Raw genomic sequence first — 72,089 nt, forward strand, 5'->3', positions numbered from 1 at the left:
TTTATATCGAGCTTTCTATGCGGTCCAACGTCCATCAGACCAGGCTGGTGAATCTGGCTTCACCGCCCTATCATTGTAGGGTCATCTCCGCTCCCTCTTGGTGTTGTGGTCGCTGTAGTATCAATACCACAAATAACGAAAGATATATATTATTGCCTGCGCCACCTTGTTATTATGAAATTAAATACAACAATCAAAAGACACCAATATAAGTGGTGCAAATAACAAAAAATATATATTGATGTCTGCACCACCTTACTATTTTAAATTGAATGCACCACTAATTCAAATTTATTTATATGTGCCCAAAATTTCTATACTTCAATACTATACCAAATCTACAACCTGTAAGTGTAATGTGCCAAATGCCAAAGTTATCATAAACCTTATACAAATTTCAATCTTTATATAAATTTAAGGTACTACAGTGTCCAATTAATATCATGTGCCAATATTGACAAAAGTGCTCTGTGAACTGTCCTTTACAAATGAGTGATTTAATCTTCTGTTTCTCCTTGTGACATTTCCACCAATAAAAGTGACAATTCCACCACCACCTGTATTAACCACTCACCAGATGCTGGTAAGTATGTGCCTTTGGTTCATTAGAAGGGATAACCACTCCACTTTAACCGTTCTCCTTGCTGGCCCCAATTACCACAGGCAAACCATATCCATCCTCATAAGAAATAAACAGCGATCATTGCGCAATATGTAATGAATGTTTTTATTTAATATTAAGGATAAAAGAGATATAAAAGACTAAGGGGTGCCCATAGGCCGGCACCAAGCTTTTCCAGCGGTTGTTTTATGGGTAACGGAATCTCGTGTGTTTTTCCGGCCCGCGTGCGGTGCAAGCCTCGTTTCCACCCAGTTTGCGTTCCGTGCCACATTCTCACCCAGCCGGAAATAGCGTAACGACGTATTAGATTTCCCAGCACCCTCTACGCGTTTCGCAACGTCAGTTGCGTCATCAGGAAGCTCCCTGTAGGCGGAGAATGTACTTTAATTAGGGGCTGGGCGTTCATTTAAAATGGGCGTGGTTTTACAAGAAGCATATAATTAACATTTTTTTGTGTTGCAGGCATATGTACAGCGCCTACAATTTACACAGTGCTTTATATACAGTATGTAATATTTAATGTTTAACTGGTTCCCGACCGCCGCCTTTATATTTACGTTGACAGAATGGCACGGCTGCGCAAGTGGGCGTACTCGTACGTCCCTTTGAATTTGCCGCCGTGCCGTCGCATGTGCGCCGCCGCCAGTGTGCGCACCCGCCGGGAGCTCCGTGAGTAGGATCTCGGGTCCCGCGGACTCGATGTCCACGTGGATACCCGCGATCATCTCACAGAGAGGCAGAACGGGGAAATGCTAATGTAAACAAGCATTTCCCTGTTCTGCCTAGTGACACTGTCACTTATCACAGCTCCCTGTAATCGGGAGCGGTGATCAGTGATGTGTCACACGTAGCCCCCCTCCACAGTTAGAATCACTCCCTAGGACACCCTTAACCCCTACAGCACCACCTAGTGTTAACCCCTTCACTGCCAGTCACATTTACATTGTAATGAATGCATTTTTAATCGCACTGATCGCTGTATAAATGTGAATGGTCCCAGAAAGGTGTCAAAATTGTCCGATATGTCCACCATAATGTCACAGTCATGGTAAAAATCGCTGATCGCCGCCATTACTAGTAAAAAAAATTGTTAATAAAAATGCCATAAAACTATCCCCTATTTTTTAGATGCTATAACTTTTGCACAAACCAATCAATAAACGCTTATTGCGTAATATGTAGAAGAATACGTATCGGCCTAAACTGAGGAAAAAAAATGTTTTTTTATATATTTTTTGGGGATATTTATTATAGCAAAAAGTAAAAAATAATGTGTTTTTTTCAAAATTGTCGCTTTTTTTTTGTTTATAGGGCAAAAAATAAAAACAGCAGAAGTGATCAAATACTACCAAAAGAAAGCTCTATTTGTGGGAAAAAAAGGACGTCAGTTTTGTTTGGGAGCCACGTTGTACGACCGCGCAATTGTCAGTTAAAGCGACGCAGTGCCGAATCGCAAAAAGTGCTCTGGTCTTTGGCCAGCCAAATGGTTCCGGGGCTGAAGCGGTTAAAAATACTGTATAAACAGCAGGGACGTGTGGTGAGGTCAGTGGCTGGTGAGGTACTGGCTAGTATCAGAGCCAGATACACACAGGTTACATACGCCACAAACATTAGAGCGAGAGCAATAATTCTAGCGCTAGACCTCCTCTGTAACTCTAAACATGTAACCTGTAAACATTTTTAAAGTGTCCCCTATGGAGATTTTTAAGTACTGAAGTTTGGCGCCATTCCACAAGTGTGCGCAATTTTAAAGTGTGACATTTTAGGTATCTATTTACTCGACGTAACATCATCTTTCATAGTATACAAAAAACTCGGGCTAACTTTAGTGGGTTTTTTTTATTCATGAAATAGTTTCTTTCCAAAAAAAAAAATGTTTGAAAATTTGCTGCGTAAATACCGTGTAAAAAAGTTGCAACGCCCACCATTTTATTCCCTAGGGTGTCTGCTAAAACAGTATTTATAATGTCTGGTGGTTCTGATTAGGGATGAGCTTCGAGTTCGAGTCGAACATCGGCTGTTCGATCGTTCGACGAAGATCGAACAGTATGGGGCGTTCGCGCCAAATTCGAGCGGCGCGTCACGCCCCATAATGCACTGCGTCATCGCAGTGCATTGCTGGCTGATGATTGGCCAAGCATGCACTATGATCCGCATGCTTTGGCCAATCACAGCGCCATCAGCAAAGAGAGCCATAATTAGCCAAAGGCAGGGTGCCTTTGGCCAATTATGGCTCAGGGGGTTAAGTCCACGCCCCACACTATATAAGGCCGCCTGCACGTCGGCCTTGTGTAGTGTGTTGCTGGCGGAGATATATATATATATATATATAACGAAATGGGTAATGACAAGCTAACCTAGGTTTTTGAGAGGGCAGTGCCACATCCAATAGACAAGATACATATAAAGAAGGTTCCCCTAAGCAGACTTTTAAGGCACTTAAAAAATTACATATATTGAAATAGTATAACAAGGTATAAAAAGTATACAAAATGTTATTTGAAGACAAAATATGTTAAAACATTATATACATTATCTTAACGAAACATTAACGTGTTTAGGAAATTCATTATTATCACCAAAGGATAAATATATGGAGGGACTCTTCTCACACCCAATGCATTCTAGTCTAGCCAAGCCTATATCTGACTGCAGGTAGTTCCCGGTGTACGTTTTCAAATACACTTTCAGGCAGGCAGGTAGGTGATTCAGTGATCTGCAGTGCATAAAATATATATACAGTCTCCAATATATATATCCACTGCATTCTAGTCTAGCCAAGCCTATATCTGACTGCAGGCCATTGCTGGTGTACATTTTCAAATACACTTTCAGGTAGGCAGGCAAGTGATTCAGTGTTCTGCAGTGCATTAAATATATATACAGTCTCCAATATATATATCCACTGCACTCTAGTCTAGCCAAGCCTATTTCTGACTGCAGGTAGTTCCTGGTGTACGTTTTCAAATACACTTTCAGGCAAGTGATTCAGTGATCTGCAGTGCATTAAATATATATACAGTCTCCAATATATATATATATATATATATATATATATATATATATACACTGCATTCCTGTCTAGCCAAGCCTCTATCTGACTGCAGGCCATTGCTGGTGTACGTTTTCAAATACACTTTCAGGCAGGCAGGTGATTCAGTGATCTGCAGTGCATAAAATATATATACTGTCTCCTTTATATATATCCACTGCATTATATACAGTCTCCAACATATATATATATCCACTGCATTCCAGCCTAGCCAAGCCTATATCTGACTGCAGGTTGTTCCTGGTGTACGTTTTCAAATACACTTTCAGGCAGGTAGGCAAGAGATTCAGTGATCTGCAGTGCATAAAATATATATACAGTCTCCTACATATATATATCCACTGTACTCCAGTCTAGCCAAGCCTATATCTGACTGCAGGTAGTTCCTGGTGTATGTTTTCAAATACACTTTCAGGCAGGCAGGTCATTCAGTAATCTGCAGTGCATAAAATATATATACAGTCTCCTACATATATATATATATATCCACTGCATTCCAGTCTAGCCAAGCCTATATCTGACTGCAGGCCATTGCTGGTGTACATTTTCAAATACACTTTCAGGCAGGCAGGCAGGTGATTCAGTGATCTGCAGTGCATTAAATATATATACTGTCTCCTACATATATATCCACTGCATTCTAGTCTAGCCAAGCCTATACCTGACTATAGGCCATTCCTGGTGTACATATTCAAAGACACTTTCAGGCAGGTGATTCAGTGATCTGCAGTGCATAAAGATATATATACAGTCTCCTACCTATATATATTCACTGCATTCCAGTCTAGCCAAGCCTATATCTGACTGCAGGCCATTGCTGGTGTACGTTTTCAAATACACTTTCAGGCAGGCAAGTGATTCAGTGATCTGCAGTGCATAAAATATATATACAGTCTCCTACATATATATATCCACTGCATTCTAGTCTAGCCAAGCCTATGTCTGACTGAAGGCCATTCCTGGTGTATGTTTTAAAATACACTTTCAGGCAGGCAGGCAAGTGATTCAGTGATCTGCAGTGCATTAAATATATATACAGTCTCCAACATATATATATCCACTGCATTCTAGTCTAGTCAAGCCTATATCTGAGGTTTAGCCCCCTGATCGCCCGGCGGTGATATGCGTCGCCCCAGGCAGCGTCAGGTTAGTGCCAGTAGTGATAACACCCACGCACGCAGCATACGCCTCCCTTAGTGGTATAGTATCTGAACGGATCAATATCTGATCCGATCAGATCTATACTAGCGTCCCGAGCAGTTTAGGGTTCCCAAAAACGCAGTGTTAGCGGGATCAGCCCAGATACCTGCTAGCACCTGCATTTTGCCCCTCCGCCCGGCCCGGCCCAGCCCACCCAAGTGCAGTATCGATCGATCACTGTCACTTACAAAACACTAAATGCATAACTGCAGCGTTCGCAGAGTCAGGCCGGATCCCTGCGATCGCTAAAATTTTTTTTGGTAGCATTTTGGTGAACTGGCAAGCACCAGCCCCAGGCAGCGTCAGGTTAGCGCCAGTACTGCTAACACCCACGCACGCACCGTACACCTCCCTTAGTGGTATAGTATCTGAACGGATCAATATCTGATTCGATCAGATCTATACTAGCGTCCCCAGCAGTTTAGGGTTCCCAAAAACGCAGTGTTAGCGGGATCAGCCCAAATACCTGCTAGCACCTGCGTTTTGCCCCTCCACCCGGCCCAGCCCAGCCCACCCCAGCCCACCCAAGTGCAGTATCGATTGATCACTGTCACTTACAAAACACTAAACACATAACTGCAGTCAGGCCTGATCCCTGCGATTGCTAACAGTTTTTTGGTAGCGTTTTGGTGAACTGGCAAGCACCAGCGGCCTAGTACACCCCGGTCATAGTCAAACCAGCACTGCAGTAACACTTGGTGACGTGGCGAGTCCCATAAGTGCAGTTCAAGCTGGTGAGGTGGCAAGCACAAGTAGTGTCCCGCTGCCACCAAGAAGAAGACAAACACAGGCCCGTCGAGCCCATAGTGCCCTTCCTGCTGCATTCGCCAATCCTAATTGGGAACCCACCACTTCTGCAGCGCCGTACTTCCCCCATTCACATCCCCAACCAAATGCAGTCAGCTGCATGAGAGGTATTTTCTTTATGTCCTCCCGAGTACCCCGACCCAACAAACCCCCCCAAAAAAGATGTCGTGTCTGCAGCAAGCGCGGATATAGGTGTGACACCGCTATTATTGTCCCTCCTGTCCTGACAATCCTGGTCTTTGCATTGGTGAATGTTTTAAACGCTACCATACACTTGTTGAGTATTAGCGTAGGGTACAGCATTGCACAGACTAGGCACACTTTCACAGGGTCGCCCAAGATGCCATCGCATTTTGAGACACCCGAACCTAGAACCGGTTACAGTTATAAAAGTTAGTTACAAAAAAAAGTGTAAAAAAAACAAAAAACAAAAAAATATATAAAATAAAAAAAAATAGTTGTCATTTTATTGTTCTCTCTCTCTCTATTCTCTCTCTATTGTTCTGCTCTTTTTTACTGTATTCTATTCTGCAATGTTTTATTGTTATTATGTTTTATCATGTTTGCTTTTCAGGTATGCAATTTTTTATACTTTACCGTTTACTGTGTTTTATTTTTAACCATTTTTTTGTCTTCAGGTACGCAATTCACGACTTTGAGTGGTTATACCAGAATGATGCCTGCAGGTTTAGGTATCATCTTGGTATCATTCTTTTCAGCCAGCGGTCGGCTTTCATGTAAAAGCAATCCTAGTGGCTAATTAGCCTCTAGACTGCTTTTACAAGCAGTGGGAGGGAATGCCCCCCCCCCCACCATCTTCCGTGTTTTTCTCTGGCTCTCCTGTCTCAACAGGGAACCTGAGAATGTAGCCGGTGATTCAGCCAGCTGACCATAGAGCTGATCAGAGACCAGAGTGGCTCTAAACATCTCTATGGTCTAAGAAACCGGAAGCTACGAGCATTTCATGACTTAGATTTCGCCGGATGTAAACAGCGCCATTGGGAAATTGGGAAAACATTTTATCACACCAATCTTGGTGTGGTCAGATGCTTTGAGGGCAGCGGAGAGATCTAGGGTCTAATAGATCCCAATTTTTTCAAAAAAGAGTACCTGTCACTACCTATTGCTATCATAGGGGATGTTTACATTCCCTGAGATAACAATAAAAATGATTTAAAAAAATGAAAGGAACAGTTTAAAAATAAGATAAAAAAGCAAAAAAATAATAAAGAAAAAAAAAGCACCCCTGTCCCTCCCTGCTCTCGCGCTAAGGCGAACGCAAGCGTCGGTCTGGCGTCAAATGTAAACAGCAATTGCACCATGCATGTGAGGTATCACCGCGAAGGTCAGATCGAGGGCAGTAATTTTAGCAGTAGACCTCCTCTGTAGATCTAAAGTGGTAACCTGTAAAGGCGTTTAAAGGCTTTTAAAAATGTATTTATTTTGTTGTCACTGCACGTTTGTGCGCAATTTTAAAGCATGTCATGTTTGGTATCCATGTACTCGGCCTAAGATCATCTTTTTTATTTCATCAAACATTTGGGCAATATAGTGTGTTTTAGTGCATTAAAATTTTAAAAAGTGTGTTTTTTCCCCAAAAAATGCGTTTGAAAAATCGCTGCCCAAATACTGTGTGAAAAAAAATGAAACACCCACCATTTTAATCTGTAGGGCATTTGCTTTAAAAAAATATATAATGTTTGGGGGTTCAAAGTAATTTTCTTGCAAAAAAAAATAATTGTTTCATGTAAACAAAAAGTGTCAGAAAGGGCTTTGTCTTCAAGTGGTTAGAAGAGTGGGTGATGTGTGACATAAGCTTCTAAATGTTGTGCATAAAATGCCAGGACAGTTCAAACCCCCCCAAATGACCCCATTTTGGAAAGTAGACACCCCAAGCTATTTGTTGAGAGGCATGTCGAGTCCATGGAATATTTTATATTGTGACACAAGTTGCGGGAAGAGACACATTTTTTTTTTTTTTTTTGCACAAAGTTGTCACTAAATGATATATTGCTCAAATATGCCATGGGAATATGTGAAATTACACCCCAAAATACATTCTGTTGCTTCTCCTGAGTACGGGGATACCACATGTGTGAGACTTTTTGGGAGCCTAGCCGCATACGGGACCCCGAAAACCAAGCACCGCCTTCAGGCTTTCTAAGGGCGTAAATTTTTGATTTCACTCTTCACTGCCTATCACAGTTTCGGAGGCCATAGAATGCCCAGGTGGCACAAACAAAATTTTTTTTTCTTGTCTTTCTTCATTTTCAAAAACAAATGAGAGCTGCAAAATACTCACCATGCCTCTCAGCAAATAGCTTGGGGTGTCTACTTTCCAAAATGGGGTCATTTAGGGGGGTTTGTGCCACCAGGGCATTCCATGGCCTCCGAAACTGTGATAGGCAGTGAAGAGTGAAATAAAAAATTTACACCCTTAGAAATCCTGAAGGCGGTGGTTTTCGGGGCCCCGTACGCAGCTAGGCTCCCAAAAAGTCCCACACATGTGGTATCCCCATACTCAGGAGAAGCAGCTAAATTTATTTTGGGGTGCAATTTCACATATGCCCATGGCCTGTGTGAGCAATATATCATTTAGTGACAACTTTGTGCAAAAAAAAAAAAATTGTCACTTTCCCGCAACTTGTGTCAAAATATAAATTATTCAATGGACTCAACATGCCTATCAGCAAATAGCTTGGGGTGTCTACTTTCCAAAATGGGGTCATTTGGGGGGGTTTTGTGCCATCTGGGCAATTTTATGGCAATCTCGAAACACCCAATACGAAGACAATATGCGACCGGTCTAAACTATGTGGCATGTTCACCAATGCCAGGAGCATGGCGGACAAGATGGGTGAACTAGAGATACTGTTGTACAAGGAGGATTTGGATTTTGTGGGAATTTCAGAGACCTGGTTCAACAGCTCTCATGATTGGCTGGCAAACATTCAAGGGTATACCCTATACCGCAAGGATAGAGAGGGTAAAAAATGGGGAGGGGTATGCCTATATATCAAGAATAATGTACAAGTGAATGTGAGAGATGACATCACTGAGGGAGCTAGAGAGGAGGTGGAATCCTTGTGGGTAGAACTCCAAAGGGATAAAGCTAAGGGGAAAATAATACTGGGAGTATGCTATAGGCCCCTAACCTGAGGGAGGAAGTGGAGACGGATCTCCTATCACAAATTGGAGTAGCAGGAAGGATGGGAAGTGTTATCATAATGGGGGATTTAAATTATCCAGACATAGACTGGGCGGAGGGAACCGCGCATTCATTTAACCACTTCAGCCCCGGAAGGTTTTACCCCCTTCCTGACCAGAGCACTTTTTACAATTCGGCACTGCGTCGCTTTAACTGCTAATTGCGCGGTCATGCAATGCTGTACCCAAACGAAATTTGCGTCCTTTTCTTCCCACAAATAGAGCTTTCTTTTGATGGTATTTGATCACCTCTGCCGTTTTTATTTTTTGCGCTATACACGGAAAAAGACCGAAAATTTTGAAAAAAAATGATATTTTCTACTTTTTGTTCTAAAAAAAATCCAATAAACTCAATTTTAGTCATACATTTAGGCCAAAATGTATTCGGCCACATGTCTTTGGTAGAAAAAATGTCAATAAGTGTATATTTATTGGTTTGCGCAAAAGTTATAGCGCCTACAAACTAGGGTACATTTTCTGGAATTTACACAGCCTTTAATTTATGACTGCCTATGTCGTTTCTTGAGGTGCTAAAATGGCAGGGCAGTACAAAACCCCCACAAATGACCCCATTTTGGAAAGTAGACACCCCAAGGAATTTGCTGAGAGGCATGTTGAGCCCATTGAATATTCATTTTTTTTGTCCCAAGTGATTGAATAATGACAAAAAAAAAAAAAAAAATTACAAAAAGTTGTCACTAAATGATATATTGCTCACACAGGCCATGGGCATATGTGGAATTGCACCCCAAAATACATTTAGCTGCTTCTCCTGAGTATGGGGATACCACATGTGTGGGACTTTTTGGGAGCCTAGCCGCGTACGGGGCCCCCGAAAACCAATCACTGCCTTCAGGATTTCTAAGGGCGTACATTTTTGATTTTACTCCTCACTACCTATCACAGTTTTGAAGGCCATAAAATGCCCAGATGGCATAAAACCCCCCCAAATGACCCCATTTTGGAAAGTAGACACCCAAAGCTATTTGCTTTGAGGCATGTTGAGTCCATGGAATGTTTTATATTTTGACACAAGTTGCGGGAAAGTGACAAATTTTTTATTTTTTTTTTTTTTTTTTGCACAAAGTTGTCACTAAATGATATATTGCTCACACAGGCCATGGGCATATGTGGAATTGCACCCCAAAATACATTTAGCTGCTTCTCCTGAGTATGGGGATACCACATGTGTGGGACTTTTTGGGAGCCTAGCCACGTACGGGGCCCCGAAAACCAATCAGTGCCTTCAGGATTTCTAAGGGCGTACATTTTTGATTTTACTCCTCACTACCTATCACAGTTTCGGAGGCCATGGAATGCCCAGGTGGCACAACCCCCCCCCCAAATGACCCCATTTTGGAAAGTAGACACCCCAAGCTATTTGCTGAGAGGCATGGTGAGTATTTTGCAGCTCTCATTTGTTTTTGAAAATAAAGAAAGACGAGAAAAAAAAATTTTTTTTTTCTTTTTTCAAATTTCAAAACTTTGTGACAAAAAGTGAGGTCTGCAAAATACTCACTATACCTCTCATCAAATAGCTTGGGGTGTCTACTTTCCAAAATGGGGTCATTTGGGGGGGTTTTTTGCCACCTGGGCATTCCATGGCCTCCGAGACTGTGATAGGCAGTGAAGAGTGAAATCAAAAATTTACGGCCTTAGAAAGCCTGAAGGCGGTGCTTGGTTTTTGGGGTCCCGTACGCGGCTAGGCTCCCAAAAAGTCTCACACATGTGGTATCCCCGTACTCAGGAAAAGCAACAGAATGTATTTTGGGGTGTAATTTCACATATTCCCATGGCATGTTTGAGCAATATATCATTTAGTGACAACTTTGCGCAAAAAAAAATAAAAAAAATAAAAAATTGTCTCTTTCCCGCAACTTGTGTCACAATATAAAATATTCCATGGACTTGACATGCCTCTCAGCAAATAGCGTGGGGTGTCTACTTTCCAAAATGGGGTCATTTGGGGGGGTTTTGAACTGTCCTGGCATTTTATGCACAACATCTAGAAGCTTATGTCACACATCACACACTCTTCTAACCACTTGAAGACAAAGCCCTTTCTGACACTTTTTGATTACATAAAAAAATAATTTTTTTTTGCAAGAAAATTACTTTGAACCCCCAAACATTATATATTTTTTTAAAGCAAATGCCCTACAGATTAAAATGGTGGGTGTTTCATTTTTTTTTTTTCACACAGTATTTGCGCAGCGATTTTTCAAACGCATTTTTTGGGGAAAAAACACACTTTTTTAAATTTTAATGCACTAAAACACACTATATTGCCCAAATGTTTGATGAAATAAAAAAGATGATCTTAGGCCGAGTACATGGATACCAAACATGACATGCTTTAAAATTGCGCACAAACGTGCAGTGGCGACAAACTAAATACATTTTTAAAAGCCTTTAAAAGCCTTTACAGGTTACCACTTTAGATTTACAGAGGAGGTCTACTGCTAAAATTACTGCCCTCGATCTGACGTTCGCGGTGATACCTCACATGCATGGTGCAATTGCTGTTTACATTTGACGCCAGACCGACGCTTGCGTTCGCCTTAGCGCGAGAGCAGGGGGGACAGGGGTGCTTTTTTTTTTTTTTTTTTTTTTTTTCTTTATTATTATTATTTTTTTATCTTATTTTTAAACTGTTCCTTTCATTTTTTTTTTTTTAAATCATTTTTATTGTTATCTCAGGGAATGTAAATATCCCCTATCATAGCAATAGGTAGTGACAGGTACTCTTTTTTGCAAAAATTGGGGTCTATTAGACCCTAGATTTCTCCTCTGCCCTCAAAGCATCTGACCACACCAAGATCGGTGTGATAAAATGCTTTCCCAATTTCCCAATGGCGCTGTTTACATCCGGCGAAATCTAAGTCATAAAATGCTCGTAGCTTCCGGTTTCTTAGGCCATAGAGATGTTTGGAGCCACTCTGGTCTCTGATCAGCTCTATGGTCAGCTGGCTGAATCACCGGCTGCATTCTCAGGTTCCCTGTTGAGACAGGAGAGCCAGAGAAAAACACGGAAGACGTTGGGGGGGGGGGGATTCCCTCCCACTGCTTGTAAAAGCAGTCTAGAGGCTAATTAGCTGCTAGGATTGCTTTTATATGAAAGCCAATCGCTGGCTGAAAAGAATGATACCAAGATGATACCTAAACCTGCAGGCATCATTCTGGTATAACCACTCAAAGTCGTGAATGGCGTACCTGAAGACAAAAAAATGGTTAACAATAAAGCACAGTAAACGGTAAGGTATAAAAAATTGCATATCTGAAAAGCAAACATGATAAAACATAACAACAATAAAACATTGCAGAATAGAATACAGTAAAAAAGAGCAGAACAATAGAGAGAGAATAGAGAGAGAGAACAATAAAACGACAACTATTTTTTTTTATTTTATATTTTTGTTTGTGTTTTTTTTTTTTTTTACACTTTTTTTTGTAACTAACTTTTATAACTGTAACCGGTTCCAGGTTCGGGTCTCTCAAAATGCGATGGCATCTTGGGAGACCCTGTGAAAGTGTGCCTAGTCTGTGCAATGCTGTACCCTACGCTAATACTCAACTAGTGAATGGTAGTGTTCAAAACATTCACCAATGCAAAGACCAGGATTGTCAGGACAGGAGGGACAATAATAGCGGGTGTCACGCCTATATCCGCGTTTGCTGCAGACACGACATCTTTTTTGGGGGGGGGTTCGTTGGGTAGGGGTACTCGGGAGGACATAAAGAAAATGCCTCTCATGCAGCCGACTGCATTTGGTTGGGGATGTGAATGGGGGAAGTACGGGCACTGCAGAAGCGGTGGGTTCCCAATTAGGATTGGCGAATGCAGCAGGAAGGGCACTATGGACACGACGGGCCTGTGTTTGTCTTCTTGGTGGCAGCGGGACACTACTTGTGCTTGCCACCTCACCAGCTTGAACTGCATTTATGGGACTCGCCATGTCACAAAGTGTTACTGCAGTGCTGGTTTGACTACGACCGGGGTGTACTAGGGCGCTGGTGCTTGCCAGTTCACCAAAACACTACCAAAAAAACTGTTAGAGATTGCAGGGATCAGGCCTGACTCTGCGAACGCTGCAGTTATGCGTTTAGTGTTTTGTAAGTGTCAGTGATCGATCGATACTGCACTTGGGTGGGCTGGGCTGGGCTGGGCCGGGCAGAGGGGCAAAACGCAGGTGCTAGCAGGTATCTGGGCTGATCCCGCTAACACTGCGTTTGTGGGAACCCTAAACTGCTGGGGACGCTAGTATAGATCTGATCAGATCAGATATTGATCCGATCAGATACTATACCACTAAGGGAGGTGTACGGTGCGTGCGTGGGTGTTAGCGGTACTGGCGCTAACCTGATGCTGCCTGGGGCTGGCGCTTGCCAGTTCACCAAAACGCTACCAAAAAAACTGTTAGCGATCGCAGGGATCAGGCCTGACTCTGCGAACGCTGCAGTTATGCGTTTAGTGTTTTGTAAGTGTCAGTGATCGATCGATACTGCACTTGGGTGGGCTGGGCCGGGCGGAGGGGCAAAACGCAGGTGCTAGCAGGTATCTGGGCTGATCCCGCTAACACTGCGTTTGTGGGAACCCTAAACTGCTGGGGACGCTAGTATAGATCTGATCAGATCAGATATTGATCCGATCAGATACTATACCACTAAGGGAGGTGTACGGTGCGTGCGTGGGTGTTAGCGGTACTGGCGCTAACCTGACGCTGCCTGGGGCTGGTGCTTGCCAGTTCACCAAAATGCTACCAAGAAAACTGTTAGCGATCGCAGGGATCAGGCCTGACTCTGTGAACGCTGCAGTTATGCGTTTAGTGTTTTGTAAGTGACAGTGATCGATCGATACTGCACTTGGGCTGGGCCGGGCGGAGGGGAAGAACGCAGGTGCTAGCGGGTATCTGGGCTGATCCCGCTAACACTGCGTTTTTGGGAACCCTAAACTGCTGGGGACACTAGTATAGATCTGATCGGATCAGATATTGATCCGTACAGATACTATACCACTAAGGGAGGCGTATGCTGCGTGCGTGGGTGTTAGCGGTACTGGCGCTAATCTGACGCTGCCTGGGGCGACGCATATCACCGCCGGGCGATCAGGGGGCTAAACCTTTATTAGGTAATAAACGGCGGGTCCCCTGACACTATAAAAAATAAACGAACTAACCAGCGTCACCCGTAACAGTTATACGGTGATCAGTGGTGAAAGGGTTAACTAGGGGGCAATCAAGGGGTTAAAACATTTATTAGGTAGTATATGGGGGTCCCTGTCACTATAAAACGCTGACGGCGAACGTAAATATTTACGTTCCTAACTAGCGTCACCAGCGACACTAATACAGCGATCAGAAAAATGATCGCTTAGTGACACTGGTGACAGGGGGTGATCAAGGGGTTAAAACTTTATTAGGGGGGGGTTAGGGGGGTATCCTAGACCTAAAGGGGGGTAATATTCACTGCCCTAACACTGTAACTGTCACAAACTGACACCATGCAGTAATCAGAAAAAAAAAAAATAAAATACTGCTTGCTGTCAGTTTGTGACGGGGGGGGGGGTGATTGGGGGGGAAACGGGGGGCGATCGGGGGGGGATCGGGGGTGTAAAGTATGCCTGGCATGTTCTACTGTGTGTGTTTGTGTTGTGTGCACTTACATGTCATCTCCCCTCGGCGCTGGAACGGAAACTGCCGAGCCGAGGAGAGATGACATCACATCCTCTGCCTGTGTGAAACTACACACAGGCAGGGGAGGATTCCGATTGGCTGGGAGCGATCGCGAGGGGGGGGCCACGATCGGATGGTCTCCCCCTCGCCTCCCGACGCTCCCAGTCAAATGCCGACCGCCGCTGGCACCGGGGGGGGGTCCGATCGGACCCCCCGCCCGCGGGAGGCAGATCACGTACAGGTACGTGATTCTGCCTGCCCGTGCCATTCTGCCGACGTATATATACGTTAGGCGGTCGGCAAGTGGTTAAGGCTCGCCAGTTCCTTAATGTCTTGCAGGACAATTTTATGGGTCAGATGGTAGACGCACCAACTAGAAATAAAGCATTACTGGATCTACTGATTACCAACAATACAGACCTGATCACGGATGTGGAAATGCGGGGCAATTTAGGTAACAGTGATTACAGGTCAATTAGTTTCAGTATAAATCACACAAATAGGAAACATAAAGGGAATACAAAGACACTGAATTTCAAAAGAGCCAACTTCCCTAAACTACAAACCTTGCTAAAAGGCATAAACTGCGATAAAATATTAGGAACAAAGAATACGGAGGAGAGATGGGTTTGCTTTAAGAGCATATTAAATAAGGGCATTAGCCAATGTATCCCATTGGGTAATAAATTTAAAAGAGCGAACAAAAGTCCTGGATGGCTTAACTCCAATGTAAAAATGCATATAAAAGCAAAGGAGAAGGCCTTCAAAAAATACAAGGTTGAGGGATCATCCTCAGCATTCAGACTTTATAAAGAATGCAACAGGAAATGTAAAGGTGCAATTAGGACAGCTAAGATAGAACATGAAACACACATAGCGGAGGAGAGCAAAAAAAAATCCCAAGAAATTCTTTAAGTATGTAAACAGTAAAAAAGGGAGGACAGACCATATTGGCCCCATAAAGAATGAGGAAGGACATCTGGTTACAAAGGATGGGGAGATGGCGAAGGTATTGAATTTATTCTTCTCCTCAGTCTTCACAAGTGAATCGGGGGGCTTCAGTAACCAAAACTGCAGTGTTTATCCTCATGACACAACACAGGAAGCACCTCCATCTTTAACAGAGAACGGAATTAAAATTAGACTTGAGAAACTTAACATTAATAACTCACCGGGACCAGATGGCTTGCATCCGAGGGTACTTAGGGAACTCAGTCAAGTGATTGCCAGACCGTTGTTCCTAATTTTTACAGATAGTCTACTGACTGGAATGGTACCAGCTGATTGGAGAAAAGCCAATGTAGCACCTATATTTAAAAAGGGCCCAAAATACATTCCTGGGAATTACAGACCAGTTAGCCTAACATCGATAGTATGTAAACTCTTGGAGGGGATGATAAGGGACTATATACATGATTTTAGTAATACGAACGATATCATTAGCAGTAATCAGCATGGATTCATGAAGAATCGTTCTTGCCAAACCAATCTATTAACCTTCTATGAGGAGGTGAGTTGCCATCTAGATAAAGGAAGGCCTGTAGATGTGGTGTATCTGGATTTTGCAAAAGCATTTGACACAGTTCCCCATAAACGTTTACTGTACAAAATAAGGTCCGTTGGCATGGACCATAGGGTGAGTACATGGATTGAAAACTGGCTACAAGGGCGAGTTCAGAGGGTGGTGATACATGGGGAGTACTCAGAATGGTCAGGGGTGGGTAGTGGGGTTCCCCAGGGTTCTGTGCTGGGACCAATCCTATTTAATTTGTTCATAAATGATCTGGAGGATGGGATAAACAGTTCAATCTCTGTATTTGCAGACGATACTAAGCTAAGCAGGGCAATAACTTCTCCGCAGGACGTGGAAACCTTGCAAAAAGACCTGAACAAATTAATGGGGTGGGCGACTACATGGCAAATGAGGTTCAATGTAGAAAAATGTAAAACAATGCATTTGGGTGGCAAAAATATGAATGCAATCTATACACTGGGGGGGAGAACCTCTGGGGGAATCTAGGATGGAAAAGGACCTGGGGTCCTAGTAGATGATAGGCTCAGCAATGGCAGGCAATGCCAAGCTGCTGCTAACAAAGCAAACAGAATATTGGCATGCATTAAAAGGGGGATCAACTCCAGAGATAAAACGATAATTCTCCCGCTCTGCAAGACTCTGGTCCGGCCGCACCTAGAGTATGCGGTCCAGTTCTGGGCACCAGTCCTCAGGAAGGATGTACTGGAAATGGAGCGAGTACAAAGAAGGGCAACAAAGCTAATAAAGGGTCTGGAGGATCTTAGTTATGAGGAAAGGTTGAGAGCACTGAACTTATTCTCTCTGGAGAAGAGAAGCTTGAGAGGGGATATGATTTCAATTTACAAATACCGGACTGGTGACCCCACAATAGGGATAAAACTTTTTCGCAGAAGAGAGTTTACCAAGACTCATGGCCACTCATTAAAATTAGAAGAAAAGAGGTTTAACCTTAAACTACGTAGAGGGTTCTTTACTGTAAGAGCGGCAAGGATGTGGAATTCCCTTCCACAAGCGGTGGTCTCAGCGGGGAGCATTGATAGCTTCAAGAAACTATTAGATAAGCACCTGAATGACCACAACATACAGGGATATACAATGCAATACTGACACATAATCACACACATAGGTTGGACTTGATGGACTTGTGTCTTTTTTCAACCTCACCTACTATGTAACTATGTAACTATGGCCTTCAAAACTGTGATAGGTAGTGAGGAGTGAAATCAAAAATTTACGCCCTTAGAAATCCTGAAGGCGGTGATTGGTTTTCGGGGCCCCGTATGCGGCTAGGCTCCCAAAAAGTCCCACACATGTGGCATCCCCGTACTCAGGAGAAGCAGCTAAATGTATTTTGGGGTGCAATTCCACATATGCCCATGGCCTGTGTGAGCAATATATCATTTAGTGACAACTTTTTGTAATTTTTTTTTTTTGTCATTATTCAATGACTTGGGACAAAAAAAATTAATATTCAATGGGCTCAACATGCCTCTCAGCAATTTCCTAGGGGTGTCTACTTTCCAAAATGGGGTCATTTGGGGGAGGGGGTTTGTACTGCCCTGCCATTTTAGCACCTCAAGAAATGACATAGGCAGTCATAAACTAAAAGCTGTGTAAATTCCAGAAAATGTACCCTAGCTTGTAGACGCTATAACTTTTGCGCAAACCAATAAATATACACTTATTGACATTTTTTTACCAAAGACATGTGGCCGAATACATTTTGGCCTAAATGTATGACTAAAATTGAGTTTATTGGGTTTTTTTTTATAACAAAAAGTAGAAAATAGCATTTTTTTTCAAAAGTTTCGGTCTTTTTCCGTTTATAGCGCAAAAAATATAAACTGCAGAGGTGATCAAATACCATCAAAAGAAAGCTCTATTTGTGGGAAGAAAAGGACGCAAATTTCATTTGGGTACAGCATTGCATGACCGCGCAATTAGCAGTTAAAGCAACACAGTGCCAAATTGTAAAAAGTGCTCTGATCAGGAAGGGGGTAAATCCTTCTGGGGCTGAAGTGGTTAAAAGAACGATCCATATCTCTACATGTGTGCTTGCAGCTTCACTGCTACCTCTTTACCACTACTTCCCACCGACATGGTACTTCCAAATTAAGCTAAAGGAGAGCCAATCTGAATAACTCCTCCCGCTTGACTGATTGGAATCCCGGGGCAATGCTGAACTCAAAGTCATAGGCCATTACTGCCCATCTCACTGACTTGTGCACCAACAACCCTCAGTCTCTGGCAGTTCCTTTCCCTTGGGCCTTCACTCACGTGATCAATAGTCCATGTGCCACTCAAACGATCGATCGCCAGTTTCCTTCCGCTTTGTTGCTACTTCATCCGCAACGATCCTCAGTTTTCTCTATCTCTTTGTGGCCCGTTCCCCTCCCCGCAGGAGCAGCCTACGACATCCATGACTACACGCGGCAAGATGTCGTCTGTTCCTCCATGAGGACCGGATCTCCACCCTTCTCGCTAAGGTGAAGCTCCATTGGCTCCCCGGAGGGGAAAACCTCCAACTTCCCCTCCGGGAACCAGGCTGGCTCTCTCGCTCCTCAGAGCAGGACTGAACTCGAACTCTCCCTAACCCCCTTTTTATATTAGAGTCCCGGGATTACCAAGCAAATTAATGATTGGCTGAGACCAACACATAAACCACCTGTCATTCAAATATGGAAATCAAACAAAACAGGCCTGCTGCAAATAGCATCAGCCTGTCTAAATTTACCAGTAACAGAAAGCTAACAAGAAAGGTCACCTACTTAAAATTAGGTGCCTGCTACATATATATCCACTGCATTCTAGTCTAGCCAAGCCTATATCTGACTATAGGCCATTCCTGGTGCACATATTTAAAGACACTTTCAGGCAGGTGATTCAGTGATCTGCAGTGCATAAAGATATATATACAGTCTCCTATATATATATCCACTGCATTCTAGTCTAGACAAGCCTATACCTGACTGCAGGCCATTCCTGGTGTAATTTTTCTAGCAAACTTCAGGCAGTGTTTTGCTAATCCAATTTTACAGCATGTCTGCAAAGCCACCAAGGAAAGGTAGACGCTCACAGGCCACTAAAAGGGCAAGCAGGCTCTGTGTCTACAGCCAACAGTGCTGGTCGTGGACACAGTGCATCCTCAGCATGTGGCCGTGGGGCACGCTTGGAGGGAGGGGATGATGAGGTCACTGACTCTCCGCATGTGCAGGGCGCAACTTTCAAAAGTTCTTTGGTGTGGGCCTTTTTTGAGATGTGTGCAGCAGATCGCACCGTTGCTGTTTGCAACATATGTCTAAAGCGTATCAAGCGTGGCAAAAACAGCAGCCGCTTGGGCACCACATGCTTGACCAGACATATGTCGAACTCCCATGCAGTCCGTCGGCAACAGTACTTAAAAGACCCGCACCAAAGAACAAGGCGGACCTCTCCTTGCTCCTCATCAGCTGGGATCTTCAACCCCCCACTATACCTTCAGTCCTCTCAGAGACCTGCACTGAGAGGAATGAAGGTGTAGAATTAGGTGTCCCAAGCACTTGCGGGCAATTTGCTAGCGGTACACCTAAATCCAATTGTAGCAGGCAAATTTTCCTACCCCAGTTGCTAAACCGTCGAAAGAAATTCGGTCCCAGCCATCCACATGCTAGCGGCTGAATGCTAGTTTGGCTAAATTGCTAGCACTCCAACTGCTGCCTTTTCAGCTGGTAGACTCTGCCCCCTTTTGAGAATTTGTGGAATGTGCAGTTCCTCAGTGGCAGGTTCCCAAACCCCATTTCTTTTCTCGGAAGGCCATTCCGGCTCTCTACCGGCATTTGGAAGGCAATGTCTTGGCCTCGTTGGACAGGGCAGTCAGCGGTAAGGTGCATATTACCGCTGACTCATGGTCCAGCAGGCATGGACAGGGACATTACTTTTCTTTCACGGTGCACTGGGTAACCCTGCTGGCAGCTGGGAAGGATGCAGGACAGGGTGCAGTAATGTTGGAGCTTGTTCCGCCACCACGCCTCCAAAATGCTGGTAGTGGTGATTCTGCCACACCTCTCTCCTCCACCCCCTCCTCTTCTTCTTCCTCTATGGCCTCTTCGGAGCGGTGCTCCGTAGGCGTTCTAGGGGCTACGCAAGCACTCAGGCAAAAAGATGCCATGCGGTGCTTGAGTTGGTCTGCTTAGGGGACAGGAGCCACACTGGGGCAGAGATCCTGGCAGCTCTGCAGGGGCAGGTTCACAGGTGGTTGACGCCACGCAAGCTTCAGCCAGGAATGGTGGTTTACGACAATGGCACCAACCTCCTCTCCGCCCTCCGACAGGGACATTTGATCCATGTTCCCTGTTTAACTCTCATCCTTAATTTGGTGGTGTAGTGGTTCTTGTGCAAATATCCAGGCTTACAGGATCTCCTGAGGCAGGCCAGGAAAGTCTGTGGGCATTTCCATATAATCAGTCATATAATGCCAGTGCTTGGCTGGCTGACCTTCAAAAGGAATGGAATCTGCCCAAGAACCGCCTCATCTGTGACATGCCCACCAGGTGGAACTCAACGTTGGCAATGCTGCAGCGGCTGCACACGCAGCAGAGGGTCATCAATGAGTACCTGTGTGAGTATGGCACCAGGACAGGGTCAGGGGAGCTTGGCTTTTTTTCGTCATGCCAGTGGCTCATGATCAAGGATGCATGCACTGTCCTGTCACCATTTGAGGAGGCCACGAGTATGGTGAGCAGTGACAGTGCATGCATCAGTGATACTGTCCCTCTTGTCTTCCTGTTGGAGCACACGCTGCGTGGAATAATGGACAGTGCACTTGAGGCAGAACATTTGGAGGAAGAGGAGGACTTCCTTACCTCTCAAGGCCCCCTTTATCCAGACAGTATTCCTGCAGGCCGCCTATCACACAGGAAGAGGAGGAGGAGGATTGTGTCAGCTTGGAGGTGGAGCCTGGCACTCAGCATCAGCAGCAGTCTTCAAGGGATCGTTTTCAGTTCCCAGAAACCCATGAACTTGTACATGGCTGGGAGGAGGTGGCTGCAGATCATGTCGTTCTTAGTGACCCAGAGGACTCTGGACCGAATGCCTCAGCAAACCTACTCTGCATAGCCTCCCTGATCCTGCAAAGCCTCCGAAAAGACCCTCGGATTCGTGGTATCAAGGAGAGGGATCAGTACTGACTGGCAACCCTTCTTGATCCACGTTACAAGGGTAAGGTTGCGGAACTTATCCAGCCTTCACAGAGGGAGCAGAGGATGAAACATCTTTGGGAGGCCTTGCAGAAAGGTTTGTGCAATGCGTTTCCAGAGCCTGGGAGGTTGCAATTTCCTCGTCCTCCTGGACAACGTGTTGCTGAGGCTTCGGTCAGTCACAGAAGGAGCGGTGGAGAAGGTGGCTGATGTGTTCAGACAATTTTTTAGTCCGCAGCCCCAAGGTCTGATTGGTTCCAGCAACCATCGCCAGCATCTGATTTACATGGTGCAGGAATACCTTGGGGCAAGATCAGACTTGGAGACCTTTCCAACCGAAAATCCACTGGGTTACTGGGTCCTGAGGATGGATCACTGGCCAGAGCTTGCACAATATGCAATTGAGCTACTGGCCTGTCCTGCATCCAGCGTTCTATCTGAACGCACATTCAGTGCTGCTGGAGGCTTTGTAACCGATCACAGAGTGCGCCTGTCCACAGACTGGGTTGATCGGCTCACCTTCATAAAAATGAATCAGTCTTGGATCACCAGCTACCAAGCACCTGATGCTGATGTAACCGATTAATTTTTTTATGAATGTGAGATCCCTTGAAGACTGCCTATGCTGATGCTGAGTGACTATCCTGTTATGCTGAGTGACTATCCTATTCCTCCTCAATGTTCATGTTGATATCTTCTAAGAACATTTTTGGTTCTGGGCACCAGCACCAGTGCCTAAAGCCCAATTTTTCTGCCCCTGTTTAACAGGGGCATGTAATTACAATATTTGCTGTAATATTTTGCAGCAGGGCTCGTTCCTGCGCTCAACTAGAGTATCTGTGAGGGGTTGTAGTGTTGTGGCACCAGCACCAGTGCCTAAGGCCCAATTTTTCTGCCCCTGTTAAACAAGGGCATGTAATTACAATTCTTGATATAAAATTTCACAGCAGGGCCCATTCCAGCGCCCACCAAGAGTAACTGTGAGGGCTTACAGTGTTATGGCAACACCACCACACCACCACCAAAGGCCCAATTTTTCTGACGCTGTTCAACAGGGGCATGTAATTACAATTCTTGATATAATATTTCACAGCAGGGCCCGTTCCAGCGCCCACCAAGAGTAACTGTGAGGGCTTACAGTGTTCTGGTACCACCAACACCTAAGGCCCAAATTTCTGCAGAGTATATAGGGCAGGCCGTATATTGTATACAGGCGGTCCCCTACTTTTAAACATCCGACTTACAAATGACTCCTACTTACAAATGGAGGGAGACAACAGGAAGTGAGAGGAAATCTACCCCTAGGAAGGGAAATTCTCTCCTGTAAGAGTTAATATAGGAAAAAGGTGTGTCCACTGATGCTTTATTATCACCAATCCTTGTTTCCCTAAAAACCCCAAATTTTCAAAATCCAATTGTCATTGGGACAGAAAGTGAGGTGAAATCTTCTGAACAGGGGCACAGACAGCAAAACAAATGTTACAGGGGTGATGATAACCCTTCCTTATGTTATCCAAAAAGCTTAAAAATATATTTTTTGGCTGGAGCTGCACTTAAAAAATGTACCTGTTCCAAATTGCAAACAAATTCAACTTAAGAACAAACCTACAGTCCCTGTCTTGTTTTGACCGCCTTTATACTGCTGTTCAGAGTATATAGGGCCTGGGGGCCCCGCGCCTTTTCTTTTTTTAATTTGGGTGCGGGGTTCCCCTTAATATCCATACAAGACCTAAAGGGCCTGGTAATGGGCTGGGGGGTTACCCATGTCGTTTTTCTCTATAATTTTTATCCATATTGCCTGGACCCGACATTACATTACAGCCGCAAGCAGTTTTAAATGACTTTTATTCCTTTAGAAATGTCATTTTGTGCAGGGACTGTTCTAAACACGGGAAACACGCACCACTTTACAAGCATACTATAGTCACCCTCCAGGTACAATATTTAAAGGAATATTTCACTTTTATTTTTTCACTTTAAGCATCATTAAAATCACTGCTCCCGAAAAAATGGCCTTTTTTAAAACTTTTTTTTGCATTGATACATGTCCCCTGGGGCAGGACCTGGGTCCCCAAACCCCTTTTAGGACAATAACTTGTATATTAGCCTTTAAAATTTGCACTTTTGATTTCTCACGTTCAAGTCCCATAGACTTTAACGGTGTTCGAATGTTCGCGCAAACTTTCGGTCCATTCGCATGTTCTGGATGCTAACCGAACCGGGGGGTGTTTGGCTCATCCCTAGTTCTGAGTAATTTTCTACCAAAAAAAATTATGATTTTTACATGTAGGAGAGAAGTGTCAGAATTGGCCTGGTTGGCGAGGGGTCAATTACCATAAGTAATATACAAATAATGAGTATATATTGTTTTTAAGGTAATTTACTATATTTTCAAAAACTGTACTCAAGCAGGTGGCTTAACCGACATACTACTGAAGTTTAAAGTTATAACTTTAAACCAGTAATTTCACAGTAAATAGATAAATAATAAATTATTGTGCTATAACATATAGCATATAAATATATGATTTAGCTTGAATAAAACGGTACCTTTTCAGCAGCAGGAGATTCTCATTCTCCCTCATGACTGTGTGAGAAAAACATGGGATTATGGGTAAATCTTATACCCATAAACCCATGTTTTTTCCTTCTAGTTATGAGGGCTGAGTTGGAAGGGAGCAGTTGTCTTTTAGACTCATGCCCCTTCTATGACACTGCAGTGGGAGGACAGCCTCCACTGCAGCATTTTTATTGTACAGCAGGGGCCGATGGTACTTTACCATTGGTCCAAGGCTCCAAGCTGTCCATTGAGCTCAGTGCTTCTGAGAAGAAGTGAGGAGAGGCTCTGTGAGCTCATCCTCTCAGTCTGCTGCAAACAGAGTGTGCCAGCTTGTATTTAAAGGGTAAGTTTACCTTTGTACACTCTTTTTTTTCTTCTAAATTCCAGCTCCCCTATGCACCAAAATTGCATTCATGTACTTTTTTTTGCAAAAATATCAAAGCTTTCCATTAAATCTACAGTCAATTACTTTTCTTGTGCTCGTCCTTTTATCAAGACATTTCTATTAATAATGTCTTCTTCCTGATCAGACTTTAGGTTATGTCACAGGAAGGTGTTGACCAGCTGACCTCATTAGCACACACCCTGCATTATCCACCCTCCCTTTTAAGGGCAGCACAGTGGTGTAGTGGGTAGCACTCTCATCTAGCAGTAAAAACACTACCTGCCTGGAGTTTGCATGATCCCTCTGTGCCTGCGTGGGTTTCCTCTGGGTACTCCGGTTTCCTCCCACACTCCAAAGACATGCTGGTAGGTAAATTGGCCCTAGTATATAAATGTGAGTTGGGGACATTGGATTGTGGGCTCCTTGAGGGTAGGGACCAATGTGAGTGTGCGATGTATGTGTGTAAATTGATGGCACTATATGGGTGCCTTAAATAAATAATGAAATAGATGAGCATCTTAATGAGACACAATGTGCAGGGATAGGGATAATTGTAGACACTCACACACACTCACTCAGGTTGAACTGGATGGACTGGTGTCTTTATTCAACCTTACTAACTATGTAACCATTCCCAGGTACACGTTTTGTAAATGCAATCAATCAGTGATCACCCTGCTCACTAAATACACAATATACAATCAGATTGCATAGTGTATGGCCATCTTTATACAAGTACATAGGAGGGAGTGGACAGAAACACTCGGCTGCCAAGCCCCGTTCACATCTCTGCATAGCAGAAAATCGCATTCCCACATGCGTTTTTTTTTTGTTTGTTTTTTTAGCGAGGGGGGAGGCGTTTGAGCATTTTCACTCATCACACATAGGGCAGCTCATCCGCCTGAATGGGCTGCCCTACATACTACAATCACCCCAAAGAAGCTTCAAAACTTTTTCTTAGTACAGAGCTTGGTGCATTTTTTACTGCGATTTTTGGTACAGTGCATTTCTGAAATGCAAGGAACGCACAGATGTGAATGGAGCCTTATTGTTCTTGTGTTATCACACCAATTTCACTTTCAGGCCCCATTCACATCTAGCATAGTGGGAGCGCACATTTTGTGGCTCATTTTTCCTGTGATGCACATAGGGCAACCTGTTGATTTCAATAGGATACACTACATGTGGTTAATGGGCATTATGACATTTTGTGGGTTGCGTGTTTTTTACTGTGCTTTTTGCAGCATTTGCCCCTCGTTTTTTCACATGGCAAAATGTGTGTTTGCTTCTGTGTTTGGTGTGTTGTTAACAATTAATGGCACTGAAAGTGCAACTAGTAATTTTTGGTGTATAAACATGGCGATACCCTATACAATCTGACTTTACAAACATCCATGAGGTCAGTGAAGTAAGTGTCTGTAGAATTAATGGAAAGATTTGATATTTTTGCAAAAGAAGTACATGGTATATTGGTACATAGGGGAGCTGGAATTTAGAAAAAAAAGGTGAACAAAGGTGAACTTATTGGAAATGGAAATGTCTGGATACATGGATGAGCACAAGAAAAGTAAGTGTCTGTAGATTTAATGGAAAGCTTTGATATTTTTGCAAAAAAGTACATGAATGCTATATTGGTGCATAGGGGAGCTGGAATTTAGAAAAAAAAGTGTACACAGGTAAACTTACCCTAGAACAAAATTGCCATGATCAATTGACCAGTCATTCAATTCATATGCAGTCACTTGTCAGAAATGGTTGAAAATAAATGATCGCAGATATCGAAATATAATTTGCACCTGTGTGCATGCCTCTATTTATGCACAAGAGCTTACAACCTGTATTTTAGTAAAGGGACTACAGGCATTAGGTAGGTAGGTGTCAACTAACGGGGTCAAACTCACGTAGATTAGGCGACAACTAACGGGGTCAAAGAGTCTAGTGTAGAGTTTTTATAATGCAACTAAATAAAAATTACTTTAAGGTTTCAGAAAAAGCTAATGAAATAAACAGATGGAAGTCTTCTAAACTGAGAAAAGATAATCATGTCATGTGGGTGGTGGATGATTTACATGAGGTTAGATCCCTCAGGCAGAGCTTACCTGACTTTTCACAATCTCCCTGGAGTGGATTCTGGTCAGCTCACTCACACAGCACCCAAAGAAGGTGTGAACTCCAAGGCCGGGTGCATCCCCTTCCCCGCCCACTCATTCAGCATAGCCAGCAAGGAGGAGGCAGGCTCCACCTAGCGGATGTTCCCTCAGTCATCCACCACAGAGCCAGAGCCAATGAAAGCTACTGCTGAGGGAGGGGGAGGAGACTCGCCCCAATCAGTCTGAACACATCATCGCCCAGCGGCAGCAATAAAACAAATAATGTTCCCCAATGTGCAAAAAGTGCACCCAGCTGCGGCAGCAATGCTGAAATGGGCGATGTCTGTGCAGAGTTGTAGCCGGCAATAACACAAAAAAGGCAGGAGTCCGGGAGTGGGTCTGTTTTTCGGGATGCAGCCCGGGACAAGGACATGTCGGGATATTTTATTGAAATCCATGAGTGTCCCGGCTAATCCATGACTGTTGGCAACTATGTTAATCATGAATTATTACACTGAGCAGCAGCTGCTAGTTTTACAGAATTATGGAGGTGGAAGCATCCTACGGATAGGTGATATTCTGATTTGTCTCCGGTGTTTGCCTCCTCATCTAGAATAGATATGGCTTTAGCCCTAGGGTGTCTGCGGTTTCATACCTACCTGGGGGTGTATCAGATCATACCCCACTACAGCTTATTTACAACTCGGGTCCCATAGGCCTAGGGGGACTTGGTGCATATCGCCAGTGTTGTCAACCGCCCGTTAATTTACAGGCAGCCTGTTAATTGAAGCCCATTTTCAGGCTGCCCATAAATGTCCATTACGGGCACCGCTGCCCATAAAAAAGATGGCCACGAGCCAACCATGCAACTGTGCATGTGCCATACTGAAGCCCGTTGGGCTTGGGAAAGCTTGTACATGCTCAGCCGGGTGGCGCGTGCACAGTAACATAATGGCACCGCCGGGCGCCATTTTTGACTAGTGGCCAGTACACTGATTCATGGCGGTGCTGCGGCAGCGCTTCATGCACTCGCCACACCAGAGGAGGAGCTGAGGAGGGGTGAGGAGAGTAACACTGTGTTTGGGGAGATAGCAAAAAGGGGGCAGAGGAGGACATTACTGGGGGGGGTGAAGCCATGCAGGAACAGAGAAGAACACTGATGTGCTGCCCTGTGGAGAGGTGAAAGGGGCACAGGAGGAGGGCACACTGATGTGGAGAGGTAATATGAAGGTGGACAGAGGAGAAAGCTACTGTGAAGGGGTGAGGAGGACACTACCATGTCTGCAGTCTTTGTCCACTTACTGTATCACGTCCTCAGCCTTTGTCCACTTACTGTATCACGTCCGCAGCCTTTGTCCACTTCCTGTATCACAACCGCAGCCTTTGTCCACCTCCTGTATCATGTCCGCAGCCTCTGTCCACCTCCTGTATCATGTCCGCAGCCTCTGTCCACCTCCTGTATCATGTCCGCAGCCTCTGTCCACCTCCTGTATCATGTCCGCAGACTCTGTCATCCTCCTGTATCATGTCCACAGCCTCTGTCCACCTCCTGTATCACTTCTGCAGCTTCTGTCCACCTCCTGTATCATGTTCGCAGCCTCTGACCATCTCTTGTCTTTTTTCATGTCTGCAGTCTCTGAGGGGGAGTCTGTAGAGGAGTCAAAAGTGGGAGCACCGCCGGGATGGGGGTCATAGGAGGAGTCAGACATGTGTGGACTGTGAAGAGGTGACTATTGAATAAAACCAGAGCCATCTGACTGAGCCCTGCACAGTGCACTTGAGAGGTCAGTGACAGCGCGGCCAGGTCAGTCTGAGAGGGGGGTTGCTGATGTAAGGGGGGGTGAATACAATAATGTAAGGGGGCACTGATATAAAAGGTTCCCCCCTATATTAGTAACCCCACCCTTACCTTAGTGTATTCACTCTGCGGAAGGTGGTCTCTAGTCACCAAAGCCCCCCCTTACATCAAAGTTCCCCCTTAGATCATGATCTGCAGTGTTCTCCTTTACATAAGAGTTGCCTTTCACTGTAAGGGGGAATCCTGCAGACTCTGATGTAAGGGGGAACTCTGTGCTGGCTGGGTTGTAGTAACCTGACCTTCATGCCAATGGAGAAATATGGTTTTTGATTTTTGTTTAACTTAAACACATTACTAATGGCACTAGCTATGTGTTTATAGTTTAAATATTGATATTTGTACTGTTTAGCACTGAAAACTGTAATTGTAAGTACTTTTTTGCAGTGTCAGTAAAAAATGTGGCTCTGCCAGTACATTTAATGATTTTTGTCAGTAAAAAATTGGTGCCGTTTGTAAATGTTGGTGTCCTGCCAGTAAATTTCACTTTGGGGGGGGGGGGGTTGTTAATACTGCTTATCACCTAGCTGGGTGGGAGAGGGAGGAGGTGCTAAAGCCCCATTTAGACTCTTACTGGCAGGTTAATGAGGGATCAACAGAGCAAATAGAATGGGATGCCTTTAAAGCCACTACAAGAGGGATGTACATATCAGCCATTAAAGCTGTTAGGACAGAGTGTAAACACACGGTGACAACTTTACAGGATAGGGAGCAGGAATGTGTGCAGGCTCATGCTGATGCACCCTCCCCAGATACCTTCGCAAATCTATAATTCGCTACGAGGGCCTTGTATCTCCATTATCAGGACATTGCTTTCTACACTATAGAACAGAGGACAGAATGCATTTTTGAGAAAAGGGACAAAAATGGTAAGCTATTAGCTTTATTAATTGCCAAGGACAAACCCCTGACCATAGTCCCATGTATCTCTTCTCCATCTGGAGTACTGCTGACTGCCAGGGATGACATTTTACAGACGTTTGTTCCATTTTATAGCACTTTATATTTGCCTATAGCACCTTACAACTTGGATAACCTCCTCGCTACTCTGGATTTCTTACATTTTGCCCACTTTACCAGAAGAGATTAGAAAGCCCTTGCATGCCCCCTTTAAAGTGGAGTTCTACTCAAAAGTGGAAGCTCCGCTTATCTGCCTTCTCCCCCCCCCCCTCCAGTGCCACATTTTGCGGGGGGTCAAAAACAGGTACCTGCTCCCACTTCTGCAGCGCGATCACCCAGAAGTTCGGCCCCCCACCTCCAGGCCATTCAGAAAGCACAGCATGCTTCCCACATGTGCAGTAGGGAAGCGGCTGTGAAGCCTCAAGGCTTCACTGTCCATTTTCCTTTAGAAGGAATGGTGGAGGCAGCACCTGAGGACCGATGGAAAAATCAGCTGGGGTGCTGACATCGCGGGCTTCCTGGACAGGTAAGTGTCCTGATATTAAAAGTCAGCAGCTACAGTATTTGTAGCTGCTGACTTTTATTTTTTTCTGAAGGAGGCTAGTACCTCTCTTTAGGGAGGAGAAGATAACCTCTGATCGGGTCCTTTCCTACTGGTAAGGCACCTGGTCCGGATGGAATACCAATAAATTGGTATAAACAATACTTGGACGTTCTTACACAGAGATTACTCCAATTGTATTCAGATTGCTTCTGGATTAGTTCCCTTCCTCCCTCCTTTTATGAGGCACACATAGTATTATTGGCCAAACCAGATAAAGATCCCCTTCAGTGCTCTTCATATAGACCTATCTCTTTACCCAATATAGACTTCAAAATACTTATCAAATTACTTGCTAAAAGACTTATGTCTGTCTTGCAACATCTTATTTCCCCTGATCAGACAGGTTTTATGCCCAAAAAAAACAAAAAAAACCCACAGACATTAATTTGCGCAGGGTTTTCACTCATAACCAGTTAGGCCCAGATATTTCCAGTGGAGGGATATTCGTTTTTCTCGATTTGGAGAAGGCCTTCGACTGGCATGATATGACAAAAGTGTTGGAAGCACATGGTTTTGGCTCTCAGTTTAGACGTTGGATCAGCATTCTCTACCATAGCCCAACTGCGGCCATTAAATTTAAATGGTCTGCTGTCTGACTTCTTTCCAGTGGGCAGGGGTCGTGCTGCCCCAACGGGGCATAGAATTGATATAGACTGTTTTCCTAACCATGTTCTATGGACGTTGCCTTAGATGGAATCCATATACCACGCTGTTACACTTCTGCCTCCCTTGCTACAAGTCAGAGGAAAGAGCTTCACATCTTCTCAGATGCATCTACTGAGGCCATAGCAGCTGTCGCTTACCTCAAGGTAAGAGATTCTTCTAATCAAGCCCACACAGGGTTTCTGTTTGGGAAAGCTAAGTTAGCACCTAAGCTTGAACACATTATACCCAGGCTTTGTGGGACTATGCTAGCTTTAGAAATAGCAGATTTCATACTGCGTGAGCTAGACATTCAGATAGATGACAGCAGATTCCACACAGACAGCAAATTTTGTTCTGGGCTACATATACAACCAGACTAAACGTTTCTATATCTATGTCAGCAACCGTGTAGAGAGAATCAGGAAATCATCTAAACCTGAACAATGGTATTATGTTCCATCTAAAATTAACCCTGCAGATCATGTCACCAGGCCAGTGTCTGCAAGTGTCTTTGCAAATTCTTCTTGGTTAACAGGGCCATGGATTCTTGCTGGATCATCTAGAAGAAACCAAAGCTGATGTCTTCAGTCTTCTAGAACCTGTCAAAGATCCATAGACCTCAACTATCCTTACCGCAGCTACTCTTCTTACCCAGAAGCTTGGGTCTGTTCCTGTTCCACCCGGAAACTTTAAAGCAGGAAATCTGTGCTATGACTAGTGGAAACGAGTACAACACCTCGCCAACTGTTTCTGGAATCGTTGGAAGATGGAGTATCTTTGTACTCTGCAAGCATGCAGGAAATGGCAACGGCTGAACCCTAACATACAAGTTGGAGATCTTGTTCTGCTTAAGGACCAGCAAGCTGAAAGAATCGAATAGCCCATGGCACCTATTGTAAAGAGCGTTCCTAGAGATGATGGTAAGGTGGAGGCATGGGCGTAGCAACAGGGGTTGCAGGGGTCACAATTGCAACCCTGCCTCTAGCTCCAGGGGGGCCCTGCAGCCTCCCTGTCATATTATCATATCCTCCACAAAATCCAGCTTCAATTTGCCCTAGGGCCTCACAGCCACGCTCCAGTACTGGGCTTCTACTTTGCCTTCCACAGTCCACACCCCTTTGTTCTCATTGGCTGGGGAGAAGATGTGAGCCTTTTCCTGAATGGAGAGGAGCATGGAGTGAGAACAGCTCAGGATGGGGAAGTGTCTGTGCTGTGTGCCGGCAACATGGAATGGAAACCGAGCTCAGCGAGTTAAGAGGAGAAGAGTGCCGTCCTGTAGCCACGATGGGACGGATGTTACTGGTGAGGTATGACACTGCTCAGTGTCTCCTAGTCACTAGCTGGGATTCTTTGTAACCCCCATCCGGAGATGTCTGCTTACCCCACTTCCCTGACAACTGGGGAAAAGACACACACCTCTGGGAGGTGACCTTGCCCCAACACCTGCCAACACTGACAAAGAAACCTTTAGAAATTGCTAAAACAAATCCCTTAACACCTCCTAAGGGGGCCCTGAGGGGCTGCAGGCTCCAGATTTTGTGTCACATGGCTCCCCCCCCCCCAGATCTAAGTTGCGCCCCCCCCCCCCAAAGCCCCCTGACCACCCCCTCCACCCTGGATGCTATGCCCGGCTGCTGAGCTCCTTTCCCATTATGGCACTCTATACTGCTCCACCTCTTCGCAGAGCTGAAATCACATTCCTTTACAACACAGCCAGGATCTTCACAGGGTGTAACTGCCTACTGCAACTACACTGCCATTCCGACCAGAGAATTTCACAGGTCAGAAGGGCAATATAAAAGCCAGATACACCCTGTGAAGACTGACAGACGGTGTGTAAAGGAATGTGATTTCAGCCCTGTGTAGTGTGGGGGGGAGCTGTATACAGTGCTGGAATGGGAAAGGAGCTCTGCCAAGTGACCTGCTAGGGGTCCCTGTCCACTGATTCTTCAGCGGTGATCTCTGTCCTCTGATTCTTCAGCTGTGATCTCTGTCCTCTGATTGTTCAGCTGGGATCCCTGTCCTCTAATGTAAAGAGGAACTCTGGGAACTCTAAACTCTTAAGCCACTTTGAGTATCTTGGCGAGCGGTGGGTGTATCTGCACGCACGGTGGAAGTGGTGGGTGGTAGTGGGGGGCCCATGTCAACTTTTGCATTGGGGCCCACAAGCTTCAAGCTACGCCTCTGGGTGGAGGTGAAGGTTTCAAGACAAGGGACTGTAAAGACTTTCATCAGACCTATCACTGAACTTATTCTGCTCTTATCCTTTGGAGAATGAACTTGTATGCCTACGCTGCTGGATCCTACCTGTCACTTCAAGAAGAAAGTGTCTTGGTCTTTAGTTGACATAACTTGAAGCCTTGAATTAAGAGTTATTGTTATTGCATTATATGCATGTTCTTTTTATGTCTTTCTGGTCTTTAAGACATCTAGCAAATTACACTGTTTGTTATTTGCAGTTGCATAACTACCGTTCTGATGTATATAGTGACATTTACCATGCCAGACGGGGAGTGTGCTGCCCCACCGGGGCATAGAATTAATATAGATTGTTTTCCTAACCATTTTCTATGGACGTTTATATTTAGTTCACATGCTGCCACCTAGTGACCTTTTGTGGTAATGCACTTGTTTTCACAAGTTTATTTTCCCATATGTTATGACACACTTCCTTTTGTATGTAATGCTCCACCCTTCTTCCTGTGACCGTACTTCCTGTGTCATGGATGCAGCTAGAAGCCACAGGGCACATGTATTCTGCATTGTAAGCTACAGACAATATCATCTTTTGACCGCATAAATACCACAGCCTATTCATCTGTTTGTATCCTGTCATCTGCTGTAACCTGATATTCAGAATAAAAGCATCTTGTGGATGGAATCGGTATTTGGTGAGTTCAAGCTATCTGATGAGGATTGTCCTCAGTGATTATATCTTATACAGGCCAGGCATAGAGGTCTCACAAGGGATAAATCGCTTCACAACAATCGGAGTCAGAATAGGGATACTCGCCAAAGCTGCCCTACGTCTCCTGGTCTTTTTGCATTACTGATTGAACCCCTAGCTGCAGCATTGAGAGCCTCTAGGGAAATATAAGTAAGCAGTCCTCTATGCTAGAGGACTCTATGCTAACAATATGGTTCTATTTCTATGACTTGGACTCATCCTTATGGGCAGCTCTAGCTATTTTGAACTCCTTTGCCCTATTCTCGGGACTAAAAGTTAATTGGGGTAAATCCCAAATCCTCCCGCTCAGGACATCATCTTTAACTTGTAGGGTCTCCATAAATTGCCCCTTACAACAGGTGGATAGGGTCAAATACCTGGGCCTTCATATTTCCAGCTTGGTATCTGATTTTAACACTTTGAATGTCACTCCGCTGTTGCTGCAGTTACGCCATAGGTTACAAGCCTGGCAGAATCTTGTGTGTGGAGGAGGTCACTACACTTTTTGTGTAAGTCCAGCTGTTGAGGTGTGTCTCCTGGGACTTGTTGATGCCCTATCCCCTAAGAAAGTGACACGTACTCTTTTGACTTTATTGTTTTATTATGATAGGAAGTTAATAGTGCTTTCCTTGAAAAAGTCTACACCTCTGTTTCCGGCATAGAAGGCACACATTAACAAAGCCCTCCCCTTATATAAAGCCACGTATATTAGTAGGGGAATACCTAATAAGTTTGATAAAGTGTGTCATGGATGGATAAATAATATGTCCACAGTGCCGATTAAACTGCTTTATTATGATATATTCAAGGACTGACCAAGTAAAAAAATTAATGGACTTTTTGGGCACATAATGAGAGAGAGAGAGAGAGAGAGAGAGAATCAGTAAAAAAGTATACATTTTATTACAACATAGTTAAAAAAACATAAATAACATACAAACAACACCCTGTATGGACACATTTACCAGTTACCCATTAATGCAGTTATAGAGGGCTGGACCTACGGTACAAAGATTAATCTAATACTGCATCAAGGTAAAAGAAACCTTTCTGATCCAGTAATGCCTCCAAAAACTTGCTAGTCGATGCGTTTCACTAAAATATTAGCTTCCTCAGGACAGATACTGGGTAGGTGCTGGTATATTTAAAAACGAGAATGTACATGTGTAAGTATTCAATGTAGTATATATCTATATAAGTATGAATTATGATTGTTACAACATTTCTCCAGGAGAAGTACATACACAGAGACTAATTACATAAACATAACAATGTGTATGCTTGCCTGCTAAACTTGTGGCTCAAGGTGTGGGAGAACTTGACCAAACTGACAAACAACCGAAAAACGAAATTGCATATGTGTGTCTATAGTAGTGGGATACACATATATTGTGTGGTCTATAGTAGATACCACTAAATAAGACAGAAAACAAACATATACTTTATAGATTAAGGTGCTACTATAAAAATCCCCCAATTCAAATACCGGTTTATATTAGACTTGGCTCTCACTTGGTATATAGTAGTCATGTATAGTGAGGCTCTGTCCCTATGAAAATGGGGTTTAAGTAGACACAGAGTCTGCATATCGGCGGATTGCAGAGCTACAGAGCGTAGATTTGAAACAGAGAAAACTGCTCTGGCAGTTTTCTCCGGATCTTGCTATTTCTGGAAGGGGCTCTGTAGTTTGGAGATCCTTCAGAGTCTTGAGTCGGACGGGATCTCCAACCCTGTGTCCAGGTCTTGTGGACAGCCAGCAGGGTGTGTGCCCAGGTGCACACAGCCCATATAACGAGGGGCTGGTGAGAGCAGAAGAAGAAGGAAGGTGGAGTTGGAGCAGTGGCTGCTAGTGAGTTGTCTCTGTGTGAGAATAGATGCTGTGTGCATTAAGAAGCTCAAAGCTGTGTGCGTTGAAGAGCTTCAAAGCTGTGTGCATCTAAGGAGCCAGAAGCTGTGTGCATTGAAGGGCTTCAAAGCTGTGTGCGTCCAAGGAGCAAGAAGCTGTGTGCATTGAGGGGCTTGAAGCTTTGAGGAGCCCAAAGTTATGTGCACCCAAGACCGTGGGCCTGGAAGATCTGTTGGTTTGAGTTTCCAGTACCTATAACAGCAGTGCTGTTAAAGAGTGGCCAGGTGGGCTTGCATTTTCAGTTTTGTTTGAACGACGTGTTAACCCCTGCGTGGGATTCCTTAGTGGATTTATGGACTGTTTTTTTTTGTTTTTTTTTGTTCATTTAATAAACATGGGTTACCAGGCCCTTAATTATAAATGCCTGTCTGATGTGGACTCACTACAGAAAAACGCATCTATCACTGAGCTGAACAATCCCCAATGTCACAATAGGTATTTGAATATAAATCACACGGCAGTGGTCACAAATTCCCACTATAGGCGTGTTCAATACAATATCTAAAAATAAACCAAGTCAATAATTAGATGTTGACCCTTTAGATAGAGTGAATATAATAGAGAAACATTACCAAAAAAAATATCTAGAGAATATATACGAATGGTACTTACCAATAGTACCAAGAGATGGCCCATGGATACCGGACCAAGGTTTTAAATGCGTAAGTATACAATCTACAGTATATAGTAAGTATAGCGCTCATCAATGACAGTTTGCTCCGGGGCCCTGGAAGTCACCCTTATAACTAAAAAAGAACATGACTATTTGAAAGTCACGGACTTTAATTTGCCAGTGTTCTATATAATACAGAAAAACCATAAACATATGGAGAGGTCCCCGGGAAGACAGATTGTATCGGCCATCAGAGGCCCTTTGGAGAGGGTGGGCAAATACATTCTCTGTCTGATCAAGGATCTGATGGAACTACTACCCTCATACGTTCAGGACACCGGGGACGTGTTGAATAAAATCAACAATTTAACAGTCCCCTCTGGAGCCCTACTTGTAGGGACAGACGTTGAATCTTTGTATACATCGATCCCACACGAATGGGGCATTTTGGCGGTCCACCACTTCCTTGATCAGACATTTCCCCATATGGGCGCACAGAATGAGTTTAATTTGGAACTACTCAAAATGGCTCTAAAGAATAATTACTTCCAATTTGCAAGCCACTACTATCGACAGCTGCACGGCACCTCTATAGGGGCTCCATGGGCTCCAGTGTATGCTTGCCTTCATCTTGAATGGTGGGAGGAGGATACTGTGTACACCTCATCGATGTACCGAAGCCACGCCCATCGTTGACGTGCTGATGGTTTGGACTGGCACCCGTCAGGAACTTGTAGACTTCATGGACATATTGGACCACAACACACGTTTGACATGTGTAGCTGACCCCTGTGAAATCTCTTTTCTTGACCTGTCAATTAGGATTGAAGATAAGTTGATCACCAAAACGTTTCGTAAAGAAACTGCCGCTAATACTATGCTGCATACTGATAGCCATCACCCACGGTCCCTGATAAGAGGTATCCTGGTGGGACAGTTCCTCCACATCCAGAGGAACTGCTCCACTGATGATGATTATCGCCGCAAATCTAAATCCTTATATCAGCGATTCCGTGAACGGGGATACTCGGATCGCATACTCAAAAGGGCCAAGAGGATTGCGGGTCAGAGAACTATGGCTGACCTGCTTGCACCCTGGACGGGAGGAACAGATACGTTGAGTGACCCAGTAAGGTTCATCACCCCGTACGGGATACAATGGCAACAGGTGGGGTCCATACTGTCTGATCATTGGCATATCCTCACTAGATCAGAAACTCTGAAAGCAATAGTTGGCGATAGGCCGCACGTGGCGTCCAAAAGAGCCCGTAACCTGAAGAATGATTGGTCGAATCAGAATTTAGACGACCAATCAATAGGAACTGGCTCACCGACATGCCGAGGTTGCAAGGCATGTTCCCGTGTGGTCACTGTGCAACATGCAAATTTGTTGAACATTCCGCAACTTTGACTCAACCAGTGAATATGTAATTAAATCATTCATCAACTGTGGGACATCCAGGGTCCTCTACATCCTGGAATGCCCATGTCACAAGTTGTATGTCAGCAAAACAAAACGCCAGCTGTGAATCAGATTCACTGGGCACCTAAATAGTATCAGACTCAAGGAAGAGACCCCAATAACACAACACTTCCTAGAATTTCACAAAGGGAGTCCCTCAGGCTTCACTGTCAAAGGTTTCTTTTCCCTCAATTTATCTGACTGAAAGGGTGACTTTGACACTGTACTTCTGAGAACAGAAAAATTATGGATTTTTAGGCTCCAGACCCTCCAGCCGAGGGGACTCAATGTTGAAGTCTGAAGGTATTCCTGGAGCCTTAAATCTGGGGAGTGTCTCTTTCATTAAGTGAATGTACAATGACCCTCTTTAATGTGGCCGTGTATCTACTATTGGTTCATACCCTGCAGACTCTCCCCCTTCTCCACTTTCATTGTATGAAGGGTATATGTCTCCTACATTATAGGATACTGCCTTTAACATTTTTGAACTTTGAGCTCTTTTACAGCTCCATTCGGTTTGCTTCCTGCTTTCAACATGTTGCGAATCGCATCCCTCTACATATAAACAACCCTGTTTAAACTGTCTGTCACATCCCAATACACTGCTGTGATTCAGTTTTTGGGAAATCTCTTTTGAGTTAGCGAGATTTGGTTTAATTTGTCAGTCTCTGGTCTTTCTTGATCTATTTGTCGTCACAGCCCTGCATGATTCTTAACCTTTTTTGCCTGTTTTCCTTATATGTTTAAGATAGCTGTAGTATTAAGTTGTTACCACATGATGGCGCTATGTAATCCAAGGTGCCAGTGATTTTTTTTTGATTGGCAGGTATGCCCTATATAGGGTTGCCACCTCATCCCTTTAAACCCGAAAATATAGAACACATATGAATTACACAGGTTCTGAGGCTAATTTAATGCAGATAAGGCACCAAGTGAGTTTAATTATCACCTCAATCACCCACAGAACCTGTGTAATTAATATGTGTTCGGTTTTAAAGGGATGAGGTGGCAACCCTAGCCCTATATAAGAATGATCATTTCATAAGCACAAACGTCCAGATGAAGTGATTGTTCAAAGCACGAAACGCGTCGACGTAGCGATGCTATAGACGCTAGCAGTCCCGTCCCCCCCGACACCCCACTCTATCTCTGACAGCAGCGGGACATTCCCTGCTATTTTTATACTGAAGAAACAAGGGTTATCATGGAATTACCTAAGAGCTCCCTCCAGTGGCCAAACACAGCAACACCATCTGTGCAGTGAACCGAACACAAACTGATCCATTGCTTTCCATGCAAATGAGTGGCTACACCATTGGACACATGGAAATCTCCAAGTCTGCATGTCAGCAGCTTTTCTTTGCCTGACCAGCCAGAACCACAGCGTGTGAGACACCCCCCAGTAAGGACTCAGTAACTACAGACGAGGGAAGGGTAAGAACCCCACAGGGACAGTTACCTCCCCGCTATTCGTGTCTTTACACACACTTAAACCTGTGGTCACAGCTTGCTGCTATCAGGCTAGGCTGCAGCAGCACTGTGTTTTGAATCACCCTGGCATGTGTTTACAGTCTGTTGCATTTGCTGAATGAACTGTGTATATTCAAGTGCGCCTCTATCTTTCTTTGGAATTCTGGAGACTTACTGATCGATTTATGCATGGATACATTGTTATTGGACCATATCCCGCACTAGCCTGGCTTTCAGTGTTAGCCACATGCTTGTTATCACATACAATCCACGGTTCCACTGCCTATTGTGCATGCCCACTGACTCCTTCACCTTTCATTCATCAAGCCCGTGCCAGGGCATTAGTGTACAAGGTTACATGAAGTCAGTTTTTGTGGGGCCTGCTGATACCACTTTGCCACACAAGGGACTCTTATCCTCATACGCTCAGGGTCTTTATCATATTATTTCAGGGAGACCACCGCTCAGAGCCGATCTGCACATATGGGGGAGGGTGTGCCAACATGCTTGTTTTTAATGTAACAACGTTGTTATCACCCCTTTTTTTTTCTACAGTGTGCCATACATGTTAGTGTTTTTTGTGAGGGAACCCATCTCACTCATACGGCCTTGGTGCCACATCAGTGAGATTTATATATTTTTATAGCACTGTGCAATAATCAATAAAGTTGTATTTTTCATTGATCAATACCATTGTGACTCTCCCATTGACTGCAGTCCTGGGACTGCTCTGGTCCCAACCCCCCTTTTGTTCTTACTAGATTATTACTCGGCTACTAGGGAGATACCCCGTCATATAGACGTATCGGCCGATCAATCATTATTATTATAATTTTTGACACTTAAACACAAGTGGATTCCAGTGTTTTTTATCTTTTTGTTACTGTAATGCCCTGTACAAATGGTCGGACATTGATCGTACATTCCGACAACAAAATCCATGGATTTTTTCCAACGGATGTTGGCTCAAACTTGTCTTGCATACACACGGTCGCACAAAGTTGTTGGAAAATCCGATCGTTCTGAACGTGGTGACGTAAAACACGTACGTTGGGACTATAAATGGGGCAGTGGCCAATAGCTTTCATCTCTTTATTTATTCTGAGCATGCGTGGCACTTTGTTCATCGGATTTGTGTACACACGATCGGAATTTCCGACAATGGATTTTGTTGTCGGAAAATTTTATAGCAAGCTCTCAAACTTTGTGTGTCGGAAATTCCTATGGAAAATGTGTGATGGAGCCCACACATGGTCGGAATTTCTGACAACATGGTCCTATCGCACATTTTCCATCGGAAAATCCTATTGTGTGTACAGGGCATAAGTATACAGTCCCCTTAAGTATAGAGGCGAATGGAATATCTAAGAGAGGGGGCATACCAAACTATTAGGTATTTGGCATATGGAAAAAATCATTGAGACCAGGGGCAGTGGTGGCAGCTAGGGTGCGAATCCATCTCATTTCTCTTTGTAGAATTTTTTTATCATGATTATGATGCTTATGGAATTTCAATGTCTTATATGTGTGAAGCTAGGTTTGGGATTCGGGGGATTGCGTATTAAACTTCCAAGGGGTGAGTTGTGGGCCTATGCACTATTTACAGTGGGGACGGAAAGTATTCAGACCCCCTTAATTTTTCACTCTTTGTTATATTGCAGCCATTTGCTAAAATCATTTAAGTTCGGTCAGTGTATGTCGTGTATGTCGTGTAGGTCAGTGTGTTTAGGTCAGTGTGTGTCAGGTAGGTCAGTGTGTGTCATGTAGGTCAGTGTGTGTCTTGTAGGTCAGTGTATGTCAGGTAGGTCAGTGTATGTCAGGTAGGTCAGTGTGTGTCAGGTAGTTCAGTCTGTGTGTCAGGTAGGTCAGTGTATGTCAGGTAGGTCAGTGTATGTCGTGTAGGTCAGTGTGTGTCAGGTAGGTCAGTGTGTGTCATGTAGGTCAGTGTGTGTCATGTAGGTCAGTGTGTGTAGGTCAGTGCGTGTCAGGTAGGTCAGTGCGTGTCAGGTAGGTCAGTGCGTGTCAGTGTGTGTCAGGTAGGTCAGTGTGTGTCAGGTAGGTCAGTGCGTGTCAGGTAGGTCAGTGCGTGTCAGGTAGGTCAGTGTGTGTCATCTAGGTCAGTGTGTGTCAGGTAGTTCAGTGTAGGTCAGTGCGTGTCAGGTAGGTCAGTGCGTGTCAGGTAGGTCAGTGTGTGTCAGATAGTTCAGTGTGTGTCAGGTAGGTCAGTGTATGTAGGTCAGTGTGTGTCAGGTAGGTCAATGTGTGTCAGGTAGGTCAGTGTATGTCAGGTAGGTCAGTGTAGGTCAGTGTGTGTCAGGTAGGTCAGTGTATGTAGTTCAGTGTAGGTCAGGTAGGTCAGTGTGTGTCAGGTAGGTCAGTGTGTGTCAGGTAGTTCAGTGCGTGTCAGGTAGTTCAGTGCGTGTCAGGTAGGTCAGTGCGTGTCAGGTAGGTCAGTGCGTGTCAGGTAGTTCAGTGTGTGTCAGGTAGGTCAGTGTATGTAGTTCAGTGTGTGTCAGGTAGGTCAGTGTATGTAGGTCAGTGTGTGTCAGGTAGGTCAGTGCATGTCAGGTAGGTCAGGTAGTTCAGTGTGTGTCAGGAAGGTCAGTGCGTGTCAGGAAGGTCAGTGCGTGTCAGGAAGGTCAGTGCGTGTCAGGTAGGTCAGGTAGGTCAGTGTGTGTAGGTCAGTGCGTGTCAGGTAGGTCAGTGTATGTAGGTCAGTGCGTGTCAGGTAGTTCAGTGTGTGTCAGGTAGGTCAGTGTATGTAGGTCAGTGCATGTCAGGTAGTTCAGTGTGTGTCAGGTAGGTCAGTGTATGTAGGTCAGTGTGTGTCAGGTAGGTCAGTGCATGTCAGGTAGGTCAGGTAGTTCAGTGCGTGTCAGGTAGTTCAGTGCGTGTCAGGAAGGTCAGTGCGTGTCAGGAAGGTCAGTGCGTGTCAGGTAGGTCAGTGTGTGTAGGTCAGTGCGTGTCAGGTAGGTCAGTGTGTGTAGGTCAGGTAGGTCAGTGTGTGTATGTCAGGTAGGTCAGTGTGTGTCAGGTAGGTAGGTAGGTCAGTTTAGTGGTCAGCATTGATGGGCACTGATAAGCCAAGCAGCAACCAGCAAGTGAGCTTACCCCTGCCACACAACCCCACCACCCAGCCAAAAAACGCCATTAGAGCCCCCCGTGCCAGCCTTGGGCTTCGGGCTGAAGCCCCTGGTCTTTTTGCCCCCTAGCAACGCCCCTGGCCACCACCATGCTTCACTGTTGGGACTGTATTGGACAGGTGATGAGCAGTGCCTGGTTTTCTCCACACATACCGCTTAGAATTAAGGCCAAAAAGTTCTATCTTGGTCTCATCAGACCAGAGAATCTTATTTCTCACCATCTTGGAGTCCTTCAGGTGTTTTTTAGCAAACTCCATGCAGGCTTTCATGTGCCTCGCACTGAGGAGAGGCTTCTGTCGGGCTACTCTGCCATAAAGCCCCGAATGGTGGAGGGCTGCAGTGATGGTTGACTTTCTACAACTTTCTCCCATCTCCCGACTGCATCTCTGGAGCTCAGCCACAGTGATCTTTGTGTTCTTCTTTATCTCTCTCACCAAGGCTCTTCTCCCCTGATAGCTCAGTTTGGCCGGACGGCCAGCTCTAGGAAGGGTTCTAAACATCACAAATATCTTCCATTTAAGGATTATGGAGGCCACTGTGCTCTTAGGAACCTTAAGTGCAGTAGAAATTTTTTTTGTAACCTTGGCCAGATCTGTGCCTTGCCACAGTTCTGTCTCTGAGCTCTTCAGGCAGTTCCTTTGACCTCATGATTCTCATTTGCTCTGACATGCACTGTAAGCTGTAAGGTCTTATATAGACAGGAGTGTGGCTTTCCTAATCAAGTCCAATCAGTATAATCAAAAACAGCTGGACTCAAATGAAGGTGTAGAACCATCTCAAGGATGATCAGAAGAAATATACAGCACCTGAGTTAAATATATGAGTGTCACAGCAAAGGGTCTGAATAGTTAGGACCATGTGATAATTCATTTTTTTTCTTTTTTTTAATAAATCTGCAAAAATGTCAACAATTCTGTGTTTTTCTGTCAATATGGGGTCCTGTGTGTACATTAATGAGGAAAAAAATGAACTTAAATGATTTTAGCAAATATCTGCAATATAACAAAGAGTAAAAAATTTAAGGGGGCCTGAATACTTTCCGTCCCCACTGTAGATATAGTGTACATATATGTATATAATATTGTTCATTGATGAGCCATTGTTGTGTCTTTGGGAGTAATTTGTTTGCGGAGTTGGCGCTGTTATCCCGGCTCAAATTTATTATCTTTCTGTGAAATAACTTCCTCTATTTGGTTCAAGTAAAATATTTCAGAACCTAATATTACTGAGTTGTTAGGGGAAATAACTTATCTTCCTCAGGAAATTCTGAATTCAGCCTGAGGAAGATACATTATTTCCCGGTATCGACACATGTTGGGGAGGGGACAGGACGGTTTGTGAGACATTGAAGTGTTTTCAGAGCGGCAGAGGACACACCAATACAGCGTCTTTATATTTGACTGAATTGTTAGTGGTGCGCTCATAGCACCTATTAAATGTGAGTACTCTAATATAGGGAATATTGTCATTTTAAATAAAACTTTTAAAACTGTAATACACTATGCAGTTTCCTCTGTTTTTCCATATGAATATTGTTGTAAGCAACCTTCCAAGGATCTGAATGCTGACCATAAACCCAGAGGTGGTTTAAAAGCGTGGTTTGACCGAGCTTAGGTGCAAGGTGAGTGCATACACCAAAGGAGAGCACAAGAGTGGACACAAGCACTTTACTGTTTTATCATCTGGAATGAGTACCAGAAGAATGGAGTAGTTATGAATGGACTTTATGTTGTGATTTTGTGGACACAGATTAATGCATGAATTAGTTTGGCACAAGAACACTTTAACCACTTCAGCCCCGGAAGGATTTACCCCCTTCCTGACCAGAGCACTTTTTACAATTCGGCACTGCGTCGCTTTAACTGCTAATTGCGCGGTCATGCAATGCTCTACCCAAACGAAATTTGCGTCCTTTTCTTCCCACAAATAGAGCTTTCTTTTGATGGTATTTGATCACCTCTGCCGTTTTTATTTTTTGCGCTATAAACGGAAAAAGACTGAAAATTTTGAAAAAAAATGATATTTTCTACTTTTTGTTATAAAAAAAATCCAATAAACTAAATTTTAGTCATACATTTAGGCCAAAATGTATTCGGCCACATGTCTTTGGTAAAAAAAATGTCAATAAGCGTATATTTATTGGTTTGCGCAAAAGTTATAGCGTCTACAAACTAGGGTACATTTTCTGGAATTTACACAGCTTTTAGTTTATGACTGCCTATGTCATTTCTTGAGGTGCTAAAATGGCAGGGCAGTACAAACCCCCCCCAAATGACCCCATTTTGGAAAGTAGACACCCCAAGGAAATTGCTGAGAGGCATGTTGAGCCCATTGAATATTTATTTTTTTTGTCCCAAGTGATTGAATAATGACAAAAAAAAAAAAAAAAAATTTACAAAAAGTTGTCACTAAATGATATATTGCTCACATAGGCCATGGGCATATGTGGAATTGCACCCCAAAATACATTCAGCTGCTTCTCCTGAGTACGGGGATACCACATGTGTGGCACTTTTTGGGAGCCTAGCCGCGTACGGGGCCCCGAAAACCCAGCACCACCTTCAGGATTTCTAAGGGCATACATTTTTGATTTCACTCCTCACTACCTATCACAGTTTTGAAGGCCATAAAATGCCCAGGTGGCACAAACCCCCCCCCAAATGACCCCATTTTGGAAAGTAGACACCCCAAGCTATTTGCTGAGAGGCATGGTGAGTATTTTGCAGCTCTCATTTGTTTTTGAAAATGAAGAAAGACCAGAAAAAAAAAATTTTTTTTTTCTTTTTTCAATTTTCAAAACCTTGTGACAAAAAGTGAGGTCTGCAAAATACTCACTATACCTCTCAGCAAATAGCTTGGGGTGTCTACTTTCCAAAATGGGGTCATTTGGGGGGGTTTTGTGCCACCTGGGCTTTCCATGGCCTCCGAAACTGTGATAGGCAGTGAAGAGTGAAATCAAAAATTTACGGCCTTAGAAAGCCTGAAGGCGGTTCTTGGTTTTCGGGGTCCCGTACGTGGCTAGGCTCCCAAAAAGTCCCACACATGTGGTATCCCCGTACTCAGGAGAAGCAACAGAATTTATTTTGGGGTGTAATTTCACAAATCCCCATGGCGTGTTTGAGCAATATAACATTTAGTGACAACTTTGTGCAAAAAAAAAAAAAAAAAAAAAAAAAATTTGTCTCTTTCCCGCAACTTGTGTCACAATATAAAATATTCCATGGACTCGACATGCCTCTCAGCAAATAGCTTGGGGTGTCTACTTTCCAAAATGGGGTCATTTGGGGGGGTTTGAACTGTCCTGGCATTTTATGCACAACATTTAGAAGCTTACGTCACACATCACCCACTCTTCTAACCACTTGAAGACAAAGCCCTTTCTGACACTTTTTGATTACATGAAAAAATTATTTTTTTTTGCAAGAAAATTACTTTGAACCCCCAAACATTATATATTATTTTAAAGCAAATGCCCTACAGATTAAAATGGTGGGTGTTTCATTTTTTTTTTTCACACAGTAATTGCGCAGCGATTTTTCAAACGCATTTTTTGTGGAAAAAACACACTTTTTTAAATTTTAATGCACTAAAACACACTATATTGCCCAAATGTTTGATGAAATAAAAAAGATGATCTTAGGCCGAGTACATGGATACCAAACATGACATGCTTTACAATTGCGCACAAACGTGCAGTGGCAACAAAATTAATACATTTTTAAAAGCCTTTAAAAGCCTTTACAGGTTACCACTTTAGATTTACAGAGGAGGTCTACTGCTAAAATTACTGCCCTCGATCTGACCTTCGCGGTGATACCTCACATGCATGGTGCAATTGCTGTTTACATTTGACGCCAGACCGACGCTTGCGTTCGCCTTAGCGCGAGAGCAGGGGGGACAGGGGTGCTTTTTTTTTTTTTTTTTTTTTTTTTTCTTTATTATTTTTTTGCTTTTTTATCTTATTTTTAAACTGTTCCTTTCATATTTTTTTTAAATCATTTTTATTGTTATCTCAGGGAATGTAAATATCCCCTATGATAGCAATAGGTAGTGACAGGTACTCTTTTTTGAAAAAATTGGGGTCTATTAGACCCTAGATTTCTCCTCTGCCCTCAAAGCATCTGACCACACCAAGATCGGTGTGATAAAATGCTTTCCCAATTTCCCAATGGCGCTGTTTACATCCGGCGAAATCTAAGTCCTAAAATGCTCGTAGCTTCCGGTTTCTTAGGCCATAGAGATGTTTGGAGCCACTCTGGTCTCTGATCAGCTCTATGGTCAGCTGGCTGAATCACCGGCTGCATTCTCAGGTTCGCTGTTGAGACAGGAGAGCCAGAGAAAAACACGGAAGACGGTGGGGGGGGGGGGGGCATTCCCTCCCACTGCTTGTAAAAGCAGTCTAGAGGCTAATTAGCCACTAGGATTGCTTTTACATGAAAGCCGACCGCTGGCTGAAAAGAATGATACCAAGATGATACCTAAACCTGCAGGCATCATTCTGGTATAACCACTCAAAGTCGTGAATGACGTACCTGAAGACAAAAAAATGGTTAACAATAAAGCACAGTAAACGGTAAAGTATAAAAAATTGCATACCTGAAAAGCAAACATGATAAAACATAATAACAATAAAACATTGCAGAATAGAATACAGTAAAAAAGAGCAGAACACCAGAGAGAGAATAGAGAGAGAGAGAACAATAAAACGACAACTATTTTTTTTTATTTTTGTTTGTGTTTTTTTTTTTTTTTTACACTTTTTTTTTGTAACTGTAACTTTTATAACTGTAACCGGTTCCAGGTTCGGGTCTCTCAAAATGCGATGGCATCTTGGGAGACCCTGTGAAAGTGTGCCTAGTCTGTGCAATGCTGTACCCTACGCTAATACTCAACTAGTGAATGGTAGCGTTCAAAACATTCAACAATGCAAAGACCAGGATTATCAGGACAGGAGGGACAATAATAGCGGGTGTCACGTCTATATACGCGCTTGCTGCAGACACATCTTTTTTGGGGGGGTTCGTTGGGTAGGGGTACTCGGGAGGACATATAAATGCCTCTCATGCAGCCGACTGCATTTGGTTGGGGATGTGAATGGGGGAAATACGGGCGCTGCAGAAGTGGTGGGTTCCTAATTAGGATTGGCGAATGCAGCAGGAAGGGCATTATGGGCACGACGGGCCTGTGTTTGTCTTTTTGGTGGCAGCGGGACACTACTTGTGCTTGCCACCTCACCAGCTTGAACTGCACTTATGGGACTCGCCACGTCACCAAGTGTTACTGCAGTGCTGGTATGACTACGACTGGGGTGTACTAGGCCGCTGGCGCTTGCCAGTTCACCAAAACGCTACAAAAAAAAGTGACAGTGATCGATCGATACTGCACTTGGGTGGGCTGGGCTGGGCCGGGCGGAGGGGCAAAACGCAGGTGCTAGCAGGTATCTGGGCTGATCCCACTAACACTGCGTTTTTGGGAACCCTAAACTGCTGGGGACGCTAGTATAGATCTGATCGGATCAGATATTGATCCGATCAGATACTATACCACTAAGGGAGGTGTACGGTGCATGCGTGGGTGTTAGTGGTACTGGCGCTAATCTGACGCTGCTTGGGGCTGGTGCTTGCCAGTTCACCAAAATGCTACCAAAAAAACTGTTAGCGATCGCAGGGATCAGGCCTGACTCTGCGAACGCTGCAGTTATGCGTTTAGTGTTTTGTAAGTGACAGTGATCGATCGATACTGCACTTGGGTGGGCTGGGCGGAGGGGCAAAACGCAGGTGCTAGCAGGTATCTGGGCTGATCCCGCTAACACTGCGTTTTTGGGAACCCTAAACTGCTGGGGACGCTAGTATAGATCTGATCGGATCAGATATTGATGTGTTCAGATACTATACCACTAAGGGAGGTGTACGGTGCGTGTACGGTGCGTGCGTGGGTGTTCGCGGTACTGGCGCTAATCTGACGCTGCCTGGGGCGACGCATATCACCGCCGGGCGATCAGGGGGCTAAACCTTTATTCGGTAATAAACGGCGGGTGCCCTGACACTAAAAAAAATAAACGAACTAACCAGCGTCACCCGTAACGGTTATACAGTGATCAGTGGTGAAAGGGTTAACTAGGGGGCAATCAAGGGGTTAAAACATTTATTAGATAGTATATGGGGGTCCCTGTCGCTATAAAACGCTGACAGCGAACCTAAATATTTACGTTCCTAACTAGCGTCACCAGCGACACTAATACAGCGATCAGAAAAATGATCGCTTAGCGACACTGGTGACAGGGGGTGATCAAGGGGTTAAAACTTTATTAGGGGGGGTTAGGGGGGTACCCTAGACCTACAGGGGGCTAATACTAACTGTCCTACCACTGCTAACTGTCACAAACTGACACCATGCAGTAATCAGGAAAAAAACAAAACAAAACAAAAAAACCTGCTTGGTGTCAGTTTGTGACAGGGGGGGGGGGTGATTGGGGGGGGATCGGGGGGCGATCGGGGGGGGATCGGGGGTGTTTAGTGTGCCTGGCATGTTCTACTGTGTTGTGTGTGTGTTGGTGCACTTACATGTCTTCTCTCCTCGGTGCTGGAACGGAAACTGGCCAGCCGAGGAGAGATGACATCACATCCTCTGCCTCTGTGTACTATACAGAGGCAGGGGATGTTTCTCATTGGCTGGGAGCGATCGCGAGGGGGGGGCCACGATCGGATGGTCTCCCCCTCGTCTCTCAACTCTCCCAGCCAAACGCCGACCGCCGATGGCACCGGGGGGGGGTCCGATCGGACCCCCCGCCCACGGGAAGGCAATCACGTACCAGGTACGTGATTTTGCCTGCCCGTGCCGCTCTGCTCACGTATATATGCGTGAGGCGGTCGGCAAGTGGTTAAACACGGTTCACTTTATTTCTATATTGATTATTGTATATTGGTGCACTTTTATATAGATTTATGTAAATTGCAGGTTGTCACTACAATTATTGCATTTATCGATATTATCGCACAGGGTTGCATATTTCTCTGTTGCGTATGAATGCAACATGTGTATGCTACACAGGTTGACATTGGGAGTATCGCATAGGATTGCAATTTTTAATTGTTTATGATCACATTTTTAATCGCATAGGATTTCATTATTATGTTCACTAGATTTTTTACATAGGAAGGGAATATCTCACCACCAATATTTAACTGCAGTCAGTAATATTAGGATTTAGTACGATTATCATTTGATTACATTTGGATAGCGTAGCATTATATTGGTATAAATAATATTTTCAGAGGGTATTGCAAGAAAAGAAGGCACCTGCTGAAGGAGTGGGAAGGTTGTGGTGACTGGACACTCAAGAGACGATGCTACAACCTGGGGAAAGAGCCTGCCTCAAAGCCGCAATCAAGTTGTCCTGGGACCAGCTGGGTCCGTACGTGGTGGTAGAAGCTGATCCCACAGAGGAAGAAGTCGGGATAGAGCTAGTTCCAAAGATTATACCCATGCTAGCTTTGCTAAGGAGTGGGGGCGAATTCCTGTTAGTGTGCGGAACGTCACTAGTCACCCGGTCAGCCTGAAGCCTCGAATGGTGATTGGGAAAGTGAGTGCTGCCACCCGGTGGTGCAGAATGAGACAGCTCAAGTGGGAGAAGGAAGGAATGCCGCTGCTTACTGCCCAAGCCTTCCCCCTGCTTGAGAAGGAAGGATTTAAGTTCAAATAGCTCGGTGGGAGAAAATGTTCTCGAAAAAATGACTTTGACGTGGGCTGTGCCAAGAGTGCCCAACATCAAATTTCGATTGACTGAAGATAAGCCCTTCCAAGAGAGGGCAAAGCGGGTCCCTTTATGCGATTTAGAAGACCTTCGGGAACACCTGGCTGAACTGAAAAGGTCAGAAGTGATTAAAGAGTCCCGGAGCCCTAATGCTTCTCCGATCGTGGTGGTGAAAAAGAAGAATGGGTCTCTCCGATTGTGCATTGATTTTCGAACCTTGAATCGAAGGATTATTCCAGATCAGTAAATGACCTCTCGCATAGAAGAAGCCTTGCAGTGCTTATATGGCACCAAATGGTTCAGTGTGTAGGACCTGAAGCGTGGATACTACCAGATCCCTATGCACCAGGAAGACCGAGAGAAGACGGCCTTTATTAGCCCACTGGGATTCTTCAAGTTTGGATGCTTCAGGGACTGACTGGGGCTCCTGCCACATTCCAGCGACCGATGGAGAATACAGTGGGTGATATGAACTTGGTAGAAGTATTAGTATACCTTGATGACATCATTGTGTTTGGCCGAACTTTGGAAAAACATGAGGCCTGATTGGAGTGATTCCAGTGATTACAAAAGGAGGGGTTGAAGCTGTCATTGGAGAAGTGCCAATTCTATCAGACCTCTGTCACCTACTTAGGACCTGTGGTATCCGCAGAGGGGATAGCCACTGACCCCCAAAAACTAGAGGCAGTCACTTCTTGGCCCTGCCCAACCACAGTCATGGCACTGGGGTCGTTTTGAAGCCTCTGCTCCTATTATAGATGGTTTGTGAGAAACTTCTCCCAAATTGCTCGGCCATTATACGAGATGCTACAGAAGCAAACGGATGGAGAACAGCAAGAAAATCCAGAAAGGAGGAAGCAGGAAGCCGAGGGAATCTATCCATGACCAGTGTACAGAAAAGTGTGAGAGGTCCTTAGAGAGGTTAGCAAACAAACAAAAATTGGGGTCAAGTGACGCTACCTGTTAACAGAGGGCACAGAGGAAAAAAAAGGGGGCTGTAACCGCAGGTGTAAGGTATGCAATAAAACTAAGCACCTATCATTCTCACCTAGGTGCTAAAGCAAGCCCCTTGTGGGGGTAATACCTAGAGGTATGTGCAGGTGTGTAGGGCAAATGCCCTCAAAGTACGTGCAGGTGAACAAATTCACAATATAGCCCCTATAGGCAGATTACACCAGAATGCTGCCTATATGGGGCTATATTGTGAATTTGTTCACCTGCACGTTGCGGTTACAGCCCCCTTTTTTTTCCCTCTGTGCCCTCTGTTAACAGGTAGCACCACTTGACCCTAATTTTTGTTTGTTTGCTATATATCTAGAGCCCCCTTAGGGGAGCCCTATTAGGGGAGACAGCCACCTTTCTACTTTATCCTAAGCGCTGCTTTTTTCCATTCTTTATACCTTTTTAGAGAGGTTGAAGGGGAGTCTGGTTGAAGCTCCGGTGTTGGCCTACGCTGACCCTTCGAAGCCTTATCTGTCTGACGTAGTGGACGCCACGACTCCAGCGTCAGGATTTTCAATTTGATATGCTTGGGTATGTTTTCCTTTTATGTAATCACTATGCCGAATGTTCTGTAACACAATAGCAACTGTTTAATGTATTTATTTAATTACTCATTGTTATATTCTTCAATTCTAACTTTACTATATAGTGTGACTCTTCTCCACAAAGTGCCCCTGATGAAGGGACGTCTCGTCAAGCCCCGAAACGCGTAAGTCCGTGCTGAAGTTCGTCTAAAGTATCATTGCCTTGTCATACCATTTTTTTTAAATGGTTCTATATTATGTATAATTCTTTTGTCTATATGATTTGTTTGTATATGTCAGTTTGTATCAATAAATTGCCTTTGTTTAACATATCGGTGTTGCCGTTAAAGTCCCATTTCCTTTGGGGGTATCTTTATTTTTTCCTCTTGGGGATGTTGGCAACCTTTATGGTCTAGTTTGATGGTCCTTCTTTTTTAGATTTTAGTTTGGGGTAGCAAATACCCACAATTTCCCCCTTTTCCAACAAACTACACCATTTGTTGATTGTTTATGTTACAGTTGCATTTTTTATACAGATTCTTTTTGTATATTATGTTAATTCTGATCATTCTGGAAAGGATTTTTACTATATTAGGAAGCCTACTCAGCTATCATGTTCCAGGATCAAATATGGGTGGCCCTTATGGCGGATTATTCTAAAAACCATGTTGAAGGAGAGGCGGTTCAATCGGAACTGTTCTCCCTCTGGGGCTAATTGAGCAGATTGGTGGAGAAAAAAGACACCCTGAGAATTTTGAAAAATATATTAGAGAAGATAGCAACCCATGCGGCTTGCGTATTCAAATTTTTCTGCTGATTGACTATGTTAGCTCTGAATTCAAAAAGAGATGGGAGGACAATTTACAGTTGTGTACACGCAACATGATGAAAATGCTTATTGAGGAGTATAAGTTCGGATTTTAGCACTTGAAAAAGATATTGAACTAGTTTACATCAAATTACAAACGTTCAAAAGTCTCCCCGCACTCCAAGAACATGAAGATAGGATTAAGACCCACCTAGATCAAGTGACTATTGAAATTTTGCGGAAGAAAGATAAAAAGTTTTGGCGCGATAAAATGTCATTTCAAGAAGGGAAAGCCTATAAATGGCTCCAGAATAATCACACACTGAGTTCTAGGAATAAGGGTTTAACCAAGTTCATGGCTGAGAGGGGGTCAGACTCTTCTATTAATTCCTCTGTTTCTTCTTCCTCTCATAATCGTAACAGGAACAGACAGAAGAAATCCAAACGTGCTCTGTCTGGAGAAGAATCTAATGCGCACAAGAAACTATTTACCGATCATCCTTCCTCCTCTACTCAACCTACTTCTGGATCATTGGGTAACTATAACACACGTTGTGATATCTCTATCTGCTCTTCTGGAACTGTGGGAGGTAATGTGTCTCTATCTCAACACATGGGTACACAATCTTCTCAACCTGGTATGAGTCTAGCTATGACATCAGGTGCTGAAGTAGGGCAAAGCAGGTTTTTTCCACAGGGCGTAACACCAACTCTCAAAACATAGAGAGAGTGCAGGCCCATGTGGATAACACGACAGATATGAACGTTATCAGATCTCTCCAGCCACGTACTCTTGGCTGAAGAGAAGACACTACTATCAAAAGGGTTACGTTTCTGCCCTGATTCAAACCTTGACACCTTCGTGGTTGTCAAGAATTTGAATCTGTTTGCGCGGAAACTCCTGTTTAAAAGTATGTACTCTAAAGATAAAGTACAATCAAAAATTTCTTCTACTCAGCATGAGAAGGATCTTGATGTTTTGCTGTCCTTATTAGAGGAACAGGATTCATCAGACCTGATCGATACCATTGATATGGACTCTCTTCTTCAGGAACATTTGGTGACTGAGATACCACCCCCTCGGTTGAAAAAGTTGAAAAACAAGTCTGATAAGTTTCCATCTCTTAACTCTAATTCTTACTTAGTGACCTTTGTTTTATCCGTGACATCTGAGATCATAAAATTAAAGATACACAAAACAGAGGGTAACTTCTCCCCCCCTGAATTAATTGCTCTGGATAATTTGAAAAAATGTTGCTCCCTTACGATCAAGCCATCTGATAAAGGGGGCAACATTGTTATCATGTCCAATGATCAGTATAGGACAGTGTATAACAGAGTATTGTCAAACCGATATTGGTATAAACCGATCCCCAGAGCAAGTATCGCTAGATTTGAAACTCAGTTTTATGCTCTAGTGGATAGAGCATTCTCCCAAGGCATCATAGACCAGGATACCTGGGAATTTCTGCGTATCAAATATCCCAGAATCCCGACCTTTTATTGTCTTCCAAAGGTCCATAAGAACCTATTATCTCCTGCGGGGAGACCCATTGTGTCGGGGAATGGGGCTATTACGGAAAGTCTGAGCCTGTATGTCGACGCTCACCTTAAACCTTTAGTAGCAAATTTTCCCTCCTTTGTGCGAGATACTGTACATCTCTTACAGAGTTTGGAGGGGTTACATGTATCACAACATGCCTTGTTGGTGGCTGTCGACATAGAGGCCCTGTATAGCTCCATTCCCCATCACTTGGGGTTGGATGCAATTAGACACGTTATTACGCAGACACATAGAGATGACAAAAAATTATGTGAATTTATCATCATGGCATTAGACTTTATCCCTTTCATGACTAAGCCTATTTTTGAAATTTGGTGTTTACAAGTTAAAATCCATATTTTTTGCTAGAAAATTACTTAGAACCCCCAAACATTATATATATTTTTTTAGCAGAGAATCTAGAGAATAAAATGGAGATTGTTGCAATATTTTATATCACACGGTATTTGTGCAGCGGTGTTTTAAACGCAAATTTTTGGAAAAGGGACACTTCCACGAATTTAAAAAAATCCAAACAGTAAAGTTACCCCAATTTTTTTGTATAATGTGAAAGATAATGTTACGCCGAGTAAATAGATACCAAACATGTCAGGCTTTATAATTGCACGCACTCGTGGAATGGCGACAAACTATGGTAGCTATGAATTTCCATAGGCGACGCTTTAAATCTTTTTTTTTTACGGTTACTAGTTTAGAGTTACAGAGGGGATCTAGGGCTAGAATTATTGCTCTCACCGTTTACATATGCGTGCGTGACTTCCGTATGCGTTTTCTTCGCTGTGCAAGCTCGCAGGGACGGCGGCGCTTTAAAATTTATTTATTTTTTTTTATATTTATTTTATTTATTTTTATACTTAAAAATTGTGTTTAAAAAAAAAAATGTTTTTTTTTTACTTTTATTGCTGTCACAAGGAATGTAAACATCCCTTGTGACAGTAATAGGTGGTGACAGGTACTCTTTATGGAGGGATGGGGGGTCTTTTAGACTTCAAAGTATTCAGATCGCCGAAAACGGCGATTCTGAATACTGTGTATTTTTTTAAATTCGGCGCCATTGGCAGCCGAGTAAACGGGAAGTGACGTCATGACGTCGCTTCCGTGTTTACATTGAGAAGGCTGGAACGAAGCCACCCACAGCTTCGTTCCAGCCCGCCCACAGCCGCCGGAGGCAGACGATTGGACACCGGGCCTCCCGATCGCACGGGAGGCCCGGTAAGAGCGGCGGGAGGGGGGGATGTCCCCTCCCGCTCCTCCGGTATAACAGCCGAGCGGCTTTTAGCCGCATCGGTTGTTATATATGGGTAGCCGATCGCCCGCTCTAAACAATGGTACTGGGATGATGCCTGCAGCTGCAGGCATCATCCCGGTATAACCCCCGAAAGCCGAGTACGCAGATGTGCGTAGGTCAGCGGGAAGGGGTTAAACTTCATCACAATGTTTTCTCCTTCGATGGCTCCCATTTCCTCCAGGTACAGGGTGTTGTGATGGGGACATCATGTGCCCCATCGTACGCAAATCTGTACCTGGGGGAATGGGAGCAGTCTTTTCTTACTGACGAATGTACCAAATCTCACACTTCTCACGCTTGGTTCCACTATATTGATGACATTCTGGTATTATGGGAAGGCACAGTGGGGGAACTGGAGGAATGCATTTGTATGATGTAACAGAACGCATTTAATTTGAAGTTCACTATTTCCCATAGTGAGACGAGTATCACGTTTTTGGATACCGTCATAACAAAGAACCAAGATGGTACTCTTTCCAGTGGACTCTTTCGAAAGTTCACAGCGGGAAAAACAATATTGCACGCCTCCAGTTCACACCCACAGCCCCTCATTCGTGCAATCCCTTATACTGTAGCCAATATTTGAGGCTTAAGCGGGATTGTTCAAACCAAGAATCTTTCCTCCATGAAGCCGCTGCCCTTAGAGACAGGCTCCTGTTGAGAGGCTACTCTCGTTCAATTTTGAAAAAAGCATTTAGGCGAGCCAACACACAGACAAGACGTGAGTTATTATTTGGTCATCGAAGGAGAATTGATGATTCTTCAGTGGTTAGAATGATTACTAGATTCAGTAATCAACATCAATCAGTCAAGTCTATCTTCAACAGGTTCTGGCACTTGCTACATTATGATCCCTCGCTACGTCCTTTTTTATCTGAACATCCAGCAATTACCTATTGACGCACATGCTCACTGAAGGACCAGTTGGTCCAGAGTGAATTTGTGGGCGAGTTTCGAGGTGATCCCTGTAAGAGAATGGGAACATTTACTTGTGGTGGATGTTCTGTATGTAGATATATGAATACTAGACCAAATACCATCCTTCCTAATGGACGACCATACAGACCCCACCACTTATTCAACTGCAAAACTGAGGGGGTGGCATATTTCCTTATCTGTCAATGTCAAAATTTTATGTCGGAAAGACTAAGTTAAAGTTCCATCTACGTGCTTCGAGACACAGAGCCTCCATGAGGAAAGCCAACCCAGATCTCCCCCTTGGGAGGCATGTTGGCAATAAACACCATGGCATATTCCCAGGGATTGAATTTTTTATTTTGGATAGGATTCATCCTAGCCCACGCGGTGGCGATTGGAACAAGGTCTTCCTGCAGCGGGAGACCCGCTGGATTGCGGACCTTGGTGCGGCCTTGCCCCCTGGGCTTAATGAACAGCTTAGCTATAGACCTTTTTTGGAGGGTTTTTCATCGGGAGGTTGTGAGAAGGAATAATGGTTTGTTCTTTACTGTGCATCAGCTTTATGCTCAAGGGTTATGTATATTTTTTTTCTGTACCATATGTTTTACCAACAATTTGTATTCCATCCTTTTTTTTATTTTCCCTGTTCTTGGGGTCCTTGTCGTTGTTGTTGTGGTGGGCATCTGTTGTCACATTTGCATTGGTCCTCCTGTGTCCCACCCGGCGCGGGTGGGCCCCTCGGGATCTTTTGATCCTTGGGGGGGCCCTTTTTCTGGTGGCCTGCTATGGGCGGTTGCTCGTGCTGGTGAGCCTAGGCAATGACCCGATCGATGCCCGCTCACATGGCCGCTTCCCTGCGTCGGTGGACTCTTGCTGCATGATGCCCCCCTCAGACATTCTTTGTGCTGTGGTGGGCGCCGTGCAATGAGGGCTCGGGGCCCCCCTCTTTTTGCGCTGTCTTGGTGTTGCCCCCCCTTTCAGGGAGTCCGGGAATAGATCCTTCTTCTCTTTTTTTCTAGGATTTAAATATAATACCTACTGAGTCGTTCATATATAAGAGTCTTTAATCTTATTTTATGTTATTTACAATCTTGTTTCTTTTCTATTGAAATTCCACTGTTTTTCCCTGTGCGCTCTCATCCATGGCTGGATCATTCTGCGGCCAGGTTTGTTATGTATTTTTACACCATGCCCCTGTTTGGGCGGAGCTTCCCCAGTCTCAGGTTACGCTCGCTGTCTTCCCCGCTTGGTCTCGGCGGGGAGATGCTGCGTGCGTTGTGATGCTGTATCATGCTTATTGTGGACGCCGTGGTCGACGACTCCTCCCCCCTAGGCTGTGACGCGGTGGTGTTGTGACGCCGCACGTTTGGCGGCGCCACGGCGGATCACACTGCCTGTCAGCCTATTTAAACCCCCATCAGAGGCATGGTCTGTGTTACTACACTAGACGGTACACTGTTGGATGGTCTAAGCATCCCTATTCCAGATTTACTGCATTAAGGTGGGTTCTTAGGGATTATCAGGGATATTTCTATTTCCATTTTTTGCAAGATTATTATTTATCTTATAGTATTCAGGTAGGCTTTTAATCCTTAGACATCCTTACCTTGTCTTTGTCCGCAGAACGCATTTATTGGGGTTCGTGGTGGAAGTACTCCATTCGGGTCTATACATTCTATACTTCATATCGTGTATCCTGGCCTGATCCCCACTTGTTTCTTTGGGATTTCATTCCATTGAGGTATAACACTTTGGGATACATTTATTACTTTGGAAGGCTCTGGTTTATATTGTGGGGTTTATTTTGTGTATCCAAGTGGGTCAGTTCAATTATGTGGCAACTGTATATCTTTTTTAGATCCAATTTTATCCTTACTTGGGGAGTTCCCGGGTTGGCGCTGCTTGGGTGGACCAGTGTGGATAGGGGGGGACCAATTGTTTGCCACGGTCTCCAATTTGGACATTGGGGTGATATGTGTCTGACGTAGTGGTCGCCACGACTCCAGCGTCAGGATTTTCAATTTGATATGCTTGGGTATGTTTTCTTTTATGTAATCACTATGCCGAATGTTCTGTAACACAATAGCAACTGTTTAATGTATTTAATTACTCATTTTTATACTCTTTTCAATTCTAACTTTACTATATAGTGTGACTCTTCTCCACAAAGTGCCCCTGATGAAGGGACGCCTTGTCAAGTCCCGAAACGCGTAGAGCCGTGCTGAAGTTCCTCTAAAGTATCATTGCCTTGTCATACCATTGTTTTTAATGGTTCTATATTATGTATAATTCTTTTTTCTATATGATTTGTTTGTATATCATATACAAAGTGGAAGTGGAAAGTTACTGATGCTCCTGCGTCAGGTGTATCCAGAGAAAGACTCTCCCAGGCAGGGCCACCCCAATGGTCCATCTACAAAGTCAAGGACCAATGGAGTTGGTGTGCATTGATTTTCTGTGTCTGGAACCTGATCTGAGTGGGAGGAGTAATGTCCTAGTTGTGACAGATCATTTCACATGATATGCCCAGGCTTTCCCCACAAGGGATTAACAGGCCAGCACAATGGCCAAGCTTTTAGTGGAGAAGTTCTTTGTTCATTACGGGTTGCCTCAGCATTTACACTCAGATCAAGGATGGGAATTCGAGAGCAAATTAGTCCGTAGACTGTGTGAACTCTTGAACATAAAGAAGTCGAGCACTACCCCTTACCACCCCCAAGGTGATCAACAACTGGAGCGGTTTAACCATACTCTCTTGAACATGCTGGGAACCCTCCCACTAGAGAAGAAACAACATTGGGGAGACCATATTGCTGCAATAGTCCATGCCTACAATAGCACCTCGAATTATTCTACAGGGTACTCCCCTTACACACTGATGTTTGGAAGAGAGGTTTGCTTACCAGTGGATTTATCCTTTGGGACCTTCACAGACCACACCTCCCAGGCCTCTTATAAGGGATACATTGACAGGCTAAGGAAGAATCTAAAAGTAGCCTATGAGAAAGCCAAGGAAGCCTCCACCATCAGAGAACAAAGGAATAAGAGGAACTTTGATCTTAAAGTAAGAGTTCAAGATCTACAACCTGGGGATTGGGTGTTGTTACGCAATCTAGGGGTGCCAGGGAAACATAAGCTAGCTGATCGATGGTGTTCCCAGCCTTAGATTGTTTGCCAATGACTGCCTGGGCTTTCTGTGTACCAGATCAGGCCAGAAGGGAAGACAGGGCTCCTAAAGACTTGGCATCAGAACCATCTGTTGCCTATCTCAGAGGCTGTCCAGGTACTTTCAGCCCCTGATTCCGAGCCACTTCAGTCTCCAACATTGAGGCCTCGGGTCAGAAAACCTTATCTTCTCACGATGATGAGGAAGTACTTCTGGATTGTTCGTGGTGACATGAAGGTTGCTGGGAGTGACCATAAAAAAAGTGAGAAGCCCGCGCAGAACTCTCTCTTCCTTCTGGGCCTGACGCGAGATGGACCTCTCGGTGTAACAGGGAGAGAGAGGTCGCAGCCTACCACTCAGAGCCTTACTTCCACCCAGAGGCCTAAGTGGCTTAGCTCTGTTATTTGCTGTCGGACATCCTGTCGCTAACATCACTTGGATCGCCTGCCTGTCGGTGTGGGTGCATGGGGCAAGTTTCACTTCGGAAGACCGAGACAGCGGATCCGCTGCCCAAGTGCTGCTACATGCACGGCTGATCCTGGGCGGGTGTGCGGGGTGCAGCGCACCCGGGCGCCACAGAGGTGGGTGCGCTGAAGCTCCAGGGTGCACCCCTCCCTCCTCCTCTCCTTGTCTGTGTCGAGAGGCAGAGGCGCATGTAGCGGGTGCTGCGGATCCCCATCCCGCTTGCTCTCTCTACGCCGGCAACTGACAGAAGCAGATCACAGGAGGAAAGACTGTGCCGCCGCCACCGCTGTTATCAACGGGAAGAGGGCGCTCTGTGTTTCCTGCCCATCCCCCTCCCTCCTCCTGTCAGAGGAGGAGAGTGAAGCAGCCGGAGATCAGAACAGCTCTGTCTCTGAGTTCTGAGCTCTTCTCCCCCCCTCCCTCTCCTCCTCACGCTGCTGTATTAGTAAGCAGCTGCCCACTGTCTTTCTTCTCCCTCTTTCATAGAAGAAGATTGTGGAACATGTAGTCCCGAGGACTGGTGGCCTCATTGTAACCCGGAAACTGCAGTCCCCAGCATGCCCAGCTGAATGGAAGAGGGAGAGAGAGAGCCAGAAGCCCAGGAAATCTTTCAGGGAAGTGCACCCAGGACTCCAGGGAGAGGACAGTGCTGAGGGAACACCATCAGAGAGAGAACCCTGCTGCCCTGCACCACCAGAGGGAAAGCCACACAGCCTAGCACCATCACTGGTGAAGAAAGGAACAGAGTTATTGCCAGAATCTAGATCTGAGCGATACCCAGCGGAGTCGCCACGGGCAACCCAGAGTGAGATGACTTTTGATCAGAGGAACCGTTGTTGCTTTATCGCTGGGTCAGGTGAGAGGGTCAGTCGGCCATTCTCTACTGCCATCCATAGGAACTTCAGTCTCTGACCATCGCCTGTAGTATGCCCGCAGACTTTGACCATCTCCTGTATTATGTCCGCAGTCTCTGACCATCTCCTGTAGTATGTCCACAGTCTCTGACCATCTCCTGTAGTATGACTGCAGTCTCTGACGGTCTCCTGTACTATGTCTACAGTCTCTGACCAGCTCCTGTAGTTATGCCCACAGTCTCTGACCAGCTCCTGTACTATGTCTGCAGTCTCTGATCATCTCTTTTATCATGTCTGCAGTCTCTGACCATCTCCTGTATCATATCTGCAGTCTCTGACCCTCTCCTGTAGTATGTCTGCAGTCTCTGACCATCTCCTGTAGTATATCTGCAGTCTCTGACCCTCTCCTGTAATATGTCTGCAGTCTCTGACCATCTCCTGTACAATGTCTGCAGTCTCTAACCATCTCCTGTACTATGTCTGCAATCTCTGACCATCTCCTGTACTATGCCTGCAGTCTCTGACCATCTCTTGTATGTCTGCAGTCTCTGACCATCGCCTGTAGTATGTCTGCCATCTCTGACCATCGCCTGTAGTATGTCTGCCATCTCTGACCATCTCCTGTAGTACAGTGGGGACGGAAAGTATTCAGACCCCCTTAAATTTTTCACTCTGTTATATTGCAGCCATTTGCTAAAATCATTTAAGTTCATTTTTTTTTTCTCATTAATGTACACACAGCACCCCATATTGACAGAAAAACACAGAATTGTTGACATTTTTGCAGATTTATTAAAAAAGAAAAACTGAAATATCACATGGTCCTAAGTATTCAGACCCTTTGCTCAGTATTTAGTAGAAGCACCCTTTTGATCTAATACAGCCATGAGTCTTTTTGGGAAAGATGCAGGTGCAACACACCTGGATTTGGGGATCCTCTGCCATTCCTCCTTGCAGATCCTCTACAGTTCTGTCAGGTTGGATTGTAAACATTGGTGGACAGCCATTTTTAGGTCTCTCCAGAGATGCTCAATTGGGTTTAAGTCAGGGCTCTGGCTGGGCCATTCAAGAATGGTCATGGAGTTGTTGTGAAGCCACTCCTTCGTTATTTTAGCTGTGTGCTTAGGGTCATTGTCTTGTTGGAAGGTAAACCTTCGGCCCAGTCTGAGGTCCTGAGCACTCTGGAGAAGGTTTTCGTCCAGGATATCCCTGTGTTTGGCTGCATTGATCTTTCCCTCGATTGCAACCAGTAGTCCTGTCCCTGCAGCTGAAAAACACCCCCACAGCATGATGCTGCCACCACCATGCTTAACTGTTTGGACCGTATTGGACAGGTGATGAGCAGTGTCTGGTTTTCTCCACACATATCGCTTAGAATTAAGGCCAACAAGTTCCATCTTGGTCTCATCAGACCAGAGAATCTTATTTCTCACCATCTTGGAGTCCTTCAGGTTTTTTTTTTTTTTTAGCAAACTCCATGCGGGCTTTCATGTGTCTTGCACTGAGGAGAGGCTTCCATCGGGCCACTCTGCCATAAAGCTCCGACTGGTGGAGGGCTGCAGTGATGGTTGACTTTCTACAACTTTCTCCCGACTGCATCTCTGGAGCTCAGCCACAGTGATCTTTGGGTTCTTCTTTACCTCTCTCATCAAGGCTCTTCTCCCCCTGATAGCTCAGTTTGGCCGGACGGCCAGCTCTAGGAAGGGCTCTGGTCATCCCAAACGTCTTCCATTTAAAGATTATGGAGGCCACTGTGCTCTTAGGAACCTTAAGTGCAGCAGATTTTTTTTTTGTAACCTTGGCCAGATCTGTGCCTTGCCACAATTCTGTCTCTTATGCCGCGTACACACGGTCGGACTTTCTATCCTACTTGGTCCGGCACACTTTCCGACGGACTTTGTCCGCCAGGTGCGCCGGACTTTAAAACGGACGGACTTGCCCACACACGACCGGACTTTCCGGCGGGCTAAGTCCGCCCGTCTTTCCGACGGACTTTCGCCGGAGTTCCGGCGGACTTTCAGAATGAACGGACTTGCCCACACACGGACAAGTCCGTTCATTTTGAACGTGACTCAGGTGCGACGGGACTAGCAAAGGATGTCAATCTTGCCGCTTTTATCGGCGAGATTGACACCTTGCGAGCCCCGTCGCGGGTCATACCAGGCCCTTAGGTCTGGTATGGATTATAAAGGGAACCCCGCTACGCCGAAAAAACGGCGTGGGGTCCCCCCTAAAATCCATACCAGACCCCCGATCCGAGCACGCAGCCTGGCCGGTCAGGAAAGGGGGTGGGGACGAGCGAGCGCCCCCCCCCTCCTGAACCGTACCAGGCCGCATGCCCTCAACATGGGGGGTGGGTGCTTTGGGGGAGGGGGGCGCCCTGCGGGGGCCCCCCCACCCCAAAGCACCTTGTCCCCATGTTGATGAGGACAAGGGCCTCTTCCCGACAACCCTGGCCGTTGGTTGTCGGGGTCTGCGGGCGGGGGGCTTATCGGAATCCGGGAGCCCCTTTTAATAAGGGGGCCCCCAGATCCCGGCCCCCCACCCTATGTGAATGAGTATGGGGTACATGGTACCCCTACCCATTCACCTAGGGAAAAGGTGTAAGTAATAAAACACACTACACAGGTTTTTAAAATATTTTATTAAACAGCTCCGGGGGGGGATCTTCCTCCGGCTTCGGGGGGTCTTCTTCCGGCTTCGGGGGTCCCTCCGCTTCATCTTCTCCCGGCGTCCGGTTGGTTCTTCTCCGCTCTCTTCTCCCGGTGTTCCTGTTCTTCGGCCGGCTCCTCTGCTGTCTTCAAGTAGCTCTCTTGCCAGCAGAGGTCCGGACTTCTGGGCTTCTGGGCTTCTGGGCTTCTTGTCTTCTCTTCCCCAGATGTTGACACGACGCTCTCTCCTGCTGGACTGCTCTCCGAGGGCTGCGTTGTGACTTATATAGGCGGAGACCCCGCCCCCTTTTGATGTCACAGTCCCTGGGCATGCTGGGACTGTGACGTTTTAGGGGGCGTGGTCACTGGGTGATGTTGACCACGCCCCCTAAAACGTCACAGTCCCAGCATGCCCAGGGACTGTGACATCAAAAGGGGGCGGGGTCTCCGCCTATATAAGTCACAACGCAGCCCTCGGAGAGCAGTCCAGCCGGAGAGAGCGTCGTGTCAACATCTGGGGAAGAGAAGCCCAGAAGCCCAGAAGCCCAGAAGCCCAGAAGTCCGGACCTCTGCTGGCAAGAGAGCTACCTGAAGACAGCAGAGGAGCCGGCCGAAGAACAGGAACACCGGGAGAAGAGAGCGGAGAAGAACCAACCGGACGCCGGGAGAAGATGAAGCGGAGGGACCCCCGAAGCCGGAAGAAGACCCCCGAAGCCGGAGGAAGATCCCCCCCCCGGAGCTGTTTAATAAAATATTTTAAAAACCTGTGTAGTGTGTTTTATTACTTACACTTTTTCCCTAGGTGAATGGGTAGGGGTACCATGTACCCCATACTCATTCACATAGGGTGGGGGGCCGGGATCTGGGGGCCCCCTTATTAAAAGGGGCTCCCGGATTCCGATAAGCCCCCCGCCCGCAGACCCCGACAACCAACGGCCAGGGTTGTCGGGAAGAGGCCCTTGTCCTCATCAACATGGGGACAAGGTGCTTTGGGGTGGGGGGGCCCCGCAGGGCGCCCCCCTCCCCCAAAGCACCCACCCCCCATGTTGAGGGCATGCGGCCTGGTACGGTTCAGGAGGGGGGGGGGCGCTCGCTCGTCCCCACCCCCTTTCCTGACCGGCCAGGCTGCGTGCTCGGATCGGGGTCTGGTATGGATTTTAGGGGGGACCCCACGCCGTTTTTTCGGCGTAGCGGGGTTCCCTTTATAATCCATACCAGACCTAAGGGCCTGGCATGCACCGCGCTCACCGCAATAGGAAGATTTGTTTTTCCTATTGCAGAGAGCGCGAGATGCAATACCCTGCCCTCGCGTCGTATCTGGTCCGTCGGACCAGCCTACACACGAGCGGGCTTTCCGTCGGACCAGCACACACACGAGCGGACTTTCCGCCCGAAACTGAGTCCTACGGAAAGATTTAAAACTTGTTTCAAATCTAGGTCCGGCGGGCTTTTGGGAAGAAGTCCGCCGGAAAAGTCCGCCGCCGCCCACACACGGGCGGATTGTCCGGCACACTCTGGTCCGCCGGACCAAGTATGCCGGAAAGTCCGACCATGTGTACGCGGCATTAGTTCTTCAGGCAGTTCCTTTAACCTCATCATTCTTATTTGCTCTGACAGGCACTGTGAGCTGTAAGGTCTTATATAGACAGGTGTGTGGCTTTCCTAATCAAGTCCAATTAGTATAATCAAACACAGCTTGACTCAAATGAAGGTGTAGAACCATCTCAAGGATGATTAGAAGAAATGGATAGCACTTGAGTTAAATATACTAGTGTCACAGCAAAGGGTCTGAATACTTAGGACCATGTGATATTTCAGTTTTTCTTTTTCAATAAATCTGCAAAAATGTCAACAATTCTGTGTTTTTCTGTCAATATGGGGTGCTGTGTGTACATTAATGAAAAAAAAATGAACTTAAATGATTTTAGCAAATGGCTGCAATATAACAAAGAGTGAAAAATTTAAGGGGGTCTGAATACTTTCCTTCCCCACTGTATTAGTACAAATATTTTTACACACCATATACTCTCCTTTTCCCATGCCCACTCCCTAGACAACGTCGTTTGTGGTTCTCTTTCTTCATCTTATCCCTATCTGTCTCCCCCTCTCTCTGCCCCCTACCCCCTTTCTATTCCTCTATTCCTCCGAGCCTCCTGATCTTTTTCTTTCTTTTTGTTGCCATGGCTCCATCTGTGGTTTCCTCCATAAAGTCCCCCCTTGACAATGCTTAATAGTGTGTTACCTGCATTTGCTATAAATGTATTTTTCCCTATAAGTTCTTATATTGACTCAATATCTTTCATACCCCTGTCTAATATACAAGTGTATTCCGTTTGTATTTATTTGTTATACTAAACCCCTTTTGTCATTATTGAATAATATCTTTTGACATATCTGTCGCAGTATATAAGCTCCGTTATAGGATTGTGTTTTTTTGATACATTTTATCCCGTCTTGTATTCTCAATTTTTTGGTTACAAATCCCACTGGTATACTAGGACCCAGTGGTTCTCTATGCACATTACACACATTGTGTCTGTACGTCGTGGGCTGACACACAGGTACTTCCCACTTTCCCCAGCGACCCCTGTGGATCGTCGGGCAGTATAGGTTCTGTCCCCCTACCCTGTGTCTCAGCACACTACCCCTCATGCCCCGTCGTGCCCCACCACCGGCCTGCACTCATTCTCTGGCGCCTTGGCTAGCTCCTGATTGGGGGGAGGGGCTTATGTGTGAGGGGTGGGCAGTCACTGCATGGGCTCTCCCCGTTTGGGGCTGACATGGCCAGCGCTGTTCTTGCCTGTACGGACGCCAAGGCGCAGACCTCTGTCTGCCCCTGGGTGCCCACGTCTGTTCTCAGACTTTCCGGCCCTCTTTCTCCATCGGCAGATTGGATGAGGCGACACCTTGGCCCCTCCCATTCCAGGGCTGTTCGCCTCCCCATTCGCCACACGGTCCGTACGCTCTGAGCATGCGCGCGCGGTGCATGATGGAACACGTAGTTCCGAGGCACCGTGCAGTGCGCAGCTGTGGATACCCCTCGTTAAGCGTCCGCACACCTGATCATTATCTGATCAGGCGTGGGGGGCATACAAGTAACCGGCCAGTCCCTCAGTTCCTTGTTGGACGAGGGACGCGCCTGCATCTGCTCTGCACACAGCTACAAGGTAAACTCCTGTCTTTCAAAATACTTTGACTTCATGTTTTCCACATGAATTACTTATTATGCTCCTACACATCTCTTAGGATCCACCTTGGACCTGCCCTCTACCTTGCTGGTCAATATTGATCCTTTCAAGCAACATTGTCTGCACCATGATGGACTAGGTAACAGACTTCTTTTCAGCAGTCTTGCCTATGCTCTGATACATCTCAAAGCCTTCATTTTTTTCGTTTTCTTGATTTTTTTTCTTTCTTGTCCTTTTACATCGTATACAGGACGTACCGTAATTTCCATCCCTCTTAACCCCAGGACAGGTATTACATACCTGTGAATGTGCTGCTATGAGAATTTCTCTCTACAGCTGACATTACTAAGTAAGTACAGGCATAATTACCCTATATGGCTCTAGTTACCAATAGCAACACCCCTAATGTTATTCATTCCTTTAATTAGGCTTGGTCTAATTGGATTGCAGACTTGGTCCAATTTTGATGTTTTTTCCCTGGCTGTGTGCACACACCTACCACAGGCACCTCGTGACCTTGTTTCTCTACGGTTTTTAAACATACATGTAAGTTTGCACTCTCCCTTCTAGAGATATAGATACATTTATTCATATTTATATATATACATTTTACGTATTCTTTTTAATACAATGCACAGATGTGCAATCCTTTATCCCTAGATTATCATTACAAGTGCATTATGACTTATGGCTATCTCTACATTCCTTTGCCAGGTCTACTGTATGCCCCCTGCAGGCATAATTTACGGCGCGACCTGCCTGCTCCCCTGCGGGGATCCCCTCGGGTGGCTGTGTTCCCCCTTCCCCTCTCCTCCCTCCCCTCTCGGGCACTGACGCCCCAGGTATGTTTGTATTACCGGTATTTTGTGTGGAGCCTATGGTCGCATGAATGTCCAGCCACAATTTTAACTCTTTACTGTCTATACCATGCAGTGTTTGGTCAAATTATTGCTCTCACCATGCTTTTCATGTTTATCATACAGAACTGTCTTATTTATTTATCTTATGAGCTCCTGTTCCCTGAAGAAGCCAATGTCTTGGCGAAACATGTAGGAAATCGAGCCCTCCTCCTTCCACGGCCATTTTCCATCTGGCCCACTCTACCATCCCTAGGGTCACTTACAGTACATGTACCCATAATCTTCTTTTAAGTATAACATGAATTGTCTGTAATGTATATTTTGTCTATGTTAGATTATCAATAAATTTTGTATTTTTGTGCTTTTTACACTTTTTCTCGTTTATTCCTTTCTGAGAAATCTTTTTGACTATAGCACCGCCATAATCCCCCGTCCACATACCCAATAAATATTTGATTATTTTGGGGATGAGGTGCTGTATCCCTTGGTACCATCTAGCCACCCCTACACTTTTTGAGTAATACAAGCTTTAATGCTTATGGTCCTCTTGGCTAGTTTTGGTCCCTGATATATTTATCTTAATACTCCCATTATATATAACATATATTTGTTAAACACAACTCTTTTTTTCCCTTTTGTGTATTTTCAACAAATCCATTGCCTCTTGTCATTTACATGCTACTTTGGCAAGCTGTATCCTTTCTTATCTTCACCTTGTCTTTAATGTGACATATTATTGGAATATACGTATACCTGTTTATTTCTTTTGTGTCATTCTAGGATTGTTCTTCTTCCTTTTTGCAGGACCCCAGGTGGAGCCATGGCAGACTTCTGCGGAGAGGCCTGGGAGGGTCTCATGACCCGTATCCAGGCATCCCAAAACGCTTCCACCATAACCGACGCTGAACTAGATAGGGCATTTATCAGACTACAACGTCTCTTGGAAAAAAAAGTCAGAATTTACTGGCATAAAACCTACTTTGAAAAATATGCGGAACATAAAATAATCCCCTGGGGATTAAGAATACAACTTTTCCCCAACATTAAAAAAATTAATGACACATTAAAGACATCCTGGGAAAGCAATCTCATATCATGCTCTCTCAACATGCTCTCCATGCTGTGCCATGAATATACCACCGAGCTGACACAACTTGATGTTGCAATCAATCGATGGTATACAGGCCACGCCCTCGGCCTCTCCTCCCCCAGGTATAGCAAGCGGGACAAAATCCTGCGTGCACACCTGGAGGAGTACACACTCACGACTATCAATGATAAAGAAAGCAAATTCTTGAGAGACCTAGCGGCCCATGAAAATGGCTACGCCTACAATTGGGACAACGCCAAGGAAACCAAACCTAGTAACAAACCTTTTTCCACTAACATACCTACCTCGAACAATCATGCCTCTAACAATCTATCTGCTTCTTTTTCATCCAGCACCTCCACTGTATACCAAGATCTGACGCAGGAACAATTGGCAAAAAGAAGAAAAGGTGATCTATCGGCCATGTCCTCGGAGTCACTACACCGCACACTAGGACCTAGTTCTCTTCTGCATCCACCAACAGGTCATTCCAAGACTGCTCACGTATCCACTCCTTTCACTAAAGCACAACCCAAGTCGTCAGCGATCCCCAAATCATCCACCACCAAGACACTTGCAGGCACAACGGCACCTTCGCACTCTCAAATGCACACTACCTCCCGGAGGGTAAGTGAACCCACCATCACTTCCATGTTTCCAGCTAACTCTGCTGTGGCAGACCCTAAACTTGCACCTATTTTTTTAGGACAGGGCCAGGACTCCCTCCCAAGCCCATCCCCCGATCCACACCCACAAACGTCAGTGATCCAGGTAGATCAACCTCCCCTGATGTAATTAATCTATCCTCCATTCCACTTAACGTGGATCAGATCCATGTACTTCAACTAGGTCTCACATTCTGTCCTTCTAATGACTTCGATAAATTTGCCTTTATCAAAGACGTGCATCTCTTTGCACGTAAACTTCTCTTTAAAGTGATCTATGACAAATCTCAATCTAGTACTGTACCTGCTCAGAATGCGCATTCAAATCCCCCCCAACAGGTCCCTACCTTAGCGGAAATACAAGCCCTTGAAGAAATAATGTCACTTTGGGAGGAGGGTTGCACTGATGGCGATGACTTTCTTGATCTTACTGATCCTGAGGCCACCGCCCTTGGTGCTCCCTTCCCCCCCCCCTGCTTCCTTCAAACCTAAATCCATGAATTTTCCAAACCTTTCTACAAACCCCAATATATGGGCTTTTGTACAACAGGTCACCAATACCATCGAAGGCCTAAACCTCAACTTTGCATATCCCTCCAACCTAACTCCGGCTCATATTAGGGCTATCAAATCCTTACAAAACCATCCCGAACTCACCATCAAGCCAGCCGACAAGGGTGGCAACGTGGTGGTGATGGATGTGTCCTTTTACGAACAAATGTGCCTTGATGTTTTAAACAATCGTGAGTGGTATAGACCAATCTCTAAATCACTCATTGATCATTACATATCCGAATACCAACAGTTGATATTTGCAGCTCACCAAAAAGGCATCATAGACTCCAACACATGGAAGTTCCTTAATGTGAAAGAACCCACTACCCCTACCTTCTATTCCCTTCCCAAATTGCACAAATCCCTTGACCACCCACCTGGTCGTCCAATCGTCTCTGGCCGTCAATGCCTCACAGAATCTGCCAGTGCACTGGTAGACAAATATTTGGCACCCCATGTTGTAGCTCTGCCCTCATATATAAAGGATACTATCCATCTCCTTCGTATATTAGATGGCCAATCCCTGCCCAGTGGCACATGGTTGGTAGCCCTTGATGTGGAGAGTTTGTACAACATAATTCCTCACAATAGAGGCATCTCAGTTATTAGCAAACTCATTCGAGCTAGAGGTCCCCAATATGATAAATACGGGGACTTTGTTCTCGAACTATTGAGGTTCATACTCACACGTAATTATTTCATGTTTGGCTCCTCCCACTTCCTCCAGGTGCAGGGTGTGGCTATGGGGACCAAGTGTGCCCCTGCCTATGCCAACCTGTACCTGGGGGGGTGGGAGAGGGAGCTCTTTGATCCGACTTACTTCAACCCCCACCTGTCCAGGATTATATCCTGGTACAGGTATATTGATGACATACTGCTGTTTTGGGCTGGTACCAAGGAAGAATTATCTTCATTTGTACAAAGCCTTACTAAAAATACATATAACCTGAGGTTCACCATGGAGTGTAGCCAATCGCAGATCCATTTTCTGGACCTCCAGATCGGTGTACAACCCAACGGTCAAGTCTACACTACTCTATACCGTAAACCCTCTTCGGGCAATACAATCCTACACGCCCAGAGTGCCCACCCTGAGCCTCTCCTTAGAAGTATTCCATACAGCCAATATGTTAGGATCAAACGTAACTGTACCCGTGAGGATGATTTCTTCAGGGCGGCACATGACCTCTATAATAGACTCTTAGACAGAGGCTACAGCCACTCTTTGTTAAAAAAAGCATTCCATAAGGCAAAGAAACTTAACCGGAAAGATTTGGTTTTTCCCGATAAACCATTGGACTCCAAACAACCCACACGACTTATTACCCAATTCTCTAATCAGCATACCCAAATCAAAGATGTTCTCAAACAATTTTGGCCTCTACTCACATCTGACCCTATCATTGCCAAACACATCAACACATACCCTGATATCACTTACCGACGTTCTCCCTCTCTTCGTGATCATTTGATTCACAGCCACCATTCAACTGACACTGCACATAGGCCCACTGCCACCGGCACCTATCAATGTGGTAAATGTGACATATGTGCATTTGTTGCCAATTCTCAAGTTGTCAACTTACCTGATGGAAATACACATACCATCAGACACTACGTCACCTGTGCCACTGTTGGGGTCGTATATTTGGCTCAATGCCAATGCGGCTCATTCTACGTTGGCAAAACTAAGCGCCCTTTTCAGATTCGTATTCGGGATCATATAAAACCACTATACAAGAATATCACTACTACAGCCATTAATAGGCACATTGCTGCCCAACATAACTCTGATCCCCACGTTATTTTGTTTTCCGCACTTGAACATATTCCTCCACATGTAAGAGGCGGTAGTACTGACAACCTACTACTACGACTTGAAACTAAATGGATTCATACATTAAATGCCACTATCTTCCCAGGACTCAATGAATATATCAGCTTCAAGCCCTTTCTCTAATACTTATTAGTACAAATATTTTTACACACCATATACTCTCCTTTTCCCATGCCCACTCCCTAGACAACGTCGTTTGTGGTTCTCTTTCTTCATCTTATCCCTATCTGTCTCCCCCTCTCTCTGCCCCCTACCCCCTTTCTATTCCTCTATTCCTCCGAGCCTCCTGATCTTTTTCTTTCTTTTTGTTGCCATGGCTCCATCTGTGGTTTCCTCCATAAAGTCCCCCCTTGACAATGCTTAATAGTGTGTTACCTGCATTTGCTATAAATGTATTTTTCCCTATAAGTTCTTATATTGACTCAATATCTTTCATACCCCTGTCTAATATACAAGTGTATTCCGTTTGTATTTATTTGTTATACTAAACCCCTTTTGTCATTATTGAATAATATCTTTTGACATATCTGTCGCAGTATATAAGCTCCGTTATAGGATTGTGTTTTTTTGATACATTTTATCCCGTCTTGTATTCTCAATTTTTTGGTTACAAATCCCACTGGTATACTAGGACCCAGTGGTTCTCTATGCACATTACACACATTGTGTCTGTACGTCGTGGGCTGACACACAGGTACTTCCCACTTTCCCCAGCGACCCCTGTGGATCGTCGGGCAGTATAGGTTCTGTCCCCCTACCCTGTGTCTCAGCACACTACCCCTCATGCCCCGTCGTGCCCCACCACCGGCCTGCACTCATTCTCTGGCGCCTTGGCTAGCTCCTGATTGAGGGGAGGGGCTTATGTGTGAGGGGTGGGCAGTCACTGCATGGGCTCTCCCCGTTTGGGGCTGACATGGCCAGCGCTGTTCTTGCCTGTACGGACGCCAAGGCGCAGACCTCTGTCTGCACCTGGGTGCCCACGTCTGTTCTCAGACTTTCCGGCCCTCTTTCTCCATCGGCAGATTGGATGAGGCGACACCTTGGCCCCTCCCA

The sequence above is a fragment of the Aquarana catesbeiana genome, linkage group LG10, assembly GCF_042186555.1.
Source record: "Aquarana catesbeiana isolate 2022-GZ linkage group LG10, ASM4218655v1, whole genome shotgun sequence".
Taxonomy (NCBI): domain Eukaryota; kingdom Metazoa; phylum Chordata; class Amphibia; order Anura; family Ranidae; genus Aquarana; species Aquarana catesbeiana.